The sequence below is a fragment of the Xenopus laevis genome, chromosome 4L, assembly GCF_017654675.1.
Source record: "Xenopus laevis strain J_2021 chromosome 4L, Xenopus_laevis_v10.1, whole genome shotgun sequence".
In the NCBI taxonomy this organism is placed as follows: Eukaryota; Metazoa; Chordata; class Amphibia; order Anura; family Pipidae; genus Xenopus; species Xenopus laevis.
In genome coordinates this window covers 10,204,601-10,276,689 of record NC_054377.1, presented here as the reverse complement: position 1 = coordinate 10,276,689, position 72,089 = coordinate 10,204,601, and the positions used below count along the sequence as shown (strand labels likewise).

At 42.0% G+C, this 72,089-nt stretch overlaps 2 protein-coding genes and 1 pseudogene across 3 annotated transcripts in view; 2 read left to right on the top strand and 1 right to left on the bottom strand.

The window, feature by feature from the left end:
* The window catches only part of tpcn2.L (two pore segment channel 2 L homeolog), a 31,161-nt gene extending 440 nt beyond the window's left edge, over positions 1–30,721 (top strand). The window contains exons 1-25 of one of the 2 annotated variants that reach the window (XM_018256930.2): positions 1–7; positions 3,079–3,140; positions 3,530–3,606; positions 4,197–4,374; positions 8,190–8,306; positions 8,515–8,621; positions 11,050–11,122; positions 11,881–11,980; positions 13,148–13,213; positions 13,350–13,414; positions 13,554–13,657; positions 14,947–15,028; positions 16,321–16,407; positions 17,125–17,244; positions 19,138–19,197; positions 19,274–19,402; positions 19,506–19,555; positions 21,832–21,931; positions 22,488–22,559; positions 23,244–23,314; positions 24,300–24,393; positions 24,471–24,553; positions 26,743–26,824; positions 27,136–27,227; positions 28,843–30,721. The exon at positions 1–7 is cut by the window's left edge and continues 440 nt beyond it. In XM_018256930.2, the coding sequence (XP_018112419.1) occupies positions 1–7; positions 3,079–3,140; positions 3,530–3,606; positions 4,197–4,374; positions 8,190–8,306; positions 8,515–8,621; positions 11,050–11,122; positions 11,881–11,980; positions 13,148–13,213; positions 13,350–13,414; positions 13,554–13,657; positions 14,947–15,028; positions 16,321–16,407; positions 17,125–17,244; positions 19,138–19,197; positions 19,274–19,402; positions 19,506–19,555; positions 21,832–21,931; positions 22,488–22,559; positions 23,244–23,314; positions 24,300–24,393; positions 24,471–24,553; positions 26,743–26,824; positions 27,136–27,227; positions 28,843–28,921 (2,157 nt within the window). In that variant the 3' untranslated portion in view covers positions 28,922–30,721. 2 annotated transcript variants of the gene reach the window in all.
* Positions 30,722–33,183: 2,462 nt separating this feature from the next.
* Positions 33,184–45,650, bottom strand: astl2d.2.L (astacin-like metallo-endopeptidase 2 gene d2 L homeolog). The gene is made up of 12 exons (XM_041589820.1): positions 45,581–45,650; positions 43,288–43,374; positions 42,148–42,279; positions 41,190–41,307; positions 40,627–40,805; positions 39,724–39,805; positions 37,966–38,093; positions 37,682–37,797; positions 36,101–36,326; positions 35,027–35,145; positions 33,768–33,990; positions 33,184–33,664 (listed from the first exon to the last, which is right to left on the bottom strand). The coding sequence occupies exons 1-12, from the start codon at positions 45,648–45,650 to the stop codon at positions 33,651–33,653; spliced, it is 1,494 nt and encodes a 497-aa protein (XP_041445754.1). The 3' UTR covers positions 33,184–33,650.
* Positions 45,651–51,682: 6,032 nt separating this feature from the next.
* On the top strand, positions 51,683–64,462 carry LOC108713454 (annotated as a pseudogene).
* Positions 64,463–72,089: the final 7,627 nt, after the last annotated feature.

Sequence of the window (72,089 nt, the reverse complement as noted above, 5' to 3'; positions counted from 1 at the left end):
CATGGGGGTGAGCTTTGTGCTGCTACTGGAGCTCTGTTGCTGGGCTACAACTTCCACCAGCTCCTCACTAGACTTTGTGGACAGGCAGCGGGGTTTCTACAGGGCCCCAGACTGAGAAGGGCCCCAGAATGAGAAGGGCCCCAGAATGGCAAGTGCCACAGACTGAGAAGGGCCCCCAGAATGAGAAGGGCCCCCAGAAGGAGAAGGGCCCCCAGAAGGAGAAGGGCCCCCAGAAGGAGAAGGGCCCCCAGAAGGAGAAGGGCCCCCACAATGAGAAGGGCCCCCACAATGAGAAGGGCCCCCACAATGAGAAGGGCCCCCACAATGAGAAGGGCCCCCAGGGAGTCAAAACATAGCTAAAATGAAGGGTGATGGGGAGGGTAGTAGGTGCCAGGAATTGGGTTCAACAACAAGTATCCTACACAGGGGTGTAACTACAGAGTAAGCAGACCCTGTGGCTGCTGGGAGGGCCCAGGAGGTATAGGGGCCCCACGAGACCCTAATTCATAAAAAATTGCAATAAATATTGCTGAAAAAGCTCAACCGCTAGATGTTTTGGGGGCCTTGAAAATAATTTGGTGTGGGGCCCAGTAATATCTCGTTACACCACTGATCCTACATCTGATCTGTCTTTTTTTTTTTTTACAAAAATGTGACCCTTTTCTTTCTGACCAGGGGCCGCTTTTTAGCATCCAGCCCTGGATTTTAGGGAGCCAGTGTTTACAAACCCCTTGCAGCCAGTTATATATTGCTGGACCCCAGGGCCACCATCAGGGGGGCACAGGGGGTACAATTGTACCAGGCCCAGGCCCCCCTTGGCAGTGCCAAAGCTGTGCCGCCTCTTCGTTAGTCCCCTTGAGGAAAACCGAAGTCCCGAACTCAAGTGACGAAAAGAGCTGAACTTGAAGTCCTGAAGCCACGAGTTCAGTTCTACTGAACACCAATGTGTGTGTTTTTTTTTTTTTTTATTTATTTATTTTTTTTTTTGAAAGCCCTAGCCACCAATGTATTATGTTAATACTTTACAGGCCCCTGCCACCAAATTTTTTGTATTTTAAATATTCTCTGGGGCCCCAATGTTTTTTTTTAACTTTTATTTTAACTTATGGGGGGCCCTGACCACCAATGATTTTTAGAAAAAACTTTTATGGGGTTCCTGGAGCCAATGAATTTAAAAAAACAACTTTTATGGGGAGCCCTGGCACCACAGTTTTTTTTTTTAACTTCTAGGTTGCCCTGACCTTTTATAACTTGTGTGTGTGTGTGGGGGGGGGTTTACCCATTTTAGTGCTGATGTCTGTGTGGTCTTTTAACTGTGGATTGGGCAGGTTCTGGGGGTGCGGCTTGGGGGCCCCAAAAATTTTGTTGAACAGGGCCCTAGGATTTCTAATGGCGGGCCTGCTGGACCCCACAGCTAATTCTTCAGGCCCCCAAAATGACTAGAGGTTGACCTGTTTTACCAATATTTACTGCAGTTGTAAATGAATTAGGGTCTCATGGGGCCCCTTTACCTTCTGGGCCCCCCCTGCAGCCTCTGTAGTTACACCCCTGCTTGCAGCCATGCAGTAGGGCAGCTTTAAACTAGGGTTGCCACCTTTTCTGGAAAAACATACCGGCCTTCCTATATTCTTGCCATTTTTTCCTATTAATAACATTGGCGTCAAGCCTCATTTTTACCGGCCAGGCCAGGTGGCAACCCTACATGCACCGAGTTCACTATTTTGGATTCAGTCAAGCCCCCGAATCCTTCGCGAAAGATTCGGTCTAATACCGAACCAATTCCGAATCCTAATTTGAATGTGCAAATTAGGGGTGGTAAGGGGGAAAACATTTTTTTACTTCCTTGTTTTGTGACAGTCACGTGACTTCCCTCCCCACCCTTGATATGCAAATTAGGATTCGGTTCGGCCGGACAGAAGGTTTCGACCGAATCCTGCTGAAAAAGGCAGAATCCTGGTGAATCCTGGATTCGGTGCATCCCTACTTTAAATAGTAGTGATGTGCCAGGCAGGAACCCATATCTCTTTGCCCCTTGGTTTTGGGTCACAAAAGAGCAGTACAGCGGGGCCTGAATAAAATGCCATTCTGGGATTCCCTGAGCCTCCTCCCCCCCCCCCCCCCCCAGAGAACCAACCATGCTATATGAAAATGCAGCTGTCATCTGGTTACTATGTTCTGACGCTAGCAACCAGGCAGTAGATTTAAAGGGAAAGTTCAACTTGAAATTAATTGTTTTATGGATCAACCTGTATATTAGCCATTTTAAAAATTCTTTATTATTTATGGTTTTTGAATCTTTAGCCTCCCTGTTCTAGCCTGCAGTTAAAAATGTTCTCTGGTTGTCAGGGTCACTGACCTCCGCAACAAAACACTAATCTAGACTCTGTATGCATCTATTATCTGGTTACCGGCATCAGTGTCTGTCCAAGGCAAAATAGACATGCATGCGCTTAGCAAAAAAAAAATGTAAGGGTAAGTACAAATTGTTTCTGAATATCAATGGCTACATTATACTAAAGTGTAAATAAAAAGATGACCTCCCTTTTAAAAAGCTACTTTCTGTGAGTAGCCATAGCCCAGAATGACCCTGAATGTTAGAGGATCTCCAGGCAAAGCTGCTACAACAGCGACGTTATTCAGCGGCCTTTCTGTGCTTCGGGCTTTGGCAGGGAACTGCTGCTTGGTGTTTGTTACTTGAACTGGTGATTATGGGGGAGGCTTGTTGGAAATCGGACAAAAGGATTCATCACAAGATTCGGTCAAATTGTTTCCTTTTTCGCAAACACATTGATGGTCAATTAACCAGTAAAGGGGCTGAAGGAATCTTCCATCCAAAAACTCTCAGCAGAGCTGTAGGCCGTTGCTGCACCCAGGACGGTATGGAGGCAGTAACGCTATCAGCATGGCCCAACCTGCTACCTGATTATTATTGCAGTTCAACTCCCCCCCCCCCCCCAAGGTTTAAGGCTGTTGCCCTTGGTGTCACCACCAATGACGGCCCTGGTTTTGACTCGTTAATGAAGTTTTAACTATTTAAAAAGATGTTTAAATCCAGCATCACATTTCTTATGTTTCCAGCTGCTGACTCAGAAGATCTTCATGTGAAACAGGCAGTTGTTTTTATTGAAGATGCCATACAGGTGAGTTCTGGTAGTAATTGGCTTCACATAGTATGTGTATGGAGCAGAATCTGGGGAGATGCAAGGATTACCCCAATGTTTCTGTAATCTTGTTATGAGCTAAGGGGGCCCAGCCTGAAGGTCTGGAGATTTGGGATGAGTGCTTATTTGTGACCTAGGTACCCCTGGAACTATATCAGGGTGACTGTTACCCCAATGTTTCTATATATCTGTAACCTTGTTATAAGCTAAGGGGGCCCAGTCTGAAGGTCAGTTAGGGGGAGATTTGGGGTGAGTGCTTATTTGTGACCTGGGTACACCTGGAACTATAGCAGGGTGACTGTTACCCCAATGTTTCTGTCCTCTGTCCCTTGTATATGAAGGTTATACACTTTTACTTCCCATTCCAGTATCGCTCTATAGACCATCGTGTAGACCCAACTTCTCTACAGCTGTACCGTTGGTATTACTCCGATATCTGCCAGTGGTAAGTGTCTGATTTTTATCTAATTTTACACTGCATTTCTCTGTTGATTGGAGTCAACGAACCCCAGAAAATAATTTTACTTTACTTGCCCTTTAAGTAAATGTGCCCCCCCAAACTAATTTACTAGTAGTAGTAACTTTATCTTTTCATAATGGTATCCCTTTAAAGGGGCAGCTTACACCTTAAATCACCATTGCTGATTGCATATGTTGAAATTACATTCTGCCTAATGTTTTAATGAAAAATGTTCTTTCCTGTTTTTTGCAATTGAAGCACTGATTTGAAAGTTTGGCTATTTTCTCTGAACTTGCCACCCTTCCTTCTTTTATAATCCAGGCAGTTTATTCAGAACTCCCTATCTGCCTTTGAACACACTTCTTCCTTATCTAAGCAGCTCATTATTGGGGGCTTCTCAGTGGACTGGTAATTAGTTTTATTAGCTCTTTCTGGATCAGGAAGTGCTAAAGTGAAACATATTTATCCCCTCTTGGGGTGCTGTTCTGTACTGCTTTTTTCAGAATATGTATGGCACCTCCCCTCCCACTAATGCACAATAATATATATTAACATCCATTTTTCCTCACTTTCAGGATTCTAAACGCAGCAATATTTGTCAATATGGCACTGGCCTTTATAGAGAAGCCTTCCTCTCTTTCTGCCACCTCAGACGTACGTTATCGCGGGGTTACTTGGGAGCCACCATGTGGTTTGACCGAGGGCATTGAGTTCCTGACTTTCCTACTATTTATTGCTGATGTGTCTGTTAAGGTAAATATCACATTCCCTCTGCTGTCCGAATGCACCTGCTTGGTTATAGCACCTGAGTACTGATACCACTACACACGTACCCAAAGCAATTGTTGCCTGTGACATGTTTTTCCTTGTTATAAGGGTTGTTCACCTTTAAATTAACTTTTTGTATGATGTAGAGAGTGGTATTCTGAGACAATTTGGTTATCCTTTTTTTTATTATCTGTGTTTTTTGAGTTATTTAGCTTTTTATCCAGCAGCTCTTCAGTTTGCAATTTCAGCAATTCAGTTGCTTGGGCCCAAATTCCCCTAGCAACCATGCATTGATTTGAATAAGAGACTGGAATAGGAGAGGGACTGAATAGAAGGATCAGTAATCACAAGTAGCAATAACAATACATGTGTAGTAGAGATGTGCGGCCAACCCGAGGCCCACGGGTCGGGGGGTTCAAGCCGACCCCTGGACAAAATGCAAGGTGCGGGTCGAGCTCTTCTCCTGCTCTCCCCGCCCGCAACCTAGTACTGCCGGCTTCCGGTGCCGGAATTTATAGACTTCCGCATTCCCCACCCCTTTTGTGACATCACTGTGGGCCAGGCACGGGTCTATAAATAAAGGGGAACAGTGGGCCCGGGTCAGATGCGGGCGGGTTAGGGTCGGGTGCGGGTTGAGAAATTCTCGACCCGCACATCACTAATGTGTAGCCTTACAGAGTATTTGTTTTTTAGATGGGGACAGTGACCCCCATTTGAAAGCGAAGAGGCAAAAGTCTAAAGCAAATGGCCTCAAAGATTATAAAATATAATAATAAATAATGAAGACCAATTACAAAGTTGCTAGGAATTGGACATTCTATAACATACTAAAAGTTACCTCAAAGTTTTGCCACCCCTTTAACTATACAAAATAAGCAATTTAGGTTTACATTGTTGCGGTATACATAGCCAGGTTGCTTCTATGATATAGGGTGGAGTATACCAAGTATTTCCTTGGGACAGGACTGAGGTTCTGAGCCGCTACTACCATAATGTGATTAACTGAGGAAGATGGACTGGCGATACTTTGGGCCTAGTTGTGGTATTCTGGTTTAACCTCAACTCCTTGTAAACCTTTGACTTGCCACTTTTACATACAAAATCACACAGGCTTAAAGACAAAATATTCCCCTGAACATTGTAGGTCTCTCTCACATAAAGTAAAACTGTGTCACAGAACAGGCTTTTATGTGAGGCATTGTGCTCACACACAAACCAAGGGCACGCATACTGCTAGGTTATATTGGCCAATGAGTGGGCAGAGCAGTATATTTTCCTCCTTTACTTCCTGTTACAGTCAGGACCTGCATATTTTTTTTTCTGTCAGGTGTTCAGTGAGCGACACAACATCTCAAAATGGTGTCTCAAAATAAAAGATGTGAAATGAGAAGGGAAATAAGACTTACGTACAGTGCCGTAGAACACTTATTAGGATATAAAGTAGCTGCTGGTTAAATTTACATTCAGAATGTATAGTTCTCCTTTAACAGATGAGAAAATGTAATAACAAGTTTCTTTTGTCAAGTTTCTGCCTTGTAAATTCACTCCGTTTACTTCCTGTAACATGTTGCTCCAACTCAGCTGACTTGAGTGTTTTCACTCCCCGGGACATAGTATTATTACAACCTTCAGGCTGCCAAAAGTTCCCCAAACTGTGTAAATAATGTGTTTTTTGTTGGCTACTGTATTTTGATGTTGCCTTACATTTTTATAGACTGAAAAACGTGTCTGGTACATATTTTCCTACTAGAGCTTCATTTTTATGAGATATTGGTATAGCAAACCAGCCTCCTGCCCTGCTTGTAGACAGTTGGAAGCTTAAAAACTGAACATTTCTAGTAATGTGCCATTTATTCACCTCTTGACTTTACTGACAGCACCCGCAGTATGATAGCATCTGGGAATGGATGGTGCCTATAGTAACAGTGGGATAATAGTCTCTGGGAAGGGAGTGTGACTGTGGGATACCAGGTATAGTAGGGAGAGATGGTGTCTATAGTAACAGTGGATAATAGTCTCTGGGAAGGGAGTGTGACTGTGGGATAGCAGGTATAGTAGGGAGAGATGGTGTCTATAGTAACAGTGGATAATAGTCTCTGGGAAGGGAGTGTGACTGTGGGATAGCAGGTATAGTAGGGAGAGATGGTGTCTATAGTAACAGTGGATAATAGTCTCTGGGAAGGGAGTGTGACTGTGGGATAGCAGGTATAGTAGGGAGAGATGGTGCCTATAGTAGCAGTGGAATAATAGTCTCTGGGAAGGGAGTGTGACTGTGGGATAGCAGGTATAGTAGGGAGAGATGGTGCCTATAGTAACAGTGGATAATAGTCTCTGGGAAGGGAGTGTGACTGTGGGATAGCAGGTATAGTAGGGAGAGATGGTGTCTATAGTAACAGTGGATAATAGTCTCTGGGAAGGGAGTGTGACTGTGGGATAGCAGGTATAGTAGGGAGAGATGGTGCCTATAGTAGCAGTGGAATAATAGTCTCTGGGAAGGGAGTGTGACTGTGGGATAGCAGGTATAGTAGGGAGAGATGGTGCCTATAGTAGCAGTGGAATAATAGTCTCTGGGAAGGGAGTGTGACTGTGGGATAGCAGGTATAGTAGGGAGAGATGGTGTCTATAGTAACAGTGGATAATAGTCTCTGGGAAGGGAGTGTGACTGTGGGATAGCAGGTATAGTAGGGAGAGATGGTGCCTATAGTAGCAGTGGAATAATAGTCTCTGGGAAGGGAGTGTGACTGTGGGATAGCAGGTATAGTAGAGAGAGATGGTGCCTATAGTAGCAGTGGAATAATAGTCTCTGGGAAGGGAGTGTGACTGTGGGATAGCAGGTATAGTAGGGAGAGATGGTGCCTATAGTAGCAGTGGAATAATAGTCTCTGGGAAGGGAGTGTGACTGTGGGATAGCAGGTATAGTAGGGAGAGATGGTGCCTATAGTAGCAGTGGAATAATAGTCTCTGGGAAGGGAGTGTGACTGTGGGATAGCAGGTATAGTAGAGAGAGATGGTGCCTATAGTAGCAGTGGAATAATAGTCTCTGGGAAGGGAGTGTGACTGTGGGATAGCAGGTATAGTAGGGAGAGATGGTGTCTATAGTAGCAGTGGATAATAGTCTCTGGGAAGGGAGTGTGACTGTGGGATAGCAGGTATAGTAGGGAGGGATGGTGCCTATAGTAACAGTGGGATAATAGTCTCTGGGAAGGGAGTGTGACTGTGGGATAGCAGGTATAGTAGGGAGAGATGGTGCCTATAGTAACAGTGGAATAATAGTCTCTGGGAAGGCACTGTGACTGAGGGTTTAAAGGTATAACAGTGTTATGGCAGAATGTAAAATGTGACACTTGCTCAGTGTTATTTAATCTGCAGTTTCCAGCACCCACAATGAGTTGCCAGTCTGGGCCCAGTTAGAGTAGCTACTGTTTAGCTCCTCCTGATATTGTTTACTTTAATTACAGTTTTTGTCAGGCTGTGCTGTGTGTAAGTGGATAATATTACTCCAATAACTGACTTACTTTTGACCTGTGGATTTTGCTTCCTGCTTCTTTCTGTAATTGCCTTGAGTAACTTTGACCTTTCTTGTATGTTACACCGTGTGTTTTTTGTCGAGTCATGTAAAATCTTAAGGGCAAAAATGCTGACTCCGTGCATTGGAGGGTTTAGTTCTAGCTGTTACTAAACTGCATCTCTCTGCATCTGGACACATTTATATATGAATAGTTTTCTTCCCAAGTGGTTCAGTTACTTATAAACTACAACTTTAGTTATTTGGTTGAATAAACTGCCCATTTTTTTTCCAGAGCTATTTAGTGGGTTGGAATGAATTTGTGAAGAACAAGTGGTTACTGTGTTACATCCTGATGTTGGCCATTTCCCTTGTGGACTGGACCGTCTCTATGTGCTTCATGTGTAAAGAGGTAAAGGCACTGGGACTGGGGGGGGGGGTATTTACTCTTTAGTGTTGTCCCATGTACAGCAGCCCAACATAATACACATGGCCTGCTATTCACTACAGCTCTTACCAGCTCTCTAAAATCCACATATAAACCTGATACTGTACAGTATACTATTAGTAGAACATACTATTACACATTCCTGTGCTGATGAATCAATGTCTTGTTGCAGGGGTTTAGGATGAGGCGGCTTCTCCGGCCGTTCTTCCTATTACAGCACTCTTCTTTAATGAAAAAGACCCTCAAATGTATCAAACGCACCTTACCCGAAATGGCCAGGTAATTACAGCTCTTCATTTCAAACATTTATGGTGGATTATATAAAGGACAAGGAAAGTTAAACTAAAGAAGTAGCTAGGAATGTTGTACATGATGTTTTGGGCTTCTGTACCAGCCCAAGGCAACCACAGCCCTTTAGCAGTAAAGATCTGTGTCTCCAAAGATGCCCCAGTAGCTCCCCATCTTCTTTTCTGCTGATTCACTGCACATGCTCTGTGCTGCTGTCACTTACTGAGCTTAGGGAGCCACTCACAATATACAGTACACATAGAATAGAAATGTCACATTATAAGGCTGATTAGTAATTAATACACATAATTACTACATGGCAGCACAGAAACCAGTGCAATTAGTATCAGAATTTAATAATCAGCAAACCTGTAGCATCATCTTATATTACAGCCAGGGAAGCTCATTTTCTGCTGGATAATTAGTGACGAGCCCTAAGCTTAGCTTCTCAACAGCCAATCAGAGCCCACTGAGCATGTGAGTGTCACAGACACTTTCCAAGATGGTGACCCCCTGTGACAAGTTTGAAGTCCTGGATCATTGCTGCTATTGACAAGCTGAAACTTAAGGCTGGTGCAATAAGTGCAGTATATAAAACATGGCCCTATTAATTTTTAGGGTTTACTTCTCCTTTAAAGGGTTTTTTCACCTTTAAGTCAACTGTTAGTATGATGTAGAGAGGGATATTCTGAGACAATTTCAAGTGGTTTTCATTTTTTATTATTTGTGGTTTTTGAAGTTATTTAGCTTTTTATTCAGCAACTCTCCAGTTTGCAATTTCAGCAATCTGGTTGCTAGGGCCATGCACTTTTTTGAATAAAAGACACGAATAGGAGAGGCCTGAATAGAAAGACGAGTAATAAAAAAGTAGCAATAACAATAAATTTGTAGCCTTGCAGGAAATTTGTTTTTTAGATGGGGTCCCCCTGTTTGAAAGCTGGAAAGAGTTAGAAGAAAAAAGGAAATAATAAAAAAAAAAATATATAATAAAATAAATAATAAAGACCAACTGAAAAGTTGCTTATTAACCATTCTATAACATACTAAAAGTTAACTTAAACCCTTTATAGTTTGACTAATTGCACACAGGGTATTTTGACCACCACTGTCCTCTAGTGGAGAATAATGGTGGTCCGAACTAGTTATGTGGGTGCCGGGCTGATACCCGCTGGTTGGGCAGGTTTGGGCCGGCCTTCACACACCATTTCGGGTCGTGGCGGATTTGGGTTTCTGCCTGCTTTCCCTGCCAGTGAGCGGGGTTCGAGTTGGTTGGGGGCGGGTAGAGTTTTTCTTGACTAGTCTAAACACCCCAGTCCACTTGTTAATGTTCCTGATAATACTGAATATAAAGCACCCTATAGAATGTATATGGATCAGTGCCAGACAGACCTTGAGCACTGCTCCATGTTCCCAGGGGATAAAATACTACAGCCCATGGGACAACAAACCCTGCTGACTTATGGGCATTACTTTTTGCTGACTTTTCCTTTAGTCATCAAAGCATTGGGTCTTATTTATCAAGCTGTAAAAATAATTACAGAAAAGATTAGCTCCATGCTAACTAGCACGTAGCATCAACCTTGTTGCACCTAGCACTACAACTTGTCTGGGGTCATTTCCTGATCTGAAAGTGCACAGGTTGCACTCATTGCAATAATACTTATTAATAACAATAATAATAAGTATTGGTACATATAATAAGTATTAGAACAATAACACTTATTTTTGTAGCCACTAGGGGTGCTATCCCAACAGCCAGAGACTTAGGGGCCGATTCACTAACTCCGAGTGAAGGATTCGAAGGTAAAAAACTTCGAATTTCAAAGTTTTTATGGGGGTACTTCGACCATCGAATGGGCTACTTCGAAGTAAAAATCGTTCGACTATTCGACCATTCGATAGTCGAAGTACTGTCTCTTTAAAAAAACCTTCGACCCCCTAGTTCGCCATCTAAAAGCTACCGAAGTCAATGTTAGCCTATGGGGAAGGTCCACATAGGCTTGGCTAACTTTTTTTGATCGAAGGATAATCCTTCGATCATTGGATTTAAATCCAAGGAATATATATGTATGTATTTATATGTGCGTAAGGAATATGTATGTATGTATATTTTTTATTATATAGAGGTACTTGAGAACAGCACTGTACAGCAGGAAAATAAACTACTAGTACAGTACTAGCTCATTAAATTCACTGGCATAATGGATATTATTTAAAGGCTGTGGTGCATCCGATATTTTGGCTACCGGGTGGGACCACGGCAACCAATGTGCTCCACCCCTTCTGCGATTGGCTGCTATGTACATGGATAGGAATCCAACTCTCCCAACTAGTAATAAACCCTGGGAGAGCTGCCATAATGCATTATATAGCATTTGTACTGCTAATGATGTAGTTATGATGTGTTTGTTTCCTACAGTGTGATGCTTCTCATGGCTTTGCATCTCTTTCTTTTCACCATGTTTGGGATGCTGCTCTTCGCTCATGCCAAGGTAACCATATTGAATGTTAATTCTATTGCCACATTATAGCATTAGTGCTGGGCCCGGGATGTCTGTCCCTGTTGCGTTTGTGCCTTATGTTGTACAAGTGTGGGATCCTTGATCCGGAAACCCGTTATCCAGAAAGCTCTGAATTACAGGATGCCCGTCTCCCATAGACTCCATTTTATCCAAATAAAACTAATTTAATTTTTCTCTGTAATAATAAAGCAGTACCATGTACTAAGATATCATCATTAATCCTTATTGGAAGCAAAACCAGCCTATTGGCTTTATTTAATGTTTACGTGATTTTCTAGTAGATGTAAGGTATGAAGTTCCAAATTACGGAAATATGTTATCCAGAAAGCCCCAGGTGCCGAGTATTCTGGATAACTGGTCCCATACCTTTTAGTTGTTAAATTGCAGTTCCAATTACTGGGCATTTGGGAAGTTGCAGAGGATTTATGGACCCCTGTAGGTTTCATTGGCAGGGCTGTTGCTTGTGGAACATGTACAGAGTTATATGTGTTTATTGGGGGCCCACCAAGGCTCTAATCACCGGTCAGGGGGGTTTGGGTCCACCGGGTTTTCTCCCAGTATCCCACCAGCCCAGTCTGACCCTGCTGGTATCATTGATCAGTAGTTGCAAAGCGGATGTATAGAACAACACTCTAGCAAACCCCATTATTTTAACTTTTCATTTTATGTAAGGCTCCTTTTGAGAGTAGGCAGATTTCATTCAATGAGACCTTTATCCATGTGTCCAGGATTCCCAGGTGGACGTGGAATGGAAGCAGTATTTCCGCAATCTGCCCGATTCCCTGACGACGCTGTTGGTGCTCCTGACTACCGCAAACAATCCCGATGGTGAGTCAGCCGTGACCAGGAGTCCGGCTTTTGGGCGTTTATGCACATTTACTTTTTCTTAACCAAGATATGATCCTGAATTCTTCCCAAAATGTTTTTGGAAAACACAAGATATTCAGCAATATGACACTGACTATTCACATAGCACTACTATATAAATCCCAAAAGTCATTTTAGCAGTCGAGAGTGGAGACCTGAAAATTGCTAAAACCTGCAAAAGAATCTGGTTAGAAATGCTGTATTTTTAAATACTATAGAAATAAGTTAAATCAACTGGACTTGCTGTGTTTTTTCCTTGAAGACATTTCACCAGTCATCCAACTAACTTTCTCAATTCAGAATAACTTCTATCTTTCTTCGAGAATATATATCCTCCTGGATGTTGCTCCAATCAGCATAATTTGTTTATGCTGATTGGAGCATAATCTGTTTTTTAAATACTGGACTTAATGTATCAGCCCAGAGGTTCAGCAGCCCTATAACCGTAATGATCCAGGCCTTTAATATTGTCCCCAGCAGCTCCCCATCTTGGATTTTGTTGGGCATCTTTTGTGAGTCAGTGGCGCTGCACATGCTCAGTGGGCTCCGGGCTGCTGTTGGGAAACTAAGCATAGGGAGTGTGGGAAATCAGAAAGTGAGGTTCATCGGCAATAGTAGCTGATGCTACAGTTATTATATTCTGATGCAGACTGCACTGATTTCTGTGCTGCCATGTAAAATGACTCTGAATTAATTGTGACTATTATATTGTATGGATACTGTATATTGTGAATGGGTCCCTAATCTCAGTAAGTAACAAAAGCCCAGAGCATCTGCTGGGAATCGGCCGTAAAGAAGATGGGGAGCTACTAGGAGGCACATGTCTTCTCTGCTACAGGGAACTTAAGCTTGCACAGAAGCCAAAACATAATGTGTAGCATTTCTAGCCAGTTTTATTTCTCCTTTGAGAAGACCTTTATTATATTTATTTTGTTAGTGGAGATTTTTGGGTTCCTTTTATATGAATGACCTCCCACCAAGCATTTTCCCGCCTCACCCTAAATGTTTTTTCTCTTTGATATTGCTATGGTAAATACACATGTAATTGCCCCTTGCAATAATGATTAAAGTTTGAGGCTCCCTGGGTCTGCACAGAAATAACCTGCTGCTGTTTTTCCCACTTAACAGTGATGATTCCGGCCTATTCCACACATCGAGCGTATTCTCTCTTCTTCATTATATTCACCGTTATAGGTAGGTTCCTGGTTTTAAAGCGATTTGTAAATGTAATTGCTGGTGAAAGCAATAGTTGTGTGGCAGATAATTGTCTGTGCACTGCTGGTTCTGACTCCTGATTTTTTTCTTTTTTTTTCTTTTTACTACCCCATAGGAAGCCTGATTCTGATGAACTTGCTGACGGCCATTATATATAATCAATTCAGGGGCTACCTCATGGTGAGTTTCTTTATACAGAGAACTATTTCTATATGAAAAAAACTGCCTGTAGCTTGGGAAAAAAATCCCTCCTAGAAGGAATGCTTCGAATGTGATTGGGCTGTAACACTGGCACTTGTGTAAATATATTGTGTTGCAGAAATCAGTCCAGGCATCACTGCTAAGGAGAAGATTAGGCATTCGGGCTGCATTTGAAGTCCTATCCTTCCAAAGTGATTTCACCCCCCAAAGCACAGAGGAAACGTAAGGAGATTCTTTTTTTTTTTTTCTTGAACACGAATATTTTGGTTACTAAAGTCTAGGATGTTGATTTAGAGTGGTGGCACACGTAGCATTTTGGGGAGATTAGTCACCCAGCGACAAATCTCCTCTTCTTTTGCTTACTAATCTCTGAAATGGCTTCCCGCTCTGATCACTTTGGTTTTCAATAGTCGCCCAGTTTCCTCGTGAGGCGATCCGAGTGCCATCCCACCGGTGATTCACATTCTAGCCGGCTGGAAGGCATTTTGGGGAGATTAGTCGCCCAAGGAAGAGGAGATTTGTTGCTGGGCACCTAATCTCCCCAAAACACTACATGTGCCACCACCCTAAGGGTAAGGTCACACGGTGATTCGGGGAGATTTAGTCACCCTGTCTTCCCGCCAGCTATAATGAAAAATCACCAGTGGGATGGCACTCGCGTCGCTTCGTTTTCTGATGTCGCCCGAAGTTTCCTCGTGAGGCAACTTTGGGCAACCTCGGAAAACGAAGCGCTCCGATTGCCTACCCACCAGCAATTTTCATCATAGCCGGCGGAAGGCAATTCAGGGAGATTAGTCGCCCCGATGAAGAGGAGATTTGTGGCCGGGCGACTAATTTCCCCGAATCTGACTGCATGTCTCTGCCCTTAAACTGGTCATACAAGGACTGATACAAGATGCTGACTCAGCCTGTCTAGACCAAGTTGGTTGCTTACTGGGGCCTCCTGATGTCCTGCCAGACTGCTATCTGTTAAAAACAGATGTGTAACTATAGAGAAAGCAGACCCTGTTTATACAAGGGGGGGATATGATTTATAGAATATATGCTTTTATTAAATTCAGGCCCCTGAACATGAGGTATAAGTAAGGTTACAGCACAAGGGATTTATATAGTGAATTAAGTACCCCCTCTTGTAATATATAAGGATATTATAAGTTACCGAGGAGTTCCATGACCATATAAAAGCACGAGTCCGAAGGTCATGGAACTACAAGGTGACTTCTAATATCCTCATATTTTGCAACAGTGAGTACTTTTTTATTATAATACGCAAGTTTCAGTGAGTCACTAAGCTCCGATTATAACCAATGACATCACTAAGCACAGTTTATAAGTATATAGTTTAAAGGATATTTATGGCTATTGTTTATTCTATTGATATAAAGCTGGACAGCTTGTCTTTCTCGGGGCTGACTGATTGGGAGCCGACACAGGCCGAAATGTGGGATGAACGAGGGGAAGTCTGATCACACTGTGACTTTTGTCTCTTCCAATGCCCTTTGTTCCCATAGGATTTTTGTCGATTCCGTGACCTTCCTTAGAGTGTTGGACAAAGTGAAAATGGACTCTTACTGCAAAACAGCAATTGGGGAGGTGAGTGCTTTATGCACATAAATCATGTACAGGTATGGGACCTGTTATCCAGAATGCTCGGGACCTGGGGTTTTCCGGATAATGGATCTTTCTGTAATTTGGATCTTCATACCTTAAGTCTAATAAAAAATCATGTGAACATTAAATAAACCCAATAGGCTGGTTTTGCTTCCCATAAGGATTAATTATATCTTAGTTGGGAATAAATATAAGCAACTGTTATTATTACAAGGAAATCATTTTAAAAAAACTTGGATAAAATGGAATCAATGGGAGACAACCTTTCCATAATTCAGAGATCTCTGGATAAGGTGTTTCCGGATAACGGATCACATGCGTTCCAACAAACTGTATGATCTGATCGTTGGGCCTTAGGGCCCACGATCGGCTCAGCCCTATATCGCCCACTTCAAGGTGGGCATATCGGGGAGAGATCCACTCATTTTGTGAAATCACCAAATGAGCAGATCTCTGTGTATGGCCAACTCTAGCCTCAAGACCTTGTTACCCAGCATTGATCTGAATAGAAACCAGTATCAAAGGGGATTTGTTGCCTAAGGGAACTCATCTGGCCAGGTGAATTAGGCAGTGGTAATAGTAACCACACCCACTGTTTCAGCTTGGGCAGCAAATTCTACCTGGCCCATAAAGATATGGCAAGCTCTATTTATACGTGGGGAGAAATGCAGTTGCCAGTGTCCTGCTCTCTGCAAGGGATGCTGGGAGTAGCATGCCGCATGGCTCTACTGTACTATGACTCTCTGTGGTGGGTCAATAAAAGGGTTGTTCACCTTAAAGCTAACGTTTAGTTTATGTAGAGGGTGATATTCTGAGACAATTTGCAATTGGTTTTATTTGTTGAGCTTTTTATTAGCAGCTCTCCAGTTTTCAATTTCAGTAATCTGGTTGCTAGGGTCTAAATTACCCTAGCAACCTTGCACTGATTTGAATAAGATACTGGAATATGAATAGGAGAGAATCGGAATAGAAAGATGAGTAGCAATACCAATACATTTGTAGCCTTACAGAGCACTTGTGTTTTATTTAGATGGCGTCACTGACCCCCCATTTGAAAGCTGGAAAGAGTCCATAGTAAAAGGCAAATAATTAAACTATATAAAAAAAACAAAAAACGAAGGCCGATTGAAAATTGCTTAGAATTGGCCATTCTATAACTAAAAAAGTAAAAGTTAACTTAAAGGTGAACCACTCATTTAAAGATCTTTCTTATCTGTCTATAAATTCTTTCCTTCTCGTCATGGCTTTGATTTCACATATTTTGCCTTCCCCAGAAAGCGAAATCCTTTCATAACGGGCGCATCTCTGCCGAGCACTTCCAGAAACTCTTTGATGAACTTGACAAGGACACGGTCCGAGAGGTACGGTGTATATAGTAACAGGCAGGTTTGATTTATAGCAGCAGAGCAGGCTCGGACCAGGATTTAAAATAGGCCCTGGAATGCCAAGTACACAGAGGACCAAACAGCCACTCACCATCTCCCTAAATAGTGACTGTCTATGGCATCTTACAGCAGCCCCTCTGGCATTTTCCAAAACCCACAGATTGCCAGTCCAGGCCTGGCAGACAGATGCCAACATGACTGTGCTGTACTTTTCAGGGCACAGAGTAAGAATGCTGAAAGGGGAACGATCGCAAAAATTAAAATGTAATATTAGCTTCCTCATACTGAAATTAAAAACTCATTAAATATTTGTGTGCCATTTCTGAAATAATCAAGTTTAACTTCACTATTCCTCTCTCAGGATCTGTTTCTCTTCATTCTGTCTTCATTCAGGAGTTGGGTGTCAGGTGAATGATCCAATATATCTTATAGGGGGGCTTCTTTTGCCTAGAAGATGTATTAGAACTCACTCTACTACTAAAATTACTGGATATCCTGTCTCTCTACATGCAGAATTTGTGCCAAAGGCAGATTTTATTTTTACTGGAATCCGTTATTTGAGTGAGCTCTAATACATCTGCTAGGGAACCCCCCTATGCACCATACAGCTCCCTTCCTTGCTTTGGGTCATATATATGTAAAGTGCAATGGAAGTCGTCTTCCGTATACTAAATTCAAGCCTCTGTGTTGTAGCATCCGCCTGCCCCCACCTACCACTCTCAGTGCCTGAAGGTTCTGCAAATGATTGGCAGACATCGATACTTGGACTATATGGGCAATGTGGTCGTTATAATGAACCTCGTCTCAGTCTGTGTAAGTACCCGTTGGCACAAAAAAAAATTATCTGTTTAAAGGAGGTGAAGGTTCTGTCCTTTAGCTGATCCACTACATGCTGTAAGCTCCATATGTAAAGTCTTCAGACGTGCCCTACGGTGTCTGATGGATGAGTATCTGTTTGGGCTGCAGGTTGTGTTCCCAAATGAAATACAATGTGGTTATTGGTTGCACATGATAAACCATTACCCTCCCTGCTCGGGACTGATCGTACTCTGTGCTCCCCATTGATAAGACGTCTTTGTGTTTGACCTTCAGATAAAGCAACTGCTTATTCTGCAATCGATACGTGGTTTCTGGTGATACCATTTAACCGCTACTTACGTGAGGGTGCAGCCTAATCTTAAAGGAACAGTTCAGTATAAAAAGAAAAACTGGGTAAATAGGCTGTGGAAAATAAAAAAATGTTTCTAATATTGTTAGTTTACCAAAAATGTAATGTAGAAAGGCTGGAGTGAACAGAACACTACTTCCTGCTTTGCAGCTCTCTTGGTTTCCACTGATTGGTTACCAGGCAATAACCTACTTCAGGGGGCCACATTGGTTATAACTGTTGCTTTTGAATCTGAGCTGAATGCTAAGGATCAATTGCAAACTCACTGAACAGTTATGTCCCATGCAGGACCGCCATCAGAAATCGCAGGGCCCCATATGACAAAATTTCCTGGGCCCCCTGTGCTGAGCCCATCACAAGCCCCACCTACAGGTCCGCCCTCCCCACCACACAGTGAAAAACAAAAAAAATATTGGTGGCTAGGGTTCCCACATGTTAATAAAAAATAAAAAGATATTGGTGGTCAGGGCCCCCCATAAAAAAACATTTGTGGCCAGGGCCCCCCCCCCATTAAAAAATATTGGTGGCTAGGACCCCACATGAGAAAAAAAATGGTGGCCAGGCCCCCCCCCCACATTATAAGAAAATTGGTGGCCAGGGCCCCTTAAACGTCCATGCCTTCCCGAAGTCAACAGCTCTCAGAAAGATGCAGGCCCGGCTAATCAAGTAAGTGTGGTGTGGCCGGGGCCGGGGCCCCCCTTACCCTCGGGCCCGCTACGACTCTCCCCCCTGTCCCCCCCTGATGGCTGCCCTGGTCCCATGTGACCCCCCTTATAGTCACTGACTAACTCAGAGTTAGAGAGCTGCAAAACAGGAAGTAGTGTTCTGTTCAGTTATGTTGCACATCCAGTCACTCCAGCCTTTATACATTACATTTTTGGCTAACTATATTATGAACATTTTTATTTTGCACAGTCTATTTACCCAGTTTTTATTTTTACACAGAATTGTTCCTTTAAAGAGCCACTGTACCTTCAATTTGTTGCTTGGTATACAGTATGTCTAATAGATGTAACATGTAATTGTCTCTCTCTTGCTCCAAGCCTCTCCACCTTCTAGGAGGGTGTTAGTGGAGCAGCAGAAGTTTAGGCATTGCCTACGCTGCCATTGTCTTTCATGCATGATGCTCACACATCTCATGTTTTTGATTATGTTATAAACCCCTAACCAGAAACTCTCTGCTGTAGGCCATTTCTCATTAGCTGAAATATAAGATGTGCCATATTCACTACCTGCTGGCTATTGATGACGGGTGTGTGAGAATGGGATGAGGACGAGGGGGTTTGGGCAGGTCAGGTTTATCAAAGAATTTTCTATTAGCCCCCTCTGTTTATTGTGTCCCCAAACCACCCCAACCCCTCTGCTGGGTTTATATTGTGTGGGTGTAGGCCACTGAATGCTGTATCTATCTAGTCTATATTTCCTTTCTAATGCTCATCTCCAACCTTCTTGGGGTGTACAGTTCTCCCCCTGACATCTCTCCTTGAGCACTTAAGATGACTGATGGCTTTCCCCAAACTTGTGTCCCACCCCCACAGATTGTCCTGGTGATTGATGCAGAGAAGTCCGGCAGTGATCGGGACGACTTTGCGTTAGGTGTAAGTACGTCTCCCACATCTTCCATCTCGGCTACTCCTTTCTAGCACAACCCTGACTCCTGTATATTTCCAACAGGCCATCAACTGCTTCTTTATCCTGTATTACGTGCTGGAGATGGGCCTCAAAATGTTTGCTTACGGTCTGAAAGGCTACTTCTCCTTCCCCAGCAACATATACGATGGCCTCCTAACTGTTATACTCTTGGTAAGTGGAATTTGTCTGCAATCAGTTAACAGGAACCATGTTTGCATCTGGACTAATGGTTATTATTATTTCCAGGCTTACAACTTTTTTCTTCTGTTTCAAGGTTTTGGAAGTGGCCACTTTTTGTTTGTACAGATTCCCTCATCCTGGTTGGTAGGTCATTCAATATTTATTGTGTAAGAAATGAACAATCATTGGCCTATTTTGGGGCCATGTCAGCAGCTAGGGGGGTTAGTAAAAGCTTCCGATCTAGTAATACCAAGCAGCCAATCAGTTCTTTTGATTTTAAATAGGCGACCAATACATTCTACTTGTTGATTTGTTCCTCTGGGTACAAATTTGGCATAAATAATACATTTCCTCTAATAAATAATATTGGACTGCATTCAGCCCTGGTGGATTGGGGGAATCTGCTGGAAGGTAAGCCCTTCTGGTATGATTTGAACAATGCCAAAAGAAAGGGCGGCACTTCACTCGAAGAGGCAAAAAGTCTTTATTGCAAGCTCATGCAAGGATCAAAAACGCCCTACGCGTTTCGGGAAAACAATCCATTAATCCATTCTGGTATGATTAATAATATTTTGGCTGCACTGCAAGGGATCACGGTGTAGTGCTCTATTATAACGCCACATACAGCAATGTGTCAAGGTGTAAAAAAAAAAATACTCCCTGCAAATTTGCCCAGTATTGATAAATGATCCTCAGTGTCTGTAGCGAACCTATGGCTGTTTGCTCTTGGCATGGTAAATTTAATGGGCAGTATAATGAAATTGTGGTTAGAATTCCCAGGGGAATGGCGAGTTTGATTCCAGCAAGGGAATTATACTATATACAAAAGAGGACTTATCCCCCTATCCCGTTGCACTGTAGAAAATTAGACACAATGTATTACAGTAAAAAGCAATATTTATTAATAACCATGCTAGTGAAACAAATTAAAACATATTTAAAAAAACCAACAGCGCTGCTGGAAACAAAAAACGGGGAATACCCTGATGTTAATTAGTGATCACTATTTTTTATACTGGTTGAAAAGCCTTGCATAGGTAAAAAAAAAAAAAAATGTGATTGGAGCAGTATAGATAGTTTGGTAAAACGTATTAGATGTGAACTCCCGGCAGAAACCACATTAAGGGCATATATGCCAAAATGTCCCTTCTTCTCTGTATAAGAACTATATCCCAAGCAGGGTAGGGGCTGGCTCCCCTTGCAAGTCCCTCAGCGGAAGCCCCTTGAGCCGAGGTTAGATGCAGGGTAAGTAAGGAGTTAGCTGTAGCAAACGCTGGATCCAATGTAGTAGCCTAAAGGCTATATATGCAGAACCCCAGTTCAGTATGCCAGCAAAAGGTTTCCTATACTTGCCCTTGTGTGGATATCGTCCGTGGTGTGGCTTTGTCAAGAGACTCTTGACAAAGCCACTTTCCTGGCGAAACAGCTGTCGAGTAGTTCGGCGCTGCTGGGCTCAAAGCGGTGTTTTACCCTTGCGGATTAGATGCAGTTTTTATCCCGGGGATGATCTGACGGATATTTGTGAGCGTTCCACACCACGGACGATATCCACACAAGGGCAAGTATAGGAAACCTTTTGCTGGCATACTGAACTGGGGTTCTGCATATATAGCCTTTAGGCTACTACATTGGATCCAGCGTTTGCTACAGCTAACTCCTTACTTACCCTGCATCTAACCTCGGCTCAAGGGGCTTCCGCTGAGGGACTTGCAAGGGGAGCCAGCCCCTACCCTGCTTGGGATATAGTTCTTATACAGAGAAGAAGGGACATTTTGGCATATATGCCCTTAATGTGGTTTCTGCCGGGAGTTCACATCTAATACGTTTTACTAAACTATCTATACTGCTCCAATCACATTTTTTTTTTTTTTTTTACCTATGCAAGGCTTTTCAACCAGTATAAAAAATAGTGATCACTAATTAACATCAGGGTATTCCCCGTTTTTTGTTTCCAGCAGCGCTGTTGGTTTTTTTAAATATGTTTTAATTTGTTTCACTAGCATGGTTATTAATAAATATTGCTTTTTACTGTAATACATTGTGTCTAATTTTCTACAGTGCAACGGGATAGGGGGATAAGTCCTCTTTTGTATATAGTATAATTGCCTTAAATGTGGCGGACACCCCTCCCCCCTTGCACTGATATATAATTGAATGCTGGCGCAACTGTGGATGTCTGCTTCTTTTTAACTCGGCGTTATAATTTATTCCAGCAAGGGAACTACCTGCAAAAAGTCTAAATGTCCTCCCTCTTTCTTCACTTCACTCCTGCTGTCTGTTTAAATATGATGGGGACCTTCGATTGTAAGCTCCAGTGGGGCAGGGAATGATGTATAATCTAATCTAGCTCTAGGTGGAAGGATGGGATAATTACCAGGACTCTAGCACTGTGATAATTCCGTGTGCTTTCTGTATTTCAGGAGACCCGACATGCAGGGGGTGCTGTCTCTCTGGGAAATGGTGCGACTCGTTAACATGTTCATCGTTTTCAGGTTTCTGCGCATTATCCCCAATATAAAGGTATGTATCTTTTTTTATACAGATAGATGATAGAGAGATAGATATAGAGAAATAGACGATAGAACGATAGATAGATATAGGGATATAGATAGAGATGGAGAGAGACATGGAGAGATGGAGAGAGACATGGAGAGATGGAGAGAGACATGGAGAGATGGAGAGAGACATGGAGAGATGGAGAGAGACATGGAGAGATGGAGAGAGACATGGAGAGATGGAGAGAGACGGATAGATGGAGAGAGACATGGATAGATGGAGAGAGACATGGATAGATGGAGAGAGACATGGATAGATGGAGAGAGACATGGAGAGATGGAGAGAGACATGGATAGATGGAGAGAGACATGGATAGATGGAGAGAGACATGGATAGATGGAGAGAGACATCGATAGATGGAGAGAGACATGGATAGATGGAGAGAGACATGGATAGATGGAGAGAGACATGGAGAGATGGAGAGAGACATGGAGAGATGGAGAGAGACATGGATAGATGGAGAGAGACATACATACACACATACCTATACAGTATTAATTATCCTTCTCTTTCTCCTTAGGTGATGGCCTTGGTGGCTGGCACTGTACTGGATCTTGTTAAGAATCTTCGTGCATTTGCTGGGATCCTTTTGGTAAGAGAAAATTAAAGTTCCAGTGTGATGCATGTTCTTTCTCTTTGTCCAGTTCTATGTCCAGTTCTGGGATACCCAATCCGATTGGTTCCCTGCCATATAGATAACACAGATGTAGGTATGTCCATATGGTCTATTAAAAGGGTGGTTCGCCTTTAATATAACTTTTAGTATGTTATAGAATGGCTAATTCTAAGCAACTTTTCAATTGGTCTTCATTTTTTCTTTTGTGTAATTTTTTTTATTTGCCTTCTTCTTCTGACTGTTTCCCGTTTTTAAATGGGGATCACTAACCCAATCAAAAAAAACAAATGCTCTGTAAGGCTACACATTGATTGCTATTGCTACTTTTTATTAATCTTTCTATTCAGGCCTCTCCTATTCATATTCCAGTCTCTTATTCGAAATCAATGCATGGTTGCTAGGGTAATTTGGACCCTAGCAACCGGATTGCTGAAATTGAAAACTGGAGAGCTGCTGAATAAAAAAACTAAACTCAAAAACCAAAAATAATAAAAAATGAAATCCAATTCCAAATTGTCTCAGAATATCATTCTCTACATCATACTAATACTTAAATTAAAGGTGAACAACCCCTTTAAAGTTAAACCTCTAAGCAATTGATTGGATACTAGATTGTTGTTTGTCGATAATCTGAGTGTTCCTTTTTCTTTTCCTTTACAGGTGGTATACTACGTGTTTGCTATCATTGGCATCGACCTTTTCAAAGGTGCCATTCCAGACCCAAACTCAAGGTTAGAATTCCTTTCATTTGGGAACTCTGCCCCAACAACTGATAAAAGAAAATGTAATTCTAAGCAACTTCCCAATATACCTTCATTTTTCACTGGTTTTGAAAAGTTGTGTAAATGTAATTTTTATTGAAAGCAGCGTCTGTTTATATTCTCTGCATTGCTAATTCTGTCTCCTGAAACAATGTAGCGGAAGCCAACTGATTCACATTCAGTATCCTGAATACTTTTGCAGTTTACCCTTTTTTTTTTCTCCCTAGTTTTCAAGATATTAGCAGTTTTAACACTTCTTTTATAGTAAGTTTAAAGGGGGACTATCGGGGAAAATTAAATATAAACTTCCTCATACTGAAGTAAGAAACTTTCTAAATTCGATCAATTAAAAATTCTACTATCACTCTCTCTGCATCTGTTTCTCTTCATTCTGTCTTCATGCAGCAGTTGGGTGTCAGATGAATGTACCAATATATCTTATAGGGGGGCTCCTTTTGCCTAGAAGATGTATAAGAACTCACTCAAATAACTGATTCCAGTACAAACAAAATCTAACAAAATAACTGCCTTTTGCACAAATCCTGCATGTAGAGAGACATGATGTCTGATGATTTTAATAGAGTGAGCTCTAATACATCTTCTAGGCAAAAGGAGCCCCCCTATAAGATAAAGTGGTTTATTCATCTGACACCCAACTCCTGAATGAAGACAAAATGAGGAGAAATAGATGCTGAGAGCAGAATAGTGAAGATAAACTTGATTATTTCAGAAACAGTACAGAATGTTTAATTAATTGTAAATGTTTCTTATTTCAGTATGATGACTTATATTAAATCTTAATTTTTGCAATAGTTCCCCTTTAAAACAACAATGCCATCCGCAAATACAAATTTGAATATAAAATCGGAAACAAATTCTGTACATCGGTAGTTCCATGATACATGTGATTATTTATCTGTGGGTATAAATATCTTCTCTTCCATCTCTTTCCCAGCAATTCCACCAACCGCACGGCCAATAACGTGACTCTGCCTTGCGGCAGCTTCGAGCAGCTGGAGTACTGGCCAAACAACTTTGATGATTTTGCTGTAAGCTTCTTGTTTCAGTTACAAATATATGATTTGTGGATGAAATAGTCTGTCCCCCTGACTGTGCTGTGTTTCAGGCTGCCCTGGTGACCCTCTGGGATGTGATGGTGGTAAATAACTGGCAGGTTTTCCTTGATGCCTTTTCCAGATACACATCACCGTAAGTCATTACTTTTTGGAATGCTCTATGCGGCACTGCTACAAATGTATTGTTATTCCTAATTTTTATCTAGGGTAATTTGGACTGCTGCTGAATAAAAAGTGAAATAACTCAAAAACCATAAAAAATGAAAACCAATTGTCTTAGAATATCACTCATACTAAAAGTTAATTTAAAGATGAACAACCCCTTTAAAGGAGAAGGAAAGCTACGGAGGCATTTTATTGCCAATATATTAGTGCAATAGTGCAAGCTAGAATGCTATATTTATTCTGTAGAATGTTTTACCATACCTGAGTAAAAAGCTCTAGAAACTCTCTGTTTGTTTAGGATAGGAGCTGCAGTATTAACATGGTGTGACATCACTTCCTGCCTGAGTCTCTCCCTGCTCTGGGCTCAGATTACAGTAGAGAAGGGAGGGGTGGGGGAAGAGGAGCAAACTGAGCATGCTCAAGCCCAGGGCAATGAGGTTTAAGCTGAAGGCAGGAAGTCTGATACAGAAGCCCACGAGTACACAATAGAAGGAAAGAAATGCTGCGTTTCTTTTGACAGGGTAGTCAGATCAGCATTACTTTGGGGGTTTACTGGTATATTTAGATGGACCTTTCTGATAAGGTTTACTTAGTTTTAACCTTTCCTTCTCCTTTAAAGGGTGCAAACTTTCCATTAATATTCCAGCAACGTTGCTCCCCAACTCCTTGGATGTTGCTCCCAGTGGCCTCAAAGCAGGTGCTTATTTTTGAATTCCAGCCTTGGAGGCAAGTTTTGGTTGTATAAAACAGTTTTATGGCCAAACAGAGCCCTCCTGTAGGGTGTCGATCCATATAGGGGCTACCAAATATCCAATCACAGCCCTTATTTATCACCACCCAGGAACTTTTTTCATGCTTTTTTTGCTTCCAACCTAATTTTTTTTTTACATTTGAATGTGACTTACGGGTATAAAAGTTTGGGGACCCTGCTCTACAGGAACCAAACCCCGTGACTGCTGGGAGGAGGATTTCCATATATGTTTATGAAAAAGGCCTTATTCCCAAAGTTTAGGGGTCCCTAAAATGAATTTGCTGTGGGGCGCATCTAGTTACACACTACTCAAGAGTAAAAATAGGCCTTCACTCTAAGATTTCCCCAAGCAACCTTCAGGTTGGGCCCTTTTAAGTTACTGTTCTGAACCCTTACTAAGAGAATGAGGGTCTGCTAGGGTATGTTCTGAGCTCTAGTTGAACAATGTCTGCTTGTTTAGAGGAAATGTAAACTCAAACTCTTCTAAGCACTCTTGCAATTTACGCTATTTTGTACATTTCCTTTCTGGACTGCTAATAGAATGCATTAAAAACAACCGCTCCAACTGCGCCAGACACAGTCGGTAGAAAATGAAGTTACTGTGATGTTGCTCTGCTTGTACTGGCCAGAGAAATCTCTGATAACTCTGCTCACTTTCATTTTCGGAGCGATATCACAAGACTTTCCTCCTTCCATATACTTTTTTGCAGACTATATCTTATGGCCCAAATTCCTTCTATTCGTAGTACAAAACTGCTTCTATCTTGAAAACCTAATACATACGTTAGTGATGTGCGGGCTGGCCCAATACCCATGGGTCTACCCACAGGTCGGGAGGGCTCGGGCCGACCTCGCACTCCTCTTCAAATGCTGGCTTCCGTCTTTATAGCCACGCCTGCTCACCCCGCCCCTTTTGTGATGTCATAGGCGGGGCAGGTCTAAAAAAGGAAGTCCGATGCGGAGGCTGAGGGAGGGTGGGTTAGGGTCGGATGTGGGTCGGGAAAAACCTGACCCACACATCACCTACATGCGGAAGTACTTAGAAGAGCTCTCTGAACAATTTTATCTGTATTGAGGGTATACATTTCTTTTAACCTGCTTATAACATATTCACATATTAAGTTAGGTTGAAAAAAGACACACGTCCATCAAGTTTAACCCTTCGACTATTTTAACCTGCCTAACTGCTAGTTATATATACACATCTTTAAACACCTTTAAAGACATGTGACGCTGGGCATGAGTACTGCCTGCATAACATGGATAAACTAACATTGCTGTTAATCAAATTAATTAATGAAATTATGTCGGTATCATTTGTAAAGTTCATGTAACCAACCCTCAGTGGTACAGGTCCGACTCTCCAGTGTGACTCAAATAACCATGATCCCTTTGTTTCTTTTCAGGTGGTCAAAGCTTTACTTTGTAGCCTGGTGGCTGGTCTCCTCTGTTATCTGGGTTAACCTGTTTGTTGCGCTGATCTTAGAGGTAAGCCAATAACACTGCACTATATAACCTAATATAACCACTTCCAGTCACATGGCTGGCTTTTCATTTGGTTCCTCTTGTGAGTAGTAATCATTAGGCGTTGTCTTGGCCACTCTATGTGTATCAGTCCCCTCAATGGTGTCTGTGGCTCTGCACATGCTCTGTTTGCTCTGCACTTGTGAATCCTCGGTTCTGAACTCTGGCACATTTTATTGTCTCTCTTCTGCCTGTTATTGATTTGTAATATGTGTGTATATTTGCTACAGAGAAATCCAGGATATGACAAGAGATTGTTCTTTTCTCCACTCTAGAATTTCATACATAAGTGGGATCGTAGCTGCCGGCCCCATATTTCTCCAGACCAGGGTGTTGAATATCACATGACTGTGCAGCTTATGTTCAGGTGAGCTGCTTCGATCTGAATGGGCTACCTAAATTATGAGTAAAAGGGTGCCTAATAGGGCCGAACTATATTGGGGGTAGGGGTATGTACCTAACCAACAGGTCGTTGTTTTTTAGGGATGCACCGATTCCAGGATTCAGTTTGGGGTTCAGCCAAGTGACTTTTTGGCGTACAAATAAGGAAGTCAAAAAGTTTATAACTACGTGCTGCGTACGCAGTTCTCTTTTCCCCTCTTTTTCCTAATGTACATATGCAAATCAGGGTTTAGATTTAGTTCAGGGTTCGGCCTTTGTCAGCAGCATTTGGATTCGGCCGAATCCAAGTGCCTGGCCAATCCGAATCCAAAAAATCACGTGACTTTTTGTTGCACAAACAAGCAAGGCAAAGAGTTTTTAACCGCGTGCTAGTAATGCAGTTCTCTTTTCCCTAATTTACATATGCAAATCAGGGTTCAGATTCAGTTCAGGATTCAGCCGGATCCAAGTGCCTGGCCGATCCGAATCCAATAAAAAAAATCACGCGACTTTTTATCGAACAAACAAGGAAGTCAAAGAATTTTTGACCGCGTACTGCATATGCAGTTCTCTTTTTCCCTAATTTACATATGCAAATCAGGCTTCACATTCAGTTCATGATTCAGCCGGATCCGAGTGCCTGGCCGATCTGAATCCAAAAAAAAAAATCACGAGACCTTTTGTCGAACAAACAAGCAAGTCAAAGAGTTTTTGACCGCGTGCTGCGTATGCAGTTCTCTTTTTCCTAATTTACATATGCAAATCAGGCTTCACATTCAGTTCAGGATTCAGCCTTTTTCAGCAGAATTTGGATTTGGCCAGATCTAAGTGCCTGGCGGAACCAAATCCCAAAAAAATCACGCGACTTTTTGTCGAAGGAAGTCAAAAGTTTTTTGCCCACGTGCTGCATATGCAGTTCTCTTTTCCCCTCTTTTTCTTAATTTACATATGGAAATCAGGGTTCGGCCAAATCTTTCAACAAGGTTTTGTCATTCGCCCGAATCCTAAAATAGTGGATTGTGTGCATCTCTATTGTTTTGTATGTTCTATCCCTGTATTACATTCTTCCTCTAACCTTGACCATACCAGTGATTCTGGCAAAATTCACACCTCTTATTCCCTCCTAATTCTATGTATCCCAAAATACAGTTTTCAGTCTTTTAGAGAAACCTTATTCAACTGTACAACAGCTTTTGGCAATCCATCATCTACCCATTATATTTTTTGAGTATATGGGGCATATGTAGTAACCCTGGACGAACCTTAGTGGAGTAAGCCATATCGGCCAATCAGAGACTAGCTTTCACTGTACTTCCTGCTGTCGAAGGATCAGTACTAATTGGTAATTGGTAGAATATTGGCCTGAAGGTGTATAATTGAGTTATATTAATATAACTGTGGGTGATCAGTAATAATTGCAGCTCTTCTCATATCCATCCAGTGTGACAAGGCAGGCGTTCCAAACAAATGGGTCCAAATCTGGTCATGCATGGCCACCTTAAATCTGTGCACCTTGAAGATATTCTTAGAGCTTAGATCGTGCAAAAGTGATTTTGGTGACCACCATTGATAGCATGTTAACCTCCCTCTTCCACCAACAGGGAAGCACTAGAAGAGCCAACAGACGAGGAGCTTATGGACAGACTCCACCACCACCCCCATCTTCATCTCTCCAGATGACCTTTACTTTTATGGACCTTTTTTTTTTTTTAACCAAAAGAACCAAAAATTTTTTTTTTTTTTTCTTTTTTTAAACCAATCATATTAAATAGCCTTGGTATATATATATTTTTCTATTTTCGGAGGACCAAATTAAAGTAGCCATTGCAATGCCTCTTTGTTGACCGGGCCCCCCAAGATCTTGGAGGGTTTTTATAAGGAAAGATTTATTTTATTACTCTTTTTATTATGCTGCTAATGGGAGATTTTTTTATGTGGAAAAATTGAGTGGAACCAATATCATTATTTTTATAATCAACTGTAGGAGAACTGGTCTACAGATATGCATAGCATTTAAAGGGGAACTGCTCGTATTGTCACAGTTGCGAGCGTTCGAACGAAGGGAAATTTATAGAGAATTCCTAAACATTCATGTGATCAAGAGCTTGGCTATACGAAGTTCATCAAGTCCATTCAATAGAGAAGCTCCCTTTACGGGGGTAATGTAAAAAAACAGGCAATGTTTTAACCTATAGCAACCAGACAGTTGATTGGTTGCAAGATTTCCCCCCTTTTTTAATGGCAAAACCTTTTTTTATACATGCACTCTTCTATTCACCTGCCATTCCAACACAAATCTAATTGCTCAACTGATACCTGCCCAAATTTCAAATAGGAGAGCTTCCAACCAACAGGAAGAAACTCTAAAACAATGAAGATGTAAGTAAAAAAAATTAAACCGAGCAGCCAAAAGGGCTTCCTACAGAGTGCTGAATTACCAACGCGAATTCTTATATTTTAATTTCTAACAAGTTTTACATAGGAATCTTAATGCATGTTGTTTCTTTGAAAAAAAAAAATGCATCTTTCTGTTTGGTATTAGTGTCCCTTTAAGAAACCCAAAAAAGATGGCAGGCCTTTCAAGTTTCTCATTTTAACTATACTTTCAGATGTGTTTATAACCGAGGCTTGTGACCTCCCATTGCGTACAATAGCCGAAATATATTTATGTTGTGTTTACAGGGAATAGACCAGGGGCATCAGTGTTGTGGCCTTTAAAGGAGAAGGAAAGCTACAGAGGCATTTTTGCCAATAGATTAGCTGCAATAGTGAAAGCTAGAATGCAATATTTATTCTGTAGAATGTTTTACCATACCTGAGTAAAAAGCTCTAGAAACTCTCTGTTTGTTTAGAATAGGAGCTGCAGTATTAACATGGTGTGACATCACTTCCTGCCTGAGTCTCTCCCTGCTCTGGGCTCAGATTACAGTAGAGAAGGGAGGGGGGGGGGGAAGAGGAACAAACTGAGCATGCTCTTGCCCAGGGCAATGAGTTTTAAGCTGAAGGCAGGAAGTCTGATACAGAAGCCCATGAGTACACAATAGAAGGAAAGAAACGCAGTGTTTCTTTTGACAGGGGACTCAGAGCAACATTACTTTGGGGTTTACTGGTATATTTAGATGGACCTTTCTGATAAGGCTTACTTAGTTTTAACCTTTCCTTCTCCTTTAAACTGGTGTGGTCAGCTATGCTTTAACTTGTGGATATTTAATAAGGATGGATTAAAGTTTTAGAGCACTTTATGCAGTCGTCTTTTTTTTTTTTTTTTTTCCAGGTTCGGCCAGCACTTTTGGTTAGGTTTGGCGGGATTTTGGGAGTCTTTAAAAGTAGAGAAGGATCCTGGTTTTTCTATGTTTGTTTTATGGAACCGCTATGGAATAGCTTAATGGTGATGGGGGGGGGGGGGATAAAATGTCTTATTTTTTCACTACTTATACTTGCACTACTATAGTTTAATGAATAAATGTATATTTGCACATATTTTTGTTGGAGCTTTGTTTGTGTACATTTGTTACTGTGCAAAACCTTACGCAAACTATACATGTTAGAGTCCCAGGGCTGCATTTAGATATAATAGGTCACTTGTGCTTCTTAATCAGCAGGGCCCTCCCTTAGACTGGCCAACTAAGTAAAAATGGGGTCTTGCTTAAAAAAGAAATCTGACCTATAGAACATCCCTCTTTCCATCCAGGATACCCCTACTATTGCACATATAGACCTACTTGATTCAGGCTCCACCTACTTACCCATCATCCTGTTTCTTACATGCCCCAATATGACGATGCCTACTCATTCACACCCCACTTGTTGTGTCATCTGGTACAGCTATTGGATCCATTATCCGGAAACCCGTTATCCAGAAAGTTCCGAATATCCAGAAAGACTCCATTATACGCAAATAATCCAATTTTTTTTAAATGATTTCCTTTTTCTGTGTAATTATAAAACAGTAGCTTGTACTTGATCCCAACTAAGATATAATTAATCCTTATTGGAGGCAAAACCAGCCAATTGGGTTTATTTAATGTTTAAATGATTTTCTAGTAGACTTAAGGTATGAAGATCCAAATTATAAAAAGGATCTATTATCTGGAAACACCAGGTCCCAAGCCTTCTGGATAACAGGTCCCATACCTGTAGTAATAAAGCAGTAGCTTGAACTTGATCCCAACTGAGATATAATTAATCCTTATTGGAAGCAGAACCAACCTAATGGGTTTATTTAATGTAAACATGATTTCCTACTTAAATCACTGGCGAGGTGGAAATCGGTGCTCTTCGTTTTCTAAAGACACCCGAAGTTGCCTTACAAGGAAACTTTGGGCAACTTCGGCGGGAGGCGGTTCATGAAGATTAGTCGTCCCGAAGAAGAGGCGATTTATCGCCAGGCGACTAAATCTTCCCGAATCTGAGCGTGTGTCTCTGCCTTTAAGCATTTTGTCCCACAGAAATACAAATCAATCTAAATAACTCCATGTGCCATTTACATTGCCACCTGTTCAGTTTTGACTGGTCGGTTTTTCGTAGGGCTGTTTGCGTGTTTGGGTTTCAGCCTTGTTAAACCCAAACAATAATCTGGCCAAGAACCATCTCTGATGTCAAAACCGTACCCACATGAGGCACAAACTAAATTTCATAACCCAACTAGGGTTGCCACCTTTTTCCAGAAAAAAATACCGGCCTTCCTATATATTTTATCTTTTTTTCCCTATTAATAACATTGGGATTAACCATCTTTTTTACCGGCCAGGTGGCAACCCTAACCCACCCCATATATGTCAGTGCTCCACCCCTGATGCCATCAATCCCCCTTCTCGTCGGGTTTTGTGGTAGTCGAAAAGTGGCAACCCTAGTTCCTTTGTCAATATTCATTAACTGCACAGAGCCCTGACCTGAACCCCTGTAGAATTAAATGGAAAACAAAACTGAGAGCCAGGCCGGATTCCCCAACATCCGTGTCCAACCTAGGCTTGCCAGCTTTTAGCCTGGTGGAGACCGGGGCAGGGCTGTGACCCGGAGAGGCGGGCTGTAACAGAGGGGGCGGGGCTATGATGTGCCAATTAGCCAATTAACGATTTAATCATGGGGAATCCTGCCCTGTTTTCCTAATTTGGAAAAACAAGCAGGCACTTTTGACCCAGGCAAACATTCAAATTACCGGGCTGTCCGGACAGGTGACAACCATAGTCCAACCTTGGTCTTTTATGAATTTGGTATTTTGCCCTAGTTCCTCATAATTGACTATAACAAACATATACACTTAACTTCCTTAACTTGAACACAGAATCGGTTTTTTTAAGTAAAAATGTATTCACAACTTAAACATCTATTAATTATTTAACATTTATGGCTGTGTATTACCTTCAAACAATGTATAACAATTTGTTCAGTTCATTTATTTGGGGGGAAAATACTGATTTACTTGCATTTAAAAAAGTTATAATTACAGTTGCATAGTTAGTGATGTATAATTATATGCTTTGAAAAATTGAAGTGATCCCAAATCAATTGGCAATTGGGGTTCTTTTTCTCTTCATAGGTATAATTATATGCATTCTTTCCCAGCTGATGATCCCTATTGTAAGCAGCAGTCCTGCCCTGCTTTATGGCAGCTGAGATTCTAGCTATCTGTATAACAGAGCATTCTGTCCCAGTGGCTGCACAGATCCTATCTGATCCCCATTGTAAGCAGCAGTCCTGTCCTGCTTTATGGCAGCTGAGATTCTAGCTATCTGTATAACAGAACATTCTGTCCCAGTGGCTGCACAGATCCTATCTGATCCCCATTGTAAGCAGCAGTCCTGTCCTGCTTTATGGCAGCTGAGATTCTAGCTATCTGTATAACAGAACATTCTGTCCCAGTGGCTGCACAGATCCTATCTGATCCCCATTGTAAGCAGCAGTCCTGCCCTGCTTTATGGCAGCTGAGATTCTAGCTATCTGTATAACAGAGCATTCTGTCCCAGTGGCTGCACAGATCCTATCTGATCCCCATTGGAAGCAGCAGTCCTGCCCTGCTTTATGGCTGATATTCTAGCTATCTGTTTTCATTCACTGGTCTGAATGCTCCGTTATAAAGATGGCCAGAATCTCAGCCATAAAGCAGGGCAGGACTGCTGTTTTGTGAGAGATCTACTTTTTTTGCATCACTGCTGGATATCTTTGTTATCAAGCTGAATACAGTATATATAACAGAAAACCCCACGGCATTAGATGTGCATTAAAACAAAACAGAAATGCAAATTTCAGACGATGGTATCCCTTTACAAAATAGAATTATGAAACATGGTCAGAACATCATAATTCTATGTGTCTTGCTCAGCTAGGGAAATAAAGGCAAGGTTTAGGATGCAATATGAATGACAAATGAATCACCAGGGGGAGTCGGATTTGCTTTGTGACTTGAATTTCAGGATACAGGAACTGCAAATTAAAAAGAAAAGTTTGGGTGATGATTAGTAAAATGGCTGGATGTTAGTTACATGGAGTTGGCCAGAGACTTATAACGTTGCTACTCAATACTCACCAAAACTGTATGACAGCAGAAAGCCGGTCACTTGTACTGATTTATCACTGATGAACCTGAGGAACATGTTGGGACCAGTGGAGGTGGCTGACAGAGAGAAGAGGGGTCCGCAGAATGTGTTCAGGAGGGGATTCTTACTGGAATTCCCATCATATACAGACAGGTAATCATATTTGCATGTGCGGCTAAATTCTGTATAGAAGCTGGTCATGCTCAGTGAGACCTAGAAGTAAGAAGGAATAGTCAGTCTGAGCAGAGGCTGTTGCTTTTAGATTGTGTGACCAACACCTGAAGTGACTGGTTGAGAGGCGCTCTTTTTTCACTATTGTGTTATTTTCATAAATTTAATGATATTTACACAAATTATAATATGAATGTGTATCTTGCTTCATGCTGTTCATTCAATGGTTAAAGCTTATGTAATTGAAGTAGGATGCATCTCCTGATGTTTCCCTGCTCATTTCAATCTCTCCTGTCACCACAAAACTAGCCCCTTCTGGGATCTTGCCCTCCCTCTCCCAACAGCCCTGCCAACTTGTGGCTGATGATCGGATCATTGCATGCATGGTTAAAGGGCAAAAAAATAAAATCCCATTTTTACTTTAATAAAAAAGAAACCTATCTCCAATATACTTTAATTAAAAAATGTGTAGCGTTTTTATAAGAAACCTGACTGTATGCAGTGAAATTCTTCCTTCATTTGCTGCTGTGGAGAGGAAATGTCAGACGGTCCCTAACTGCTCTGCAGGGAAACAATCATACTTATGAACAGCAGGGGGAGCCCCCACCTTACTTCCCAGCCATGTAGAACTCAAGCAGCTTTGTTTGTTTCCCTGTAGAGCAGTCGGCGACTGTGTAGAGATTTGTATTGAATTTTATTCTGCCTTTGCATTCCCTTTAATGTTTCCAACTCCAGCTGCAGGACAAAGATCATGGAGCCAGATTTAAACAGATAAACTGGGATTCTATTTGGAGAATTATTTTGCTGCAGCCACTGGTTCTGCAGAGTTGGAGAAAGTTTGTATTAAACAAAACAAAAACTATAAAATCCACATTAGATTACATGATAACACAGGACCCAGTGCAGTCTGTATATTCTGATTATTAATCAGTCTTGCTGTATTGGCTTCTGGCCGATATTATTTGAATTGTGCTGTTTTGATCATTTATGACAATCCCTAAGCAGCCCAGACCACACTGAGCATGTGCACAGTCTTGGTCTTGCAAATTTATTTGTGCGTGATTGTGTATCTTCTTACCTTATGGGAAGGCGGAGCAGTGATGATGTAAGAACAGTTGCTATTAGGAGGGTAGGCGTTGGGGTATCCGGGGGAAGTGATGCGCCTTGATGGGGTGAAATAAGTGCCGCCACATTTCACTGGTAGAAATAAAAAGGGAGAACATTAGTGTGACCCCTCGATTATGACCTTCTGACATACGACTGACCAGTAACAGAAATCATAGCGCACAACTGGGCTAGTTAGAGTTTTACATTGTAGCCAATAGGAAGGAATCAATGGAAGGGACATCAGGGAAAAAACCTGGAGGTGCAGGCTCAGGCCCGGACTGGCAATCTGTGGGTTCTGGCAAATGCCAGAGGAGGTGCTGCAAATTGCCATAGACTTTTTATTGGGCTAGTGGGGAGCTGTTTGGGCCTCTGTGTACCTGAAATGCCAGGGCTTGATTTGATACTCAGTCCAGGCCTAGCCTCGCTGACCCACAACCACTCCCTGGTGTCTCCGCAGGAAACTGTGGGCACTCACCGTGCTCCCCCTGACCTTCCCCTGATTGTGGCTGCAAAAGGACAAAAGTGAAGTGGTACACAAGGTGGGGGAGGAGGGTTGTGCCCTCTGGACAAGTCAAGACTGGGGTGGGTGCAATGATTTTGGCACCCCTGGTGGGTGCCCCCCCCCCCCCCGTCCGACCCTGAGTTTGCTCTTTGGTTGTACAGAGTAATATCTAGGGATGCACGGAATCCAGGATTCAGCCTTGTGCCTGGCCGAACCAAATCCGAATCCTAATTTGCATATGTAAATTAGGGACGGGAAATCACATGACCTTTTGTCCGAGAAGAAGAATTTTTTTCCACTTTTTACTTTCCTGACCCTAATTTGCATATGCAAATTAGGATTCGGTTCAGTATTCGGCCCAATCTTTCACCCAAGGATTCAGGGGTTCTGCCGAATCCCAAATAGTGGATTCGGTGCATCCCTAGTAATATCCCTGCCAGGATGGTTCATTTGGATATAGTGACCCTTTAAGAAGCCACCAGCTTATACATTCCCCCTTCTTAATATATGTCATTTAATACAATATCGGCACTGCCAACCCACCTGTACTGTACGAGGCCTTGAAACCAGTCTTTTTCTTGTTATCGCCACTGACAAACTCCACTAACACCAGGTTTGTTGAGGCGATCAGAGCAGGAACAGGTTCAGACCCACAAGTTCTGTCTAGCAGTAGTAGGGAATTTCTGCTGCGCCCATCATAAACTCTAATGTAGTCAGAGGTACAGTTTGGGGAATTTTGGAGATCAAAGGCATCAAACGTCAGGGTTACCTGCAGGTGCAACATTAAAGTCAGCATGTGTATGTTATAGAAAGGCCTATTGTTTTCAGTTGGTCTTTATTTGTTACTGTCAGGAATTGCTGGGAGTCGAGCCGGGGACCTTTGGGTTTCTGGCTCGATACCCTAACCATTTGGCCAGGTGAGCAGCCTGTAGGGTTACTCACTGTGTGTAACCTGGCCTCTGCAGTCCCAGCCCAGCTGCCGCCTGATTGGCCTCTCCAGCCCCAGCTCAGCTGCTGCCTATCTTAATCAACCAATCAGGGCTGCCTCTTCCCTATTTAAGGGCAGCTCTCAGACCACTCCTTGCCAGAGCATTGCATGGTTTTCTAGTACTGCGGCATCGCCCCTAACTAGGTTTCTAGCTCTTGCCCCTTCTCCCTTGTTAGTCTGCCTTGTCTTGTCCTGCTTACCTTTCCTATCTTGTACCTTTCTAGCCTCGACCTTGTTCCAACCCTACCTTGTACTCCTCTCTTGCTATCCAGCTTCCAGCTCTCTAGCTATCCTGCTTCCAGTCCCTTCTTGCTATCCTGCTCCAGTCTCCCTCTCTTGCTATCCTGCTCCAGTCTCCCTCTCTTGCTATCCTGCTCCAGTCTCCCTCTCTTGCTATCCTGCTCCAGTCTCCCTCTCTTGCTATCCTGCTCCAGTCTCCCTCTCTTGCTATCCTGCTCCAGTCTCCCTCTCTTGCTCCAGTCTCCCTCTCTTGCTATCTTGCTCCAGCCCTCTCTTGCTCCAGTCCTCTCTTGCTATCTTGCTCCAGTCCTCTCTTGCTCCAGTCCTCTCTTGCTATCTTGCTCCAGTCCTCTCTTGCTATCTTGCTCCAGTCCTGTCTTGCTATCCGCTCCTGTCTCCCTCTGCACTCTATCCCCCAGTTTGATCTACGCCCGCACCGTCCTGTCCCATCCAAGCCGTTCCACTCCTGCCACGTCCAGTCCTTTCCTGTTGAGTCGTCGCCCTCTTCTTCCTGTCTTGTCCAGTCCTGATCATCGTCCTATCCGTCCTGTTCCAGTCTGACTCTTCGCCCTCATCTACCTGTTCCTGCTTCCCTTCAAGTTTCCCCTTGGCACATACAGCCCCTGCCTCAAGGACTCGCCCTTTCCCTTCTGACTCTACAGCGCCCCCTACCTAATCCTTGACCGTTATATTTTTCTTTTGCCTCTTTGAAATGGCGGGGTCACTGACCCCGGCAACCAAACAATTGCTACCCTTTGAGGTTGCAGTTCGATCTTTTATTTTTCTTGGTTACTTCTGTTCATTTCCCAGTCTTTCATTCAAAAAACCATTGCCTGGTTGCTGGGGGTCAGTTAGACCGTAGAAACCACAAATATATGGAGTAATAGATTGATTACCAAATCGTACGGCGTCTGGATGACCCACACACAATTGACATTATTGGGGTAAGTGGATGGATAATTGGTTGAGTTGATCGTTCCACTGGCATCATTGAGGAAAGAACTACAGACATCTGAAAGGGAAAATAACTATTAGTAATCATCAGATTGATCCATAAAATATCTCTGTCCAATAAAACAGACAAAACCCACATGGCTGGACCACGTGTGACCTGACAGATACACGGACGGGTGTAAATCATAAGCAGAGAACATGTTCCAGCCCTTGGTTTAGTGCTTACCACATTTATAAAGTCGATTTATCTTCATAATATCCAAGCTGGTCATTGAGTTTCCCTGTCCCATTGTTACATTGGGATTAGGCTTGGCCACGATAGTGTTTTCTCCACTTGTGTTACTGAAAGCCCACCTGCAATAAAGGCAAGAAGTAAATCATATAGACACCAGGGCAGGAAGAGGTATTGTATTAGCTTTAATATTATCTTTAAAGGGGGTGTTCGCCTTTGAATGAACCTTTAGTATGATGCAGAGAGGGATATTCTGAGACATTTTGCATTTGGTTTTCATTTTTGATTTTGTGTGGTTTTGGAGCTTATTTAGCTTTTTCTTCAGCAGCTCTCCAGTTTGCAATTTCAGCAATCTGGTTGCAAGGGCCCACATTCTCCTAGCAACCATGTACTGATTTGAATAAAGGTGAACATACACGGGCAGATTAAAGCTGCCGATATTGGTCCTTTAGACTGATTCGGCAGTTTATCTGCCCATGTGTGGAGGCTCCTGACGGCTCCTACTGATCGATATTAGGCCAAAAATCGGGCAGATATCGATCGGTCAAGTTTTTTACTGTGATCCAGGGCAGTATCGGTTAGTTGATGCGGTCCTGTGACCCGTCGGCTCCCATTAGAAGCATTGTAATCCGATTGTTCGGCCCCGGGGCCGATATTGCCCGGCCGTCAGTGGGCATATCGGGTTAATATCCGCTCGTTTGGCGACCTTGTCAAACAATCGGATCTAATAGTGTATGGCCACCTTAAGGGACTGGAATATGAATAAGAGAGGCCTGAATAGAGAGGTGAGTAATAAAAAGTAGCAATAACAATACATTTGTAGCCTTACAGAGCATTTGTTTTAAGATGGGGTCAGTGACCCCCATTTGAAAGCTGGAAAGAGTCAGAAGAAAAAGGTTCATAATTCTAAAACTATATAAAATAAATAAATGAAGACCAATTGAAAAGTTGCTTAGAATTGGCCATCCTGTGGCATAGCAAGGGGCCCATTTACTTAGCTCGAGTGAAGGAATAGAAGAAAAAATACTTCGAATTTCTAATGGTCGAATTTGGCTACTACAACCATCGAATAGGCTACTTTGACCTTCGACTACGACTTCAAATCGAACGAATCGAACTAAAAATCATTCGACTATTCGACCATCAGATAGTCAAAGTACTGTCTCTTTAAAAAATACTTTGACCCCCTACTTCGCCACCTAAAACCTACTGAGGCCAATGTTAGCCTACGGGGAAGGTCCCCATAGGCTTCCTAACAATTTTCTGATCGAAGGAAAATTCTTCGATCGATGGATTAAAATCGTTCGATTGTAGCAAATGCGCTAAATCCTTCGACTTCGATATTCGATGTTCGAAGGATTTACATTCGACAGCCGAATATCGAGGGTTAGTTAACCCTCGATATTCGACCCTATGTAAATCTGCCCCTAAACTTAAAGGTAAACCACCCCTTTAATAAATATTAATATATGGATGGCACCCCAAGAAAGTATCACTGGTATTAAGGCATTGGGAGTGATTTATCAACACTGGGCAGAATTGCCCATGATCAGTTACCCATGGCAACCAATAAAATTGTTGCATCCATTGTTCTACCTGCACCTGCTTGAAAAAGCCATGCACTGATTGGTTGCTATTGGTTACTGCGCATAGGCAATTTGTGTTGATAAATGAGACCCATTGTCTCTCAGACTAGCCTTAACCTTCCTTTATTTATATATATATAATATGTATGTGTAATGAAATACTCACGGTGGGTAGTGCATGACAGATTGGTAGTCGTATGGTGTGCCAAGGTTGTTGGTATCCATTTTGTTAAAGTTGACAATGTCACCTATAATACATAGCAGGTCAGGAGGTCATTTTCGCACCTTTTATATAAAATCAGCAACCTCCATACATCAAGCTATACAAACTATAGTCACCCCTCACTTGGTCATGTTATTTCACATTATATAGACCACGCCCAGAGCCACCACCAGTCATACCCAATTACACCCAGAGATGCCCAAATCTGGCTCAAACTCCACCCAATTCCAAGCCATCACCCTATTTGGGGAGAGTTGGGCCTATGCACATATAATAACACACATTGGCATAACTAGATGCTACGGGGCCCCACGGCAAATTCAATTTAGGGCCCCAAAATATGTATAAGTTGGCCTAGCCAACCAAGATATATTAAAATTGCTCATTAATTAGGGCCTCACTGGGGCCCCTACACTTCTGCCCCCCTTGCAACCGCGGGGTCTGCTTCCTCTGTAGTTAAACCCTTGATAACTAAGCCCAAAGGATATTTGTTTTTATTTATTCAACTGGTACTAGACCAATAAAAGCTGCCTACTGATTGGTTGCTATATATTACAGGATGAACTCTGGCCAACATTACTTTTCAAGAGTCACTGTACCTTCTTTTTTTCATTTAATTCTATAAGGGTTTCCTTTGCTACTTGATTGTTCCTGATTGCACATTGGCCACAATCCTTCCATATATATTCCCAAGTGTCAAACTGCAGGAATAGCCCCCTATGTCTATACCAAGAAATACCATAAAACTATGGCAGTGTATGTATTTCCCTGACCTAAGCACAACTCAACTGGAACATTATAGAACATGGTGGCCCTTTAGTTTCTGGTGGAGATGTCACACCATACCTGGTGAGATGTACTGATACTTGATGTTAACATGGTCATCCCGGTCGCTCCTGGAGTGTTCATGGACAAAGCCCAGGGCATGGTTGAGTTCGTGCATGGTCGTTCCTTCGGAGGTACAGTAACCTTTCTGTACAGACACCATTTGGCCACCTCCTTGCCGGCCCATGAAGGACCAACAGCTGGAATCCAAACATAGGAAATGGGGTAAATAAACTGATCTTCACAGCATTTTCACACCAATATATACCATTATAAGCATTCTAATACTCTGATTGGATACAGAGGGCATTCTGATTCTCTGATTGGCTGCAGGTTGATCTACCACTGTGAGCATTTAATGCTGCGGCTACAGGTTGGTCTAAAAATCGAAGCATTCTAATGTTTCAAATGGCTACAGGCCGGTCTAAAACGAGATGCTTTCTAATGCTCCGGTTAGCTATAGCTTGATGATCTACCTCTACAACATCCAGTGACTTGTTATCAGCATTCTCATTGGTCAATTCTGTTTGGTTACTGTTGTCTATATACAACAATACAATGTTGCCCTCTTCTTACAGACTTACCCATCGGCAGATGCTATAGAGACATAATCATCTTCATTCGTGTAAGGGATGAACTGCACGCAGGTCAAGGTGGAGTACACTTGCATAGCTGACGTGATTGTGTTGACTTCATCTTTACCTGTAGGAAGCAAAAGGACCACCCAGCTAAGTACCAATACAAGTTTTTTATAGTCCCATGGTAAAAACATCAATGGGCCACTGGGAATTCTGGGACCCACGAAGAGATCCTCAGTTAGGCCTTCAACCCTGGTCCTAAGGGAACCCTACACAGGAGGGAAGATTGGGAAGGTCTCCTGCATATTGAATTGACACCGTTGGCTCCCCGTTTAGGAGTTAGCAGTAAAAATAGCAGGAGTTAGCAGTAGAAATTTTAGGGCTCCATCAGGGCCAGAATTAGGGGAAGACAGAAAAGCTCATTCCTAGGGTGTAATGATGTGTGTGAGGGTTTGTGCTAGGTACATACCTTTTCTGCCTACCCCTAGTCCTCTACAAGCAGTTTACCTCACCTCCCCCCCTTCGGCAACACACACATACATGTGGGAGCCAAAGTGGCCAGCTGGGTTGGCTGGCTTCATGTAATATAGCTAACAAGGCCCACCCCAACCTAGCAGTCCTAGATATATTTCATTACCCAAATGGACCCACTGGGTGGATTCACCAGCTAAGTAGTCAGGCCTCCTTATGTCCAAGACATTTTCTAGCCAAATCCTGTGAACCTTTTCATTTTTGGGGCCCCCCTCTGATATAGGTTCCCTGACTGGACATCACCCACGAGCCAAAAACTGATGGAAGTTCTGCCTTTAGTATGGGTCTGTACTAAGACGGGTCTGTACAAGCACTTCAAATTGGTCATTTGAGAAATCAAATGGTTGTGTCTTATCTACATTGTGCTCAGAATTGATCCACTTTAAAGGGGGAAAGACAATACCACTTGGAGATACGAAGGGAAAAAACTTACTGTACTGTCCATCCAGTGTGTACGGCACATACACTGTCCCGTTTGTTTTCTGCCATAAGCAATCTGTGCAGCTGAGGGCGCTACGTGAGACCCCAACAGCGATGTCCCCATAAATCCGCCGCATTCTGCTTCCTGATTCAAAAACAAACATATGATGGCATTATTTTCCACAATGCTGGAGCTCTGGGGTTTTATCCACAATACTGGGAACCTGGGATTTATCCACAATGCTGGGGACCTGGGGTTTTATCCACAGGAACCTGGGTGTTTATACACAGGAACCTGGGGGTTTATCCACAGGAACCTGGGGGTTTATCCACAGGAACCTGGGGGTTTATCCACAGGAACCTGGGGGTTTATCCACAGGAACCTGGGATTTTATCCAGAATGCTGGGAACCTGGAGTTTTGTCCACCATGCTGGGGACCTGGGGTTTTCTCCACAATGCTGGGGACCTGGGGTTTTCTCCAGAATGCTGGGGACCTGGGGTTTTATCCACAATGCTGGGGACCTGGGGTTTTCTCCACAATGCTGGGAACCTGGAGTTTTGTCCACAATACTGGGGAACTGGGGTTTTATCCACAATGCTGGGGACCTGGGGTTTTCGCCACAATGCTGGGGACCTGGGGGTTTCTCCACAATGCTGGGGACCACCTGGGGTTTTATCCACAATACTGGGAACCTGGGGTTTTATCCACAATGCTGGGGACCTGGGGTTTTCTCCGCAATGCTGGGAACCTGGAGTTTTGTCCACAATACTGGGGAGTGGGGACCTGGGGTTTTATCAAGAATGCTGGGAACCTGGGGGATTATCCAGAATGCTGGGAACTTTGGATTTTATCTACAATGCTGGGAACCTGGAGTTTTATCCACAATGCTGGGGACCTGTGGTTCTCAAATAAGGTATTTTTTGTTTTCTTTTCTGGATTTATGCAGCTTGGTTCTTTCTTACTTTCTTACTTTCTTATTATTACAAAGAAAAAGGAAAAAAAAAAAAAGTCAAAAATTAAGAATTGTTTGCTTAAATAGAACTCTATGGGAGATGACCTTCTTGTTTCTGTTCTGACTCTTGTAACAATGTAGTTCCCTTTACCTGTTGTTGCCCCATCAGATATTTGTGATCCCCTAAACCACAGTTTACCTTGGTTGGCTTTTGTGATCCTGCTGAAGATATCGCCCTGGCCAAAGAGATCCTTCTGTTCTGTGGTGGTGGGGGATAATTCTGTTTTAATTTGAACACAATTGTGAGCCATGGCTGGGATTTATTATTATTATTGTTATTATTATTATTATTTTTTTTAGCTTTTATTATGCTATATGCATACATACAGATATAATACAATTACAAAGAATGCAGATATTCTGTATTACGTACAAACAAAATAACAAATGCAAAACAAAATATGCTCAATAAACCTAAACTTTTTTTAAAAAATAAAATGATATATACAGTAAACTGGGGCCGGCAGAATTAAATAAATGTGTGCTCAACTCAAACCCCTGGTGATGCCTGAATGCTCCTTATACCCACTCCTTGTATAAACCTTGTCTAAACCTTTACCAATACAGATGAGATTTCGAACAGCAGGTGGCAGGGATCTATTATCCAGAATGCTGGGGACCAGGTGTTTTAGCAAAGCATGGATAGGAGGCATAGGGAATGAGGCATAGGGGATATAAAAGCACAAGTCCAAAGGCTGAGTGGAACTCCGAGGTGACTTCTAATATCCTTATAATACACAAGTTTCAGTGAGTCATGTGATATCACTAAGCTCCGATTATAACCAATGACATCACTAAGCGCAGTTTATAAGGATATAATACACAAAAGCCATGAATATCCTGTAAATTATATCCTTATAAACGGTGAGTTCTGATGTCATCAGTTATAAACGGTGAGTTCTGATGTCATTTCTGTCACATGACTCACTGAAATTCGTGTATTATAATAAATAAAGTACCCCCAGTTGCAAAATATGAGGATATTAGAAGTTACCTCGGAGTTCCATGACCTGTATAAAAACACTCGGCCTTCGGCCTCGTACTTTTATATGGTCATGAAACTCCTCGGTAACTTATAATATCCTTATATTTTACAAAAGGGGGTACTTTATTCACTATATAATTTACAGGATATTCATGGCTCTTGTGTATAATACAGTATATGTGTTCAGAGTGATCAAATCCAATGTTCGGCCAATGTAGCGTGTGTGAAGTCCCAGCTATATCAATACATTCCTATTTACTGATATATAATTATTGAAAGCACTTACCATTATTATTATTGTCTGACAAGATGTCCTGAAATCAGATAAGCAATTTAGATATTCTGAGAATCGTGCGTGAGACAAAGGGAATAGTAAGAAGCAAATCATGGGTATGAGGCAAAGGGAATAGTAAGAAGCAAGGCATGGGTATGAGACAAAGAGAATAGTAAGAAGCAAGGCATGGGTATGAGGCAAAGGGAATAGTGAGTAGCAAGGCATGGGTATGAGGCAAAGGGAATAGTAAGAAGCAAGGCATGGGTATGAGGCAAAGGGAATAGTAAGAAGCAAGGCATGGGTATGAGGCAAAGGGAATAGTAAGAAGCAAGGCATGGGTATGAGGCAAAGGGAATAGTAAGAAGCAAGGCATGGGTATGAGGCAAAGGGAATAGTAAGAAGCAAAACATCGGTATGAGACAAAGAGAATAGTAAGAAGCAAGGCATGGGTATAGGGCAAAGGGAATAGTAAGAAGCAAATCATCGGTATGAGACAAAGAGAATAGTAAGAAGCAAGGCATGGGTATAGGGCAAAGGGAATAGTAAGAAGCAAATCATGGGTATAGGGCAAAGGGAATAGTAAGAAGCAAAACATGGGTATGAGGCAAAGGGAATAGTAAGAAGCAAATCATGGGTATGAGGCAAAGGGAATAGTATGAAGCAAGGCATGGGTATGAGGCAAAGGGAATAGTAAGAAGCAAAACATGGGTAAGAGGCAAAGGGAATAGTAAGAAGTAAATCATGGGTAAGAGGCAAAGGGAATAGTAAGAAGCAAGGAATGGGTATGAGACAAAGGGAATAGTAAGAAGCAAATCATCGGTATGAGACAAAGAGAATAGTAAGAAGCAAGGCATGGGTATAGGGCAAAGGGAATAGTAAGAAGCAAATCATGGGTATAGGGCAAAGGGAATAGTAAGAAGCAAAACATGGGTATGAGGCAAAGGGAATAGTAAGAAGCAAATCATGGGTATGAGGCAAAGGGAATAGTATGAAGCAAGGCATGGGTATGAGGCAAAGGGAATAGTAAGAAGCAAAACATGGGTAAGAGGCAAAGGGAATAGTAAGAAGTAAATCATGGGTAAGAGGCAAAGGGAATAGTAAGAAGCAAGGAATGGGTATGAGACAGTGGAGATGAACCAATAGTAGAGTTCAGCAAAACGTTCATTTCACTTACCTGAAGAGGGGCACTAAGTACTTGGCTGACAAGACATGAAAAAAGGACAATACAAATGGAGGAATCCATGTTGAATCATATGAGTAGAGAATTCTACTGTACATCTCGTACTGTAATTCCCCAGTTCTTATATTTACAGCCCAGCAGCAGTGATTTGAGAAGAGAGGCAGCCGATTGGCCACCAAATGACACCGTGCAAAAATCTGCCCTGTTGTCTATAATCAGACACATGATAATTAATTTCAGCCTCTTTGGCTGAACTGATCTCTCCTGTTTGGTTGGACATTCCTCATCAGTAGTTAGATTAATAATCCTTTGTTCTGGGCCTTTATGTAATGCTTTCTGTTAATCCTTCCAAACCCTTTCCCACCATCCCCTGAAGAAAATTCCACATTCTGGCCAAGCAGATAAAGCGAAGGAAATACCATAACATTATTACCCAGCACTTTACTTCTTAAACATAGACTCCAATAGGTGAAAAAATTTGTTGCATGTCAAAAAAAATGTTGTCCACAGACTTCAATGTATTTTGGGGAATTTTTGGCAAAGCAAAATGGTTTTGGTTTGCCCATCATTAAATATTACTTATTAATATTTAATGTTTTTAAATAACACTTTCAAAAACATGTTTTTTTTGTTTATAGCCTCATACGCCAATCTATATGTGGATTGGATGGTCAAAATCTACAGAATCTATAGAGGGAAGCCCTTACGGTGGATATTGGTTTATTGATGAGCTGAGTTTCATGGAGATCAATTGGCTTGGGTTTTGCATGGTGAAGGCCTGAAGAAAATTGTTGATGGATTCCTTATGTAGTAATAAGAACATCAAGGAGGTGATTAGAAATCAAACTAAACCAGTATAAATTGAATATCTGCTCACTAAGACCAGAAAAACAAACATATCAAAGAAAAGATAAACAAAAAACGAAATTCCAGTTGGTCGTATTGATGTCCAAAGTACACTAGCCATTGCTTTGAACAAGAGACTGGAATTGGAACATGAGAGAGCCTGAATGGAAAGATGAGTAATAAAAAGTAGGAGTAATTATAATTGTGTAGCCATACAGAGCATTATATAGACGCATTATATATGTAACTGGCATTGTATTTATCCGGCCATGTGTTCTGGGGTATTATATATGGAATTGGCACTGTATTTATCCTGCCGTGTGTTCTGGGGTATTATACATGGAATTGGCACTGTATTTATCCTGCTGTGTGTTCTGGGGTATTATACATGGAATTGGCACTGTATTTATCCTGCCATGTGTTCTGGGGTATTATATATGGAATTGGCACTGTATTTATCCTGTCATGTGTTCTGGGGTATTATATATAGAATAGACACTGTATTTATCCTGCTGTGTGTTCTGGGGTATTATACATGGAATTGGCACTGTATTTATCCTGCCATGTATTCTGGGGTATTATATATTGAATTGGCACTGTATTTATCCTGCCATGTGTTCTGGGGTATTATATATTGAATTGGCACTGTATTTATCCTGCCATGTGTTCTGGGGTATTATATATGGAATTGGCACTGTATTTATACTGCCATGTGTTCTGGGGAATTATATATAGTATTGGCATTGCATTATTCCATGTGTTCTGGTGCATTATATTTGGTATTGGCTTCGTATTTATCCTGCCATGTGTTCTGGGGTATTATATATGGAATTGGCACTGTATTTATCCTGCCATGTATTCTGGGGTATTATATATTGAATTGGCACTGTATTTATCCTGCCATGTGTTCTGGGGTATTATATATGGAATTGGCACTGTATTTATCCTGCCTTGTGTTCTGGGGTATTATACATGGAATTGGCACTGTATTTATCCTGTCGTGTGTTTTGGGGCATTTTATATGGAATTGGCACTGTATTTATACTGCAATTAGTTATGGGTTACATATATAATATTTATATTATAGGAAATAGCCCTGGGATAATATGAAAGAATATGTACAGAAAATCTCCCTCTCCACTGTCAATCACAGTGTGTACTGGTGGTATTGAGCAGTATTGGTGTCTTACCCACTATGATTTTTGCACTGGTGGAGAAAACTCCACATTGTTTCCAATAGGACCATATAATGTCTGTTTATGCAGCAATTTATGCAGCAATGATAAGGAAAGACAGTCCACTAAATACTACAAATATACAAATATAATGGTTTAATATACTTGACTGTTCTAAATAATGACTAATTCAGATTTAAATAGCTCTTTTATTGGAGTCCCTTGATTGGCAGGTGTGAGAACACTCCGTACTTAAAGGGATACTGTCATGGGAAACCTTTTTTTTTCAAAATGAACCAGTTAATAGTGCTGCTCCAGCAGAATTCTGCACTGAAATCCATTTCTCAAAAGAGTAAACAGATTTTTTTATATTCAATTTTGAAATCTGACATGGGGCTAGACATTTTGTCAATTTCCCAGCTGCCCCATGTCATGTGACTTGTGCCTGCACTTTAGGAGAGAAATGCTTTCTGGCAGGCTGCTGTTTCTCCTTTTCAATGTAACTGAATGTGTCTCAGTGGGACATGGATTTTTTACTATTGAGTGTTGTTCCTAGATCTACCAGGCAGCTGTTATCTTGTGTTAGGGAGCTGCTATCTGGTTACCTTCCTGTTGTTAGGCTGCTAGGGGGGAGGGAGGGGGTGATATCACTCCAACTTGCAGTACAGCAGTAAAGGGTGAATGAAGTTTATCAGAACACAAGTCACATGACTTGGGGCAGCTGGGAAATTGACAATATGTCTAGCCCCATGTCAGATTTCAAAATTGAATATAAAAAAAATCTGTTTGCTCTTTTGAGAAATGGATTTCAGTGCAGAATTCTGCTGGAGCAGCACTATTAACTGATTCATTTTGAAAAAAAAGTGTTTTTCCCATGACAGTATCCCTTTAAGTAAAGTATAAATGAAGGTTGCATCCATTGGCCCCCACCAATATATTTCAGGGCCCTATCACTCTGCACTTTTTCTTGCCCTAAAAGTATTTAATTGCTGTGTGTGAATAGTGTGGCCACAAATTACTTACCAGAATGTTATCACTGATCTCACTATGCAGAAAAACATATTAAGTAGCATTGAGTGTTTTTGTGTATTTTTGTGGTTTCGTCACAGGACAATTGGGTGGCCAATATTTTGGAGGTCTCCACATGCCACATACTTTGATAATCCTATGACTGTTGGGCATCAAACTATTTAGTAACCATCTGGCATTCATATTTATATCATTACAGATTAGTGCCTAATAACACATGAGAAAAGAGATGCTGTAAAGCGCAAGCTTTGAGGTGACTTGGGGAATTTTGTTAAACGATTTGGAGAAGAAAGAGATATTTACCCATTTTTAATTTGTTATAACGAGTATTTTTCTATTGAATATGGTCTTCTGAGGTCAACTTACTTTTAAGGGCCTTTTTCATCTTAGAATTTAAAATATGGTTATTTCTGGAGCAGCTCTTTGAAGATTTGCCGTTGGCTTTTGATGGATAAAAGAGAATCCCTGTGCTATATGTACTAGTAGTTGACATTTTCAGGGGACAAAGGGCTTTCCGAATCAGCTGTTCAGTATTTACTAATATTACATAAGTAAAAGTTTTTCCCATGCTGCATTTTTTTGTCTCATTGTTGGCAACATTTCAAAAAGCAAATTCCTCGACCCATTTATTTTTGGCACTGTGCCATGGAGGATTCAGGCCACCTATGTATCACCTCTTGCCCCAATATCACTCAAATTGGGCTTTATATAATGACATGTACATCTCACACAGTCATGGGCTGGTTTGAAGGCACAAGGCATTATTCATATTAGCAGACCCTAATATTGGTCCTGTGTGATCATTTATCCCCCTGCAACCTCCTGCCTGCACCCATACAAAGGGGTGCCACAAAAATTATTTTGCAGATAGGGCTGTGGGAGTTATACTATAAAAATATTGTTTCTGTTAGTATATTGCCACAATTGTGTTTAGTAGATTAAATATTTCCAATATAGGCATGAGCAATATCTAGTCTATTGGTAGTTGCAGATTGGGCATCAATGAATCACTTCTTTTTTAGATTGTGGGCAGCATTGGACAGGGGACCCACCGGAGCTGCTGCCTCCGGGGCCACCAAACCCCCCCAGGCTCCCTGTCCCAGATGCAAAGCCCCCTCCAGTCCCCCTGTCCAAGCTGCAACCCCTGCGTCTACCTTGTTCCTCTTGTGGGCTTGCCAGGGACCAGGGAGGGAGATCGTAAGCCGTGGAAAAGACTTCACACCCTGGTGCAAATTCACTAAAGGGACAACTGCTTCACCACACTCCACGTCAATTCGTTACCACTGTGCTAATTCACTAAACTACGAAGTTGCATCTCAGCAGCCGAACACTGGCGAATTTTTGCTAGCGTTACTTCGGCTGGGCGAGCATTTCCTAGCGATTTTTTGCTAGCATTCATAACGTCGCTAGCACTCTTGCGCTTAGGTTTATTTGAATAGGGCGGGTACCTAAAAGTCGTTGAAGTGGCCACCTTTTGAAACACATGGCCAATGAGCCATAATAAAGACAGAAGAGGTCCTCTAATGCCCTAGACATAAGCCCACCCGTAAACAAATGTGGCATGCGCCTCAAATTCGTTTTAAAATCCCGCTTTAAAAAAAGAAAAGTCGCCAGCGTTTTGTACAACTGTGAATGCATTTCCGGCATTCAGGTTAAGACATAAGATTGAGGAAGATGTAACTTCGTTTTATCAGATCGCCTGGTCTGAGGTGGCGGCATAAACTCTGGCGTAACGTTCAGTAAATTTCAGTGAAAGACCATTTGCCAGAGTGAAAAGTCGCCTGGCGATAGGGTTCTAACGATCGCTAATGAAGGTCTTGTTCGCTAGCAAATTCTCCTCTACACCTATTAGTGAATTGGCGATGTCCCTACCGATGAGATTTCTGGCGAATTGACGCTAGTGACAGCCACTTCACCCGTTAGCGAATCTGCCCCATGGAACAGGTCTGGGCCAGCGGAGCCCATGAGGGCCCAATCCAACCCTAATTGTGGGCCAAGGATTTTTGGAATGTCACATCTCTATCTCCAGCCATGTGAGTAAGAGTAAATCGGTGCAAAAGGGTGTGGAACCTGGTGTTAAAGTGTGTAAACAGGTATAAATGGATTATTGGGATTGTCTGCAACTGGGTGTGAAAAGAATTGAATGGATTAGTGTCTGTGTAATGTGGTGAGACCAAGGCCCAAATTCACTAAAGGACGAAGCACCTAACGCTAGTGTAGCACATTTTCGTTAATTCGCGATTCACTAACAGACGCTGGCAAATTCACTAAAGTGCGCATTTTTCTGAACGCTCCCTTTTACGCCAGGCTTCCTTCGCCACCTCAGACCAGGCGCAAGTGCAATAGAGTAGATAGGGATTGCTTCCAAAAAAGTTAAAATATTTTCTAAGTCCCAAAAAACGCTGGCGTTTTTTCTTTTTTATGGGTGATCGGCTGAAAAAGATCGAAAAAATTTTTGGGGCTCCCCTCCTTCCCCCCACATTTCCTAACTCATGGCAACTTAACTATACAGTGGGCACATGTGTAGGGCAAAATAAACATTTTATTTGCTGTTTTGAAGGTTTCCCAGGCGTGTGTAGTGCTGCTTCATAAACCTCCATTGTAACTTCAATTTGGCGCCATATGCAAATTAAGCATCGCTAGCGTAACTTCGCTTTGCTTGGCGAATTAACGCTAGCGTAACTTCGCAACCTTATGCTTCCCCTGAGCGCAACTTCGGATTTTAGTGAATTTGCGTAGCGCTGGCGAAGATATGCCTGGCGAAGTGCGGCGAAGCGGACGCTGGCGCAACTACGAATCATAGTGAATTTGCCCCTAAATGTTTGACAATATTTGACGGGATATTTGTGGTTATTTAGGGGTTTTGTGATATTCTATGATACCATATAATCAATGTGTGCCCAGTCCTCATATGGTTGAACTGACCAAATCAAAGCTTTTCGAAAGCAAATGACTATGTTTTTTCCACTCAGTGCAGCATTTTCCCTGTAATTCTATCTTCACTCTGGTCATGAGCTACGCTGTGTCCTTGGGCAGACTGGACCGATGGGACTCCAGGAGACCTCCGATGCCCGGGCCCACTGCCTGCCTGGGATCTGCAGGGCTGGAGGAGTGGTTTGCTGGTGGCCAGAAGTTTGCAGTGCCGAGCGGTGGTGGCAAGAGAAGGTGCAAAGTATGGGGGTTGCAATGGGGGTGTGGGTCCTCTGTGGCTGGGGTGGTGGGCCCTTGAGGTGACAGCCCCTGGTAAGCCCCAAGTTTTCCAATGCTGCTTGCGCCCATTACAATTAGACAATGATGTATAATTATGCATGAATCAGGCACAATAAGATAAGTATATAATCAATTAACCTTAGGATGTACCATGTCACATTAAAACCCTATCATTAAGGAGCTCATTGGTCACATGTATCTGTTAGAAGGGCTGTCATTTTCTCAGTTACATGGCATGACCCAGAACATCACTTGGTTCTACCAGTTAACTCAAGGAGTCTCCCAGCTGTCCTTCCTGGAGGAAAATATTTCAAAAGGCTGTTGTTATAATAGGGTATAGTATATATTAGACGCTTCTCTCACACGAGACCTACCTTTCTACTCCCTATTTCTTCCCATAGAAAATACATCTACTATTTTGTTGGTTTCCTGCACCCCTGATATTGGAGAGTTCTTTCTAAGTCCTTGGCACTGGGGTTATGGCCGTGCAACTGCCAAACAGGAGCATGCACATTTTTCTACCCTTCCCAATCGACATCGGGCTGACTTTTGGCCAGATATCGATCAGGGAAGCCCGTCGGACAGCCCCACACACTGGCCAATAAGCTGCGGACTCGGTATGTCGGCAGCTTTTATCGCCCCGTGAATATAAAGGCACAAGGCAGCAGGCTGAGTTATACAGGGAACTCTGGGTATCACTCATGTATTATAAGGGATAATGTACCCCCTACTGTAAATGATAAGGATATTAGAAGTCACTGAGGTGTTGTTCTGTGACCATATAAAGGCACAAGGCAGCAGGCTGAGTTATACAGGGAACTCTGGGTATCACTCATGTATTATAAGGGATAATGTACCCCCTACTGTAAATGATAAGGATATTAGAAGTCACTGAGGGGTTGTTATGTGACCATATAAAGGCACAAGGCTGCAGGCTGAGTTATACAGGGAACTCTGAGAATCACTCATGTATTATAGGGGATAATGTACCCCCTACTGTAAATGATAAGGATATTAGAAGTCACTGAGGGGTTGTTATGTGACCATATAAAGGCACAAGGCTGCAGGCTAAGTAATACAGGGAACTCGGAGTATCACTCATGTATTATAAGGGATAATGTACCCCCTACTGTAAATGATAAGGATATTAGAAGTCACTGAGGGGTTCTGTGACCATATAAAGGCACAAGGCTGCAGGCTGAGTTATACAGAGAACTCTGAGAATCACTCATGTATTATAAGGGATAATGTACCCCCTACTGTAAATGATAAGGATATTAGAAGTCACTGAGGGGTTGTTCTGTGACCATATAAAGGCACAAGGCTGCAGGCTGAGTTATACAGGGAACTCTGAGTATCACTCATGTATTATAAGGAATAATGTACCCCCTACTGTATATGATAAGGATATTAGAAATCACTTAGGGGTTCTGTGACCATATAAAGGCACAAGGCTGCAGGCTGAGTTATACAGGGAACTCTGAGTATCACTCATTTATTATAAGGAATAATGTACCCCCTACTGTAAATGATAAGGATATTAGAAGTCACTGAGGGGTTGTTCTGTGACCATATAAAGGCACAAGGCTGCAGGCTGAGTTATACAGGGAACTCTGAGTATCACTCATGTATTATAAGGGATAATATACCCCCTACTGTAAATGATAAGGATATTAGAAGTCACTGAGGGGTTGTTCTGTGACCATATAAAGGCACAAGGCTGCAGGCTGAGTTATAAAGGGAACTTAGAGTATCACTCATGAATTATAAGGGATAATGTACCCCCTACTGTAAATGATAAGGATATTAAAAGTCACTGAGGGGTTCTGTGACCATATAAAGACACAAGGCTGCAGGCTGAGTTATACAGGGAACTCTGAGTATCACTCATGTATTATAAGGAATAATGTACCCCCTACTGTATATGATAAGGATATTAGAAGTTACTGAGGGATTCTGTGACCATATAAAGGTTATAGAATTCCAAGGCATGCATATAAATAATATATAAATTGCTTCCATTGTCTAATGTCCAAATTCCAATTCTGTTAACAGTCCAATGCCATTATTGCATGTTGCAGCCCTGTCAGACCCAAGGGGAAATTCTCAAACTCTTATTAAGGAACATCACTAGTTTCAAGCTAAAATGTGTAACGGTCCAATTCCATATGTGGCTGTTTTTCCAAGGGGGCCTGGAGCTGCACTTCTATGCACCCAACTGGAAATTCCACCCATTCAAGATTACATGTCATGCAAGCTAGCTGCAGCCGGATCCTTCCAATGTTGCTGAACAGCAAGAGAGAATGCAGATTTGTCCAGTTCTTTCTCTAGCCCAGAGTTGTTATTAAAGCAGATTTAATAAATAGATTCCGTTGTTCGTATGTGTGGAAACTTTAGTGTCTGAATGGTTTACTCTCGGCTCCCAAGTCTTGTATATTTCAGCTGTAGAGCCAACAAGTTAATCACGTTTAAAGGAAATGTAGAATTCATAATAAAAACATTATTCACTTGGGAAAAATATACAATTTAGGCAACTGGCAATTATCGAAGGGAATTAGAACTTTAGGAGCAGAAAGACAAAGTCAGATTGGTCCTGGAAGGCTCAGAAATTGATTGCATTGTACCAATGCCAGGCCAGGCGCCCTAGGCAACCTTTTAGGTTGCGGCGCCCAATAGTATGCACACTTGCGTGAAAGGACATGCTCACTTGCAAGAGCACAGTCACACTCCCTTCCCAGAGACTATCTCACCGCTTCTATAGGCACCATCTCTCCCTACTATACCTGCTCTCCCACAGCCACACTCCCTTCCCAGAGACTATTATCCACTGTTACTATAGACACCATCTCTCCCTACTATACCTGCTATCCCACAGTCACACTCCCTTCCCAGAAACTATTATCCACTGTTACTATAGACACCATCTCTCCCTACTGTACCTGCTATCCCACAGTCACACTCCCTTCCCAGAGACTATTATCCACTGTTACTATAGGCACCATCTCTCCCTACTATACCTGCTATCCCACAGTCACACTCCCTTCCCAGAGACTATTATCCACTGTTACTATAGGCACCATCTCTCCCTACTATACCTGCTATCCCACAGTCACACTCCCTTCCCAGAGACTATTATCCACTGTTACTATAGGCACCATCTCTCCCTACTATACCTGCTATCCCACAGTCACACTCCCTTCCCAGAGACTATTATCCACTGTTACTATAGGCACCATCTCTCCCTACTATACCTGCTATCCCACAGTCACACTCCCTTCCCAGAGACTATTATCCACTGTTACTATAGGCACCATCTCTCCCTACTATACCTGTTATCCCACAGTCACACTCCCTTCCCAGAGACTATTATCCCACTGTTACTATAGACACCATCTCTCCCTACTATACCTGCTATCCCACAGTCACACTCCCTTCCCAGAGACTATTATCCCACTGTTACTATAGATATCATCATGTATTAGATTCTGAATTTATTGTAACATTTTACTGTGCTGCCCTTTATGCTGGTGCTTTATAAAAAGAACAAGATAATAATAGTAGGGAGAGATAGTGCCTATAGTAACAGTGGATAATAGTCTCTGGGAAGGGAGTGTGACTGTGGGATAGCAGGTATAGTAGGGAGAGATGGTGCCTATAGTAACAGTGGGATAATAGTCTCTGGGAAGGGAGTGTAACTGTGGGATAGCAGGTATAGTAGGGAGAGATGGTGCCTATAGTAACAGTGGATAATAGTCTCTGGGAAGGGAGTGTGACTGTGGGATAGCAGGTATAGTAGGGAGAGATGGTGCCTATAGTAACAGTGGATAATAGTCTCTGGGAAGGGAGTGTGACTGTGGGATAGCAGGTATAGTAGGGAGAGATGGGGCCTATAGTAGCAGTGGGATAATAGTCTCTGGGAGGGGACCGTGGCTGTGAGATATCAGCACACCTACTTAAAAATATGACTTAGTTCATTATTATTTGGCTGGGAAATTAATTGTTTTCTCCCAACAATGTCCTTATGTACATTAAATTTACTTCTCCTCACAGATGACGAACCCCCTGGGGACAATAATATCTTCAGTAACATTATGAAAGCCAATCAAGGTAAATATTGTCCTGTTATTCAGAATTGAATTATTGTAGAATGACTTGTGCCTATCAGAGTGCTCTCTGGCTCCAGGGGTAGGGTTGCTGGCTTATATCATGCCAGAAGTTAATTGTAAGTTGAATACACTTTTATATGCTCCAAAATACCAGCAGACGTTAATTCTACTAATAAAGTGAACCTGCCACAGGTTGAGCAGTTTTTGGGGCATTAATCCTAATGTGTTTCCGTGTTGCTAGGGAGCAGGAGATTGCGCAAACAAGGAGACATCGCCATTAAAACCAGACGCAATGCTATTGACTGCCCAGAATGTTTGTGGCCCAAATCCAGTGATGGGATTGTGTATGTGCCTTACACTGTGTCTTCTCAATACAGTGAGTATCTTCCTCTGTGATATTTAAATCAAATGTAGTTTTTACTAAACACTGTGTGACCCAATACAGAGCTGTTTATTATAATATAATTGCATTCTGAATATCATATGTTCCAGTCATTTTATCCTGTTCTCAAAGTAAATAGATTTCCTGACTGGACTAGTGATTGGCGAATGAGGGCCGTTTCGCTTTGCTGAAAAATCTGCGAATTTCCTGTGAAATTCTCAAAATGTTCTATAAATTTGCACACAATTTTCACCGGACGGTTGTGCGAATTTATTCGCGGCCGGGGAATCGTGGGAATTGACCACGAATTTGCGTCTGGCGAATAAATTCGCCCATCACTACATGTGACTTCACCCACTTCCTTTTTCTAATACTAAGCAAAATAATGCAGTTGCCTGTATCTCACCGGACTAGGGCTAGAGCCGGTATTCCAACTTGGTTCTCACATCTTGATTTGGTTCTCCTTTAAAGAGCAAATCATCTTCAAAACTGTAATAATACATAAAACCTGACCCTAAACCCCCCAGAAATGTGTTTAAACGTTCCGTAGCCAAATTTTGTATAATGGATGTGGTATTTAGAGTGTGTGGTCAACATTTTTTGCCGCACTCCGCACAGCAAATCTTTTTGGCCCTCTTTTTATTTTTCAAATGTAACAGCCAGTAAATTACTCATTCCTGTTTCTTAAATTTGCGCTAGGGTTGCCACCTTTTCTGGGAAAAAATACCGGCCTTCCTATATATTTATCTTTTTTCCCTATTAATAACATTGGGATCGAACATCATTTTTAGGCAACCCTAATTTGCGCCCTTTATCTCTTACTCTTAGGGCAGAGACACACACTCAGATTCAGGGAGATTTAGTCGCCCGGCGATAAATCGCCTCTTGTTCGGCGCGACTAATCTCCCAGAACTGCCTCCCGCCGGCTACAATCTAAATCGCCCAAAGTTTCCTCATGAGGCAAGTTCGGGCGACTTCAGAAAACAAAGCGCACCGCTTGCCATCCCGGCGGCATTCTAGCCAGCGGGAGGCAGTTCGGAGAGATTAGTCACCCCAACGAAGAGGAGATTTGTCACTGGGCAACTAATCTCCCCGAATATGAGTATGTGTCTCTGCCCTAAGAGTAAGTCACACAGGGGGCAAATTCAAGAAGCAGTAGGGGGCCAGCCGACGGGCGTCCTCGATCGAAACCTGTCCGACTCGATTGGGCAGGGTAAAAGATCCAGATGGATCAGGGCGGCATCTATTTGTTGATGTGGTCCCATGATCCGCACATATTGCCTCCATTCTGCTCCAATCGTTGGGCCCTAGGGCCCATGATCGGATTAGCCTGATATCGCCCACATCAATGTGGGCATATCGGGGAGAGATCCACCAGTTTGGCGACATCACCAAACAAGGGGATCTCCCTGTGTATGGCCACCTTTAGAGCTCCAACCTGCTCTCCGGGACCTCCACATGGACCCGATGTGCAATTTTCCTTGCCCCGATACACCCATTCCCTGCCCCCAAAATGCCCATTCCCCACCCCAAAATGCCACATTTCCCGTCCCCATGGTGTCACCACTACGCTATTTATGCCCGTTTCGTGTGGTAGTAGGGTTTCCACCTTTTTTCACCCCAATACTGGCAATCAGGTTGGGGAAAGGGTGGGATAGGTCGGAAAGGTGGGCATGAAAATGGGGGGGTCTGGGAGCATAAATGGGCAGTCTGGGTATTAGAAATGGGTGGGTCTGCAGCTAAGAAATTAGTCTGGCTGTTGAATGGGTAAATAAGGAAAGGAATTTATAGTTTTACATATTTTTTTGTAATGCCAGTGCCATTTTGAAGTGAACAGTCCATGTAAAAACAGACTGTCCAGCTCAAAATGAGACAGGCTGCAACTCTATATAGGTTGGTCAGGCCCTGCTGAAGGCCCCATGCACAGGCCAGTTAAAGGCCAACTTGGTCTGTACAATTGCATTACAATTACTGATTAGACCACTTACAGTAATTTTCCTACAAGCTGCAAATGTTCCCAGAGGAACCCAAGCATATTAAATTACCTGAAAGCAATTACTGCACCATTTTTATTTTTAACTAAGGGGAAGTTTTCACTCTAGTAAATCCATCAATAGAGTTCAAGGCACATGGGTACCATTGTCCTCCTTATGCAGCAATCATCTCCCATTTGGAAATTTGGGAACTGCACTACCCTGTAGTTCTACTCACTGTAGGAAACTGGCTACAGGATCGGGTACAGAGGGTAGTTGTTAATGGGACATTCTCTACTTGGAGTAAGGTTCTTAGTGGGGTCCCCCAGGGCTCAGTATTGGGTCCACTTTTATTTAACTTGTTCATTAATGACTTAGGGGAGGGTGTTGTAAGTAATGTATCAGTGTTTGCAGATGACACAAAATTATACAGCCCAATTAATTCCATCCAGGATGTGGCACTTGCAACAGGATCTTGACTAACTGGCAATCTGGGCAGCTAAGTGGCAAATGAGATTCAATGTTGATAAATGTAAAGTCATGCACCTGGGATGTAAAAATATCCAAGCCACTTATACCCTTAATGGTACTGCACTAGGCAAATCCATTATGGAAAAGGACCTTGGAGTCCTTGTAGATGATAAACTTGGCTGTAGCAAGCAATGCCAGTCAGCAGCATCAAGGGCAAATAAGGTCTTGAGCTGTATTAAAAGGGGCATAGAGTCAAGGGAGGAGGGGGTCATTCTTCCACTGTATAGAGAACTTGTAAGGCCCCATCTAGAATATGCCGTACAGTTTTGGTCTCCATCACTCAAACAGGACATTATTGTATTAGAGAGGGTACAGAGAAGGGCAACTAAGCTGGTAAAAGGTATGGAAAATCTTAGCTATGAGGAAAGACTGGCCAAATTGGGGTCCTTCACGCTGGAGAAGAGGCGCTTAAGGGGTGATATGATGACTATGTATAAATATATAAGGGGTTATAGCAGATTAGTAGTCAGCACAACTGCAACTCACTTCTTTGGCTGGGTGCACGTCCTCCAGTGGCCACCTTCCACTGGCAATATTAGCGAAGAAAGTTAGTCCAGCACCCACTGTTTCATGAATAAAACGGCCTTTATTGGACCAAGGGCATTACAGCAACGTTTCAGACCAACTGGTCTTTTATCAAGCTAACCAACATGTGATTCAATAGTGCTATTTATACACTCACACACCATCTAGTGGTCATTAGTGACAATTAATATATAGAGAAAATGGACTAATCATTAAAGGGATACTGTCATGGGAAAAACATTTTTTTTCAAAACGAATCAGTTAATAGTGCTGCTCCAGCAGAATTCTGCACTGAAATCCATTTCTCAAAAGAGCAAACAGATTTTTTTATATTCAATTTTGAAATCTGACATGGGGCTAGACATTTTGTCAATTTCCCAGCTGCCCCTGGTCATGTGACTTGTGCCTGCACTTCAGGAGAGAAATACTTTCTGGCAGGCTGCTGTTTCTCCTTCTCAATGTAACTGAAGGAGTCTCAGTGGGACATGGGTTTTTACTATTGAGTGCTGTTCTTAGATCTACCAGGCAGCTGTTATCTTGTGTTAGGGAGCTGCTATCTCGTTACCTTCCCACTATTCTTTTGTTTGGCTGCTGGGGGAAAAAAGGGAGGGGTGATATCACTCCAACTTGCAGTACAGCAGTAAAGAGTGATTGAAGTTTATCAGAGCACAAGTCACATGACTTGGGGCAGCTGGGAAATTGTCAAAATGTCTAGCCCCATGTCAGATTTCAAAATTGAATATAAAAAAATCTGTTTGCTCTTTTGAGAAATGGATTTCAGTGCAGAATTCTGCTGGAGCAGCACTATTAACTGATTCATTTTGAAAAAAATTTTTTTTCCCATGACAGTATCCCTTTAAATCATCATTTTGCATATAACAATATGTCATTATAGCAGTATACAAAATCAGTGCCAAATATAAATAGGAAGACGACCAAATGTGAAAAATATCTGTAAGACATAAAAGATAAAGGCCGTTTTATTCATGAAACAGTGGGTGCTGGACTAACTTTCTTCGCTAATATTGCCAGTGGAAGGTGGCCACTGGAGGACGTGCACCCAGCCAAAGAAGTGAGTTGCAGTTGTGCTGACTACTAATCTGCTATTGTCTGTTCCACGTAAGTCGTGCACGACTAATTAATCTCACCATGACTTTTGTATATACTGATGCGGACATTACACGTATAACTGGCATGATCGGACAATCAGAAAATTTTCTGAACAAGCCAGATGTCTCTATTGATTTTAAAGAGCTGGAAAAAATCAAAAGAAAACAAATTGCATTTGAATTACATGCCCAAACATTGGGGGAATATGTGAAATGTAAGCGGATCCCACGTGGCTTGCGCTCCCACCTGAGACCCACCATGTTCTCTAATAATGCACAATTTTGTCAAAAATGGGAAGCTATATTGAACAAATGCTCCCTAGACCTGATGGTGGCGATAATTGAAGAGATCCATAAAGAATTACCTCGTGTGATACAAAGTAGCGATGAGGTTGAAACCAAGTTGCGGAACCATGCTAGTCCAGCGTGATCTGGCCGACTTTCGGCCAGATCTCGATCGGGGAAGCCCGTCGGGGGCCCCCATACACGGGCCAATAAGCTGCCGACTCGGTCTGTCGGCAGCTTTTATCGGCCCGCGTATGGCCAAGTTTGGTCACACCCGCAACTACAATTTAATCTCAATCAAGTGGAATTGGAATCGAATTTACATTTTATTTTTACCAATTTTCATGCTTTGTACATATACACCAACCAAGGGCAGCCATGTCTGCCAACAAAATTTTTTTATCCTGCTGAAAAATATTATAAAGTAGTAATTTATTTTGTTTTCTTTGTTCTCTAGTTGTTGGTCCTACATTGGCTTTAATGGGGGATCTCAGGAGGTGTCATTGATGAAAGGGTTCTGCGTGTATAATGGACTGGTCCAACATGAACTGAACCACGCCTTGGGATTTTACCATGAGCAGTGCCGTAGTGACCGAGATGACTATGTCACCATAATGTATCAGTACATATCACCAGGTACGTTGTGCTGTTGGGTGCTACCTGTGGCAGTCATAGTATCCTCACTTTATGGTTTTGGATATAAGTACAGTACTTAGTGAGCAGTTGTATTTTTTCTTTGTTGTCCCTGTATTGATGTGGTCCTCTTCTAACAGGTCTTTATTGACCTGCATGTATGATCAGATCATTGATCCAGTATTTGGTAGCCAAATGGGAAAAAAATCCACTTGTTGGACAACCTTTCCATGTATATCTGCATTATTAATGGGTTTTTTTTAAAGAAGCTTGCACTATGTGAATTTTTGCTCTTTTATTCAGAGGATAAAGTAAACTTTGACAAAGCTGACACAAACAACCTGGGTGTAGTGTATGACTACTCATCTATAATGCACTATGGAAGGTAAGTTCTCCCAGTGTGGGACTTTTATGAACATTCTTTATCTCACCAGAATCCCAGTGTAATCCTCCCTGTGTTCTCCTAGTAAATCATTCAGTAACACATCTGGAGAGAACACCATTGTGCCCCACCCTAATCCCAACGTCACCCTTGGCCAGGGCTATGGACTCAGCAACTTGGATGTCCTTAAGTTAAGATAAACCGACTCTATGGCTGTGGTAAGGATGTTTGTCTGTAACTCGATTGTAAGCTCAGCAATACAAGGATGGGGATAGATAACATTTTGAGGAAGCAGTAAAACAACCTTCCTCTACTTCTTTGTTTCTTTTTTCAGATGTATGCAGCACATTGCTCTCTGCTTCCAATGGGACTTTGACATCAGTTAATTACCCCTCTAACTACCAAAATAATACAAATTGTGTTTGGCTCATCAGGACTCCTTCTAACCAGGTAAAACATTTGTACAACCTGCTTGTCTAGAAGAACAAAGGCCCATTGCAACACAGTCCCAAAAGTCCTACATGTATGCCTTCTTTAAGGGGTTTTGGCCATTATATTCTCTGTACATTACTGTTTTCTATAATGGTCTTTTTCTTGTGGCTCCTCAGCTGTTACAGAACTATAGCTTCCAGCATTAGCTGTTGTTGGGATGCAGATATTTGTAGTCAAGTAGTAAAGGTTGGTGAGATACATGTTAAAAACCAATGGCCTACTAAATCTTAATTTGTTGATGTTTCAAAATGTGTTTATCAGCAATAGGTGATCTCTGCCCTAACTAACTTGTCTTATGTACATATGCAGGTAACCTTGAAATTTGATGCCTTTAATGTCCAGCAGTCTACAGGTTGCATTAAAGATTACATTAGAGTGTATGATGGAGCCACCAGATCTGCACCAATGATTTTGGATAAAACATGCGGCACAGGACGGGTCCCTGTAATGATTGCTTCCACTAATCACATGCTGGTGGAATTCGTCACTGATAATGCAATCACTGCCACTGGCTTCAAAGCTTCCTACAGCACAGGTTGGTTATTCTGAAGTTAGGTAGAGGGATTACAGACTCTATACTCAACAGCGCCCCCCATATTTATTGGCTATGTTAGTTATGTTCCCAATAATCAACTCAGGTATGGGTGGGCAGATGGAAGAAGGCACAGCACAAGAGGTGGCAGATACTTTGCTGAAGTTAAGTAGAGGGATTACAGCCTCTAGACTCCACAGCACCCATATTTATTTTGCGCGATTATGTTATTAAGGTACCCAATAATCGACTCAGGTAGGTGGGCAGATTGAAGGAGGCAGAGCACAAGAGGTGCCAGATACTCTGCTGGGGGAAGGGAGGATAATTATGTCATACAAAGAAGTCAGTGTAACCCTTGGGCAGCCTGTAGTCCTAAAAGTCTCTTGGAGGGCCAGATCTTTCACATGGGCCTTCAACTCAATCCATGGGCCAAAGTCACTGTGATATAATTGTTGTTTTACAACACTAATACTAGTTAAATAAAATGTTACTAATAATACATGTTACATTTTTTTCAGTTAAATGTGGAGGTACCTTTTACACCCCGTCAAGAAACATAACCACTCCGAATTATCCCAAAAGCTACCGCCCAAACCTGGACTGCCAGTTCCTCATTACTGCCCCACCATTCTTCAAGGTAAGAACTGAGACAGAATCCAAATGTTCTGCAATATCTAATTTTTTGGGGAAATAATGTGTGTCAATGAGGGTATGTTCTCTAAACGAACCCATTCATAAATTTTAATAGATTTCTACTTCCTGTGTTTCTTCAACTTTCAGGGGTCGGTGCTGCCATTAGTTGTGTAGGGGCCTGAGGCAGAACCCACCTTCAGGATTAAATTGAATAGTAAAAACTGTTAATGTCCACCCTGTCCAAAATGTTGCCACGCTTGGCTTGTAGTCACAATCTTGTCCTGCTTTTACCCTCTTCCCCAACTGTTTCTTTTTTGCCTCCTGTCTCCATCTTGCCTTGTTGTGCTCTATTGTTCTCTTATAACCTACAGCTTCTGCTCTGTGGGGCTCTACTATGTGTGGAGGAATTCACTCCTACTTGCACCCTTCTGGGAAGGGTATAACTACAGTTAAATGTTGCGACTAAACCTCGATCCCTGGGAACTGATATGCTATAAAAGAATCTCACTTGCAGGAATATCGAGAAGGTTAAATTAAGAAGCTGGCAGAGATGGGGCATTGGTGTTTGTGTTAGACAGAATGTTGGAGCAATGCCCATGGGCTTCTAGATACACGACTAAGTGAGGACATTGCAAATAAGTAGAGCAATTTCCCAACAGATGAAGTTCTCAGTAGATGTAGAACCTCAAGTTGTTCATTCTTAGTGTTGCCTTCCTGAAGTATGTGTTTTTTCCTAAGTACACAAAAACCCCTAAAATATATCTACTTATGGTCATGTTTCCATTTCTCTTCCAGGTGGCATTAAACATTAGTGACTTCTTCTTGGAGATGAGCTCCACCTGTAAATACGATTACCTAGAAATATACAACGGAGATTCCATGAATGCCCCCAAAATGGGCAAAAGTAAATACTGTGGCTATCAAATATTCAATGTTATGGTCTCTGATGGCCGTTCCATGCTCCTCAGATTCTACAGTGATGATTCAGTGCAGATGTACGGGTTCAAAGCTTCATACACCTTCGGTGAGTAACCACAAGCTACATCATTCTTTCACAACTATAGTCTTCAGAATATTTTTAGTTATGGGTTTCAAGCTCTTTGGTGCCAAACCTCTTTTTGTGCTCCACTATTTTGTCAGCCCCCTAATGAGGTTTAAACAAATCCCATTTTGGTCACCAAAGTTACAGTTTGGCTTGTAGGAGTCTTTAGGAGAGCAAATTAGATGTCCTCCAAAAAAATACCCCTTATTGAACTTAAAGGAGAAGGAAAGGCTAAAATTAAGTAAGCTTTATCAGAAAGGTCTATGTAAATACCCCAGTAACCTATCAAAGTAATGCTGCTCTGAGTCCTCTGTTAAAAGAAACACAGCATTTCTTTCCTTCTATTGTGTACTCATGGGCTTCTGTATCAGACTTCCTGTTTTCAGCTTAAACCTCCAGGGCTAGGGCTTGAGCATGCTCAGTGCTCAGTTTGCTCCTCTAACCCTCCCTGCTGTAATCTGAGCCCAGAGCTATAAGTGAGCAGGGAGAGACTCAGGCAGGAAGTGATGTCACACCAAGCTAATATGGCAGCTGCTATCCTAAACGAACAGAGAAAGCTTCTAGAGCTTTTTACTCAGGTATGGTAGAGCATTCTGCAGAATGAATATAGTGTTATAGCTTGCACTATTGTGGCTAATCTAATGGCAATAAACTGCTTCGGTAGCTTTCCTTTTCCTTTAAGACTGCCCCCACACTCACTGCTTTGTGCCCCATTAGATGATGCGAGTTCAGAAACTTATAGTTTGGGTACTCTTCTTATGGTATAGAATGCCTTGTTCCTAAAATTATTTTCTGTACACATATAAAAATAATGAAGGTTTTCTGGGTACAATAGCCTTGTAAGTTTTATTGAACTTCGAATGGACACATAAACTTCACCTTTATTAATATATTTTTCTGCTTCCTTTTATAGTTCCTTCTGTTTAAAGAACTAAGAAGAAATGGGAATCCATTCTTTGTAGGCAAGATTTCCAAGTGCCGTGGAGTCAAGTATTAAAATATATAACAATGTTGACTGAAGAAGTTACACAGTCCAATGTTATAATGAGCATGAACTATTGTCATAAATTATTATCCTTTATTTATAAAGTGTGTAACACATACACATACACACCACTTTACAGAGATTATTTGTGTTTATCATCAGTTGCTGCCCCCAAAAGAACTAAGCTTGTTTTTAATATAATTACAATATAACTTATCTCAATGTTCTTCCACTGTTTGTGCATTGTATAATAAAACGGTTTAGTCACCAAAATGTCTTAATTCAATATGTATGTGTGTATAATGTCACTGGTACTGGGACTGCACAACAAGACTGATCTTTGGTTTCAGTATGCCCGAGCTCAAAGGATTCACTTAGATCCAAATCCAGCAAAAATGCTTAGGATTCCACAAAATTCCATGGGAGTTTTGTTGCTACAACTTTTTGCCAGGAAAATTCTCAGCATCACAACATCAAGAATTGTGGTGGAACCCTGTCCATTACTGTGTCAGTTCGATATATAATGTCCCCAGAACACAAGGAAGAATAAATACAGTGCCAATTCCATATATAATACCCCCAGAACACATGGCAGGATAAATACAGTGCCAATTCCATATATAATACCCCAGAACACATGGCAGGATAAATACAGTGCCAATTCCATGTATAATACCCCAGAACACATGGCAGGATAAATACAGCACCAATTCCATATATAATACCCCAGAACACATGGCAGGATAAATACAGTGCCAATTCCATATATAATGCCCCCTGAACACAAGGAAGAATAAATACAGTTCCAATTCCATATATAATGACCGCAGAACACATGGAAGAATAAATACGGTGCCAATTCCATATATAATCCCCCAAAACACAAGGAAGAATAAATACAGTGCTAATTCCATATATAATACCCCAGAACACACAGCAGGATAAATACAGTGCCAATTCCATATATAATGCCCCCCTGAACACAAGGAAGAATAAATACAGTTCCAATTCCATATATAATACCCCAGAACACATGGCAGGATAAATACAGTTCCAATTCCATATATAATACCCCAGAACACACGGCAGGATAAATACAGTGCCAATTCCATATATAATACCCCAGAACACATGGAAGAATAAATACAGTGCCAATTCCATATATAATACCCCAGAACACACGGCAGGATAAATACAGTGCCAATTCCATGTATAATACCCCAGAACACATGGAAGAATAAATACAGTGCCAATTCCATATATAATACCCCAGAACACATGGCAGGATAAATACAGTGCCAATTCCATATATAATACCCCAGAACACAAGGCAGGATAAATACAGTGCCAATTTCATTTATAATACCCCAGAACACACGGCAGGATAAATACAGTGTCAATTCCATATATAATACCCCAGAACACATGGAAGAATAAATACAGTGCCAATTCCATATATAATACCCCAGAACACATGGCAGGATAAATACAGTTCCAATTCCATATATAATACCCCAGAACACATGGCAGGATAAATACAGTGCCAATTCCATATATAATACCCCAGAACACATGGCAGGATAAATACAGTGCCAATTCCATATATAATACCCCAGAACACATGGCAGGATAAATACAGTGCCAATTCCATATATAATACCCCAGAACACATGGCAGGATAAATACAGTGCCAATTCCATATATAATACCCCAGAACACATGGCAGGATAAATACAGTTCCAATTCCATATATAATACCCCAGAACACATGGCAGGATAAATACAGTTCCAATTCCATATATAATACCCCAGAACACATGGCAGGATAAATACAGTGCCAATTCCATATATAATACCCCAGAACACATGGCAGGATAAATACAGTGCCAATTCCATATATAATACCCCAGAACACAAGGCAGGATAAATACAGTGCCAATTCCATATATAATACCCCAGAACACATGGCAGGATAAATACAGTGCCAATTTCATTTATAATACCCCAGAACACACGGCAGGATAAATACAGTGTCAATTCCATATATAATACCCCAGAATACATGGAAGAATAAATACAGTGCCAATTCCATATATAATACCCCAGAACACACGGCAGGATAAATACAGTGTCAATTCCATATACAGTATAATACTTTAGAACACAAGGAAGAATAAATACAGCGCCAATTCCATATATAATACCCCCAGAATGTATGGTAGTATAAATACTATGTTTGTTTCATGTATAATACCCCAGAACACATGGCATGATAAAAGCAGTTCCAACCTCATGTAGAGGGAACTTCACTGAAGATGGCTGAGAGGGCTAATTCTCTTCGAGCCTTCATTAAAATCCATCCATGCATGCATTCAGAAGACTTTTTTTCATCTGAGCTAACTCCATATTGGTAAAAATAAAGAAAAGTGCTCTGCATATACCAAGGGGCAGATTTCCTAAAGGACGAAGTGGCTAACGCTAGAGACAATTCGCTAGCGTTTCCACCCGCAGGGACATTGCCAATTCACTAACAGGCACAATCGCCAATTCGCTAGCGAACCAGACCATCGCTAGCACAGTTTCGGACCCTATCGCTAGGCATATTTTCGCTCCGGCCAACGGGCTTCTACTCAGCAAATTCACTGAAATGCAGATTTTACTGAACGTTACCTCTTTCGTCAAAGTTGAGTTCACCACCTCAGACCAGGCAAGTGCTAAAAAGAAGCTAGATCTTCCTCAATCTTCTGTCACTTACATCGTATCCTGTGTGCCGAAAATGCATTAAAGTTCCAAAAACGCTGGCGACTTTTCCTTTTTTGAAGCCGGTTTACGTCCTGACTTAAAGGGATACTGTCATATCAAAATGAATCAGTTAATAGTGCTGCTTCAGCATAATTCTGCACTGAAATCCATTTCTCAAAGGATCAAACAGATTTTTTTATATTCAATTTTGAAATTTGACATGGGGCTAGACATATTGTCAATTTCCCAGCTGTCCCGGTCATGTGACTTGTGCCTGCACTTTAGGAGAGAAATGCTTTCTGGCAGGCTGCTGTTTTTCCTTTTCAATGTAACTTAATGTGTCTCAGTGGGACATGGGTTTTTACTATTGAGTGTTGTTCTTAGATCTACCAGGCAGCTGTTATCTTGTGTTAGGGAGCTGCTATCTGGTTACCTTCCCATTGTTCTTTTGTTTGGCTGCTGGGGGGGGAAGGGAGGGGGTGATATCACTCCAACTTGCAGTACAGCAGTAAAGAGTGACTGAAGTTTATCAGAGCACAAGTCACATGACTTGGGGCAGCTGGGAAATCGACAATATGTCTAGCCCCATGTCAGATTTCAAAATTGAATATAAAAAAATCAGTTTGATCTTTTGAGAGATGGATTTCAGTGCAGAATTCTGCTGAAGCAGCACTATTAACTGATCCATTTTGAAAAAAATGTTTTTTCCCATGACAGTATACCTTTAAACTATACTACGATGCCATAATAATCTGTAGTCAACGTCCATCCCACATTTGAAGCACTGGACTGTCCCCCTTAGCCTAAAAAAACCCAAAATATGAATTTTCAAGGTGTATGGTTTTAGAGGAAGCAGAAGAATTTTTACCCAGCCTTGTTACCACAAATGTGCCAAAGCCCATGATATGGTCCTGCGCTGACCCCCCTATTCCCAACATCCACAACTACATCCATGTCACAGATCCAGCATTTTTGAGCCATCTACAACCCTGTACCCTAAGGGTCAGGGCACACAGGCAGATTCAGGGAGATTAGTTGCCCGGCGACTGCCTAAAGTAGTGTTGACGGGTGGGCCAAAGCTCTCTTCTGTGTTTTTGAAAGGTGGTTCATCTGACCCAACCTTTAGCGAGGGGCCCCCTTGGGACATAACACAGTTACAGATATAGGAAACTTGATGATATCAGCCATTACGCCATAGTTTTAACATGATATAGAACAGCAAACAAGTGGCTACCTCCCTGGATTTGAAGCGAAGCCTACTCAGCCTCTGCTCCGAGTCACCCCAGTTTGGGAACCACTTCATTCTGTGTCCAAAAATGTATTGGAGATATTTTTGTATTCAGAATATCATTTTATAGACAAAATGCACTTGGGACTAATGATGGGCGAATTTGTCCCGTTTTGCTTTGCCACGAATTTTGCAAATTTCCGGCGAAATTCGGGAAATTGATGGGAAAAAAATCACGAAACGATGATTTTGACGCCGGCGACAATTCGTCTGCGTCAAAATGGGCACCGGAACCATCACCGGCTTCGAAAAAACTTTGATGCCAGTGAATTTTTGCGACTAATTTGCGAATTTATTCGGCAGGGCAAAACGGTCAATTTCGCCGCGAATTCGCGTCTGGCGAATAAATTCACCCATCACTACCTATATTATGAACAAATAATACTCCAAGTCTGTGGCACAGAGTATGGATCAAGGCTTTTAATAAATGGAGAATTGAACAGAGTTGTTGGGATGGTGGGTGTGTTGGTGGAAGTGCTTCTGACATCAGAATGCAGGTTTCAAAGTAGGTTTCAAAGATGGCGTTTGATCACTAATCTCCTGACAGGAAAGGCATCATGGGAATGGGGATTTTCTCTAACCTGCAGACCCAGTTTCCATGTCAGGAAAAGAATGTGACTGGCCAGAAGAAAATGAAAGTCTAGAGTGGTTAGAGCCCCAACAAACGAGCAGAAGACCATGTCATTATTGTAGCCCATGGGCAGAATGCGGAGCACTCACTTATCTATACAATCCTTTGGAGGGACACAATTTGCCCCTGGACCTCTATGTATGGACACCTGTACTAGTTAGAAGTCTTTCCATCATTCTGCTTCAGCAAAATTACAGTAGGTTAATTAGTGGCAAGTGAGGAAGAAGAATGGCCATTGTACTTCTAAATGCCCCTAAAATCCTAACTAGAAGGCCAGTTAGAGTGAAAATCGGAGTGAATATAGATTTGTTGCTCTAGATATTCTTGAAACTATGACTAAATTGGTGATATACAATGTTTTCTTATATCTATACTCATTTCATGAGCTAAAGGGGCCCCTGCCCAAAGACTGGACCTTCAAGCAGGGATTGAATTGAAAGTTCATCAACCACGTTACCTTTAGGAGGAGGATTTCATATTTTCCCTATTCTCTGTCTACAAACCCCCTTCTCTCAAGCTTCTCAGTCTTTTATAAAAGTCTGTAAATGATGTCTCTCCACCTTCAGTTCATCTCTACTTGAAAAAGAACCAACAGTAATGTCTATTTTCATCATTATATTCATCATAGTACTAATTCTTCTAATCCATTATGAATTTTGTTTTCCCGTATCAGTGGTTGTTGGATTTTTAATGCCCTTATTGGAGGACCAACCTTTGGTCAGGCCACTCTTCTAACAAGGTTGCAGATATATGGAAACCCACCGTGTTTCAGCCGTTCAGCCCTAGTTAAAAGAATGCCTATGACAGCAAATGTTTCCACCTTAAATCTCACCCTATTTGACCCTCAAACTGCTCTTTAAATGAGCTCAAGCTTAAGGGGATACTGTCATGGGATGGGAAAAAAAATAATTTTCAAAATGAATCAGTTAATAGTGCTGTTCCAGCAGAATTCTGCACTGAAATCCATTTCTCAAAAGAGCAAACAGATTTTTTTATATTTAATTTTAAAATCTGACATGGGGCTAGACATATTGTCAATTTCCCAGCTGCCCCAAGTCATGTGACTTGTGCCTGCACTTTAGGAGAGAAATGCTTTCTGGCAGGCTGCTGTTTTTCCTTCTCAATGTAACTGAATGTGTCTCAGTGGGACATGGGTTTTTACTATTGAGTGTTGTTCTTAGATCTACCAGGCAGCTGTTATCTTGTGTTAGGGAGCTGCTATCTGGTTACCTTCCCATTGTTCTGTTGTTTGGCTGCTGGGGGGAAAAAGGGAGGGGGTGATATCACTCTAACTTGCAGTACAGCAGTAAAGAGTGATTGAAGTTTATCAGAGCACAAGTCACATGACTTGGGGCAGCTGGGAAATTGACAATATGTCTAGCCCCATGTCAGATTTCAAAATTGAATATAAAAAAATCTGTTTGCTCTTTTGAGAAATGGATTCAGTGCAGAATTCTGCTGGAGCAGCACTATTAACTGATTCATTTTGAAAAAAAAAAATTCCCACAACAGTATCCCTTTAAAGGAGAAGTAAAGTTGTTTAGCACTTGGGGGTGCCAAATGTTGGGCACCCCGAAGTGAATGTATTTACTTACCTGAAACCCCGGGCCGGTGCTCCTATCAGCAGAAAACTGCACCGGCCCAGAATTATTCCAACGAATTCCGGCTTCTTCTTTCTTTAAATTTCCCCGGGGCAAAAAGTAGAAGCCAGAAGAGGATCGATCCTTGGTGCTCATTGGAATAACCCGGGCCGGTGCAGTTTTCTGCTGATAGGAGTGCCGGCCCCGGGTTTCAGGTAAGTAAATACATTCACTTAGGGGTCCCTCACACTTGGCACCCCCAAGTGCTAAATGACTTTTGTTCTCCTTTAACAAACAGATAAGTTATTTAACAACAGTCTCTAATTATAGGAAGCTACAGTAGGTTTGTGACCTTGATGTGGCTTTTCTTAATACAATATACAATTATAGG

Bases quoted from the DNA above. Each gene is read 5' to 3' on its own strand.
- astl2d.2.L (XM_041589820.1), bottom strand. From the start codon at position 45,650: ATGGATTCCTCCATTTGTATTGTCCTTTTTTCATGTCTTGTCAGCCAA. The intron at 43,375-45,580 runs TAAGTGAAATGA...GTGTTCAAATTA, and splicing joins ACTTAGTGCCCCTCTTCAGG to AAACAGAATTATCCCCCACC. The intron at 38,094-39,723 runs GTGAGTATTTCA...CCTTTATTGCAG, and splicing joins TCTGTCATGCACTACCCACC to GTGGGCTTTCAGTAACACAA.